Raw genomic sequence first — 72089 nt, forward strand, 5'->3', positions numbered from 1 at the left:
GGTACCAAATGTGGCCACTTCAAATTTCTCCCTCCTGGGAGCCTGTAATCATTTGGGGACCATCCGGACAATAGGCATTAATTGCCGGCCTCGTGTTTGATAAGCTGGACCTCTCTGAAATGGAGCAAATTATTTTTTTAAATGCTTTGGTTTATGGAGCATGATTTTTAATAGCACTTCCCTTAACTCGTGATTTGCACAGATTTTTTTTTTTTAATGATGCCACAAGCCAAGGTGGAGATGATGCACATGATGGGCGGTTGATGCAAAATGCAGCGTGCTCTGTAATCACACCTGAACGTCCTGCGTAGATCAAAATAGAGTGATTTTTCAAAGGTGATAAAATCACTCAAAACATGAGGAATTGCCATGTGGCACTAACATGGAGCATCTGAGCACTGGAAGATGACTCTGCACTAAAAGTATAGAGAACCATTTTAATTCAGAATTCTGGAAGGAAAGACCAAGGTCACTTATCTCAAGTTGTATGTGAGATAAATAACACACCTCTCAGATCAGACTGCTGGAGGTCAGACTCAGGTTCTGGGTGCCCATGCTCAGGGTTCTCGTCAGAGACAGAGTCCTAACAGCACCGCTTTCGAATGAATTAATAAGTGTGAGGACCCTGATGCCACATTTGGGCCATAGGAACATCCAACCCGTATTTTATCATTAGGATTACGGATGGAAATCTGGCTCAGGTAACAGCGTGCCTTTAACTGAGTGAAGCACATTATTTGTCTCTAATGAAGCACTGGGACTTTGAAAGGATTGATTTCAAAGTCATATGTTTATCAATCAAAGACCTCCTCTGTACCATACCCTGGACTAAGCACCTGTTTCTGTTCTCAACACGTTTAGAGTCTAAATCCTTTTTAAGATGAGAAGTTCCGTGCCATGGACTGAAAACTATGTCATTCTCCCCAAAGTTCACACAATATTTGAAGGTGGGGCTGCTGGGAGACGATTAGGTGAGCTCATGAGGGCAGGTCCTCATGAGGGGATTAGCATCCTTATAAACAGAGAAAGAGACAGGGAACACCTTCTAATCAGTATGGTATTGGTGTAAAAAGAGACACACAGAACAATGGAATGGAACAGACAGTGCAAATACACACTACATATTATATTATTAGTTGACATATACAGTCAGCTAATCTTTGGCAAATCTGTCAAGAATACACAATGAGAAAAGGTGACTCTAATAAATGATGTCAGGAAAATTGGATATTCACATGCAAAACAATTAAAGTAAACCCTACAGCATATTAAAGCACAGACATCACTTTGCCAACAAAGGTGGTGTAGTCAAAGCAATGATTTTTCCACATGTGTGAATGTGAGACTTGGACCATAAAGAAGGCTGAGCACTGAAGAATTGATGCTTTCAAATTGTGGTGCTGGAGAAGACTCTTGAGAATCCCTTGGACAGCAAGGAGATCAAACCAGTCAATTCTAAAGAAAATAAATCCTGAATATTCATCAGAAGAACTGATACTGAAGCTCAAGCTCCAATACTTTGGCCACCTGATGGGAAGACTTAACTCATTGGAAGAGACCCTGATGCTGGGAAAGATTGAAGGCAAGAGGAGAATGGGGCAACAGAGGTTGGACAGTATCACCAATTCAATGGGCATGAGTTTGAGCGAACTCTGGGAGATATCAAAGGACAGGGAAGCCTGGCATACTGCAGTCCATGGGGTTGCAAAGAGTCAGACACGACTTAGTAACTGATTAACAACAGACCCTTGTCTTATACAAAAATCAACTCAAAATAAAAGATTTAAATGTAAGATCTGAAATTGTATAAACCTTATTAAAAAACAAAAGATAAATCTTGCAATTTGTCTTCTCAGTCGGTGATTTTTTGGACTCAACACCAAAAGTACAGACAAAAGCAAAAATAAACAAGTGGGACAACATCAAATTAAAAGGCTATCTCACTTATCGTAATATCCTCCAAGTTTATCCATATTGTCACAAATGGCAGAATTTCCTTTGCCCCGCAAAGGAAACAATCAACAAAGTGAATAGACCACACACAGAGTGGATGAAAATATTTACAAGTTATGTATGAGATAAGGTGTTAACATCCAAAACATGTACAGAACTCACTAACTCAATAGCAAAAATAAATAATAACCTGATTTTAAAATGGGTAAATGATCTGAAGGGACAATTTTGCAAAGAAAACATGTAAATGGCCAACAGGTACGTGAAAAGATGCTCAGCATCACTAGTCATCAGGGAAATGCAAATCAAAACCACGATGAGATGTCACCTCCCATCTGTTGGAATTACTGTTATCAAAAACCAAGAGGTGAAAGTCTTGGTGATGATGTGAAGAAAAGGTGCCCTTGTGCACTGCTGGTGGGAATGTAAATTGTCCGCAGCTACTATGGAAAACAGTGTGGAGGTTCCTTAGAAAATTAAAAAATAGAACTATCACATGATCCAGAAATTCCACCTCTTGTTCTGTATTCAATGGAAATGAAACCCGTATCTTAAAGAGATAAGGGCACTCCTATGTTCACTGCAGTGTTATCCACAGAACTCAAGACAAGGAAACAACAAGGAATGAATGGATTACAAATGTGATATATATACATACACAATGGAATCTTATTCAGCCTTAAAAGAAAGGAAATCGGCCGTTTGTGATAACATGGATGAACCTGGAGGACATTACGATAAGTAAAATAAGCCATGCACAGATAGACAAATTCTGCATGGTCTTAAGTATTTGTGGAGTCTAAAAACTTGAACCCATAGTAACAGAGAGTAACAGAGCTACCAGAGGCTGGGCTTGGGGAAATGGAGAGATGTTGGTCAAAGGGCCCATTTAGTTATATGATGAGGAACTCTGGAGGCCTAGTGTACAGCCTGGGGACTAGAGCTAATATATAGTTAATATATAGCTGAACAGTGCTAGCACAGAAGATCCCAAGAGTTCTCACCCCAGGAGAGAAAACAAGGTAACTACTTGAGGTGATGAATATGTTAATTAACTTGATGGTGAAATCATTCTACAATGTATACATATATCAAAATGTCATGTTGTACACCTTATATATACACAGTCATATCAATAAATATGGGGGGCAGAATTATCAGACATAAAAGGAACAGGGATAAAGAGATGAAAGAGAAGAACAGATTCAGAAATGTCAGAGATGAAGCCATTAGCAGATAAAAACACTGAAGTAGCTATTTAAAATGTTTCTTATATTCAACAATCTAGAGGGAAACAGGAACATAATTTAGTGAGAAAAGGAAGAGATACAGAAGTCCCATGTAGAATTTCTGGTGGTCAAAAAACACCAAATCTGAAACAAAAAATACACCAGGTGGATATAAAGGATACCGCTGTGATCATTTCTCAGTGTATCATTCTAACCATTAAATACAAGTCATTGGACCCTCTTTGTTCATAAACACAAAAACTCTCCAGTGACTCCACAAACAAACAAACAAAAAAGCACGCTATTAATGATACTTTCCTGGTGGCTCAGAGGTTAAAGCGTCTGCCTGGAATGCGGGAGACCCAGGTTCAATCCCTGGGTCAGGAAGATCCCCTGGAGAAGGAAATGGCAACCTACTCCAGTACTCTTGCCTGGAGAATCCCATGGATGGAGGAGCCTGGTAGGCCATTGTCCATGGGATCACAAAGAGTCAGACACGACTGAGCCACTTCACTTCACTTCAATGATATTTTCAGGCTGGACCGTTGGACCCACTCCTATGCCAGCAACCCTAGTCACCCTCCAAGGTCACGGATAGGGATGCTACAAAGATCGAGAAACACTTGCCGATGCATGTCAGAGTCCACGAGTTTAATTAAAGTTATGATGTGAGCAAAGAGTGTCCGTTAGACAAGAAAAATTTGGTTTTGGCAAGTGATATTTGCATCATTTTACTTAATTAGATCAGTACTTTTGAAACAATTTGTAAAGCATAGGATTAAAAGCCCGAGTTTCAAAGGATTTAACAGAAGCCACAATTAGGGCCTCCAACAAATTATCTGCAAGAAATTGTAGGTGGAAAATAGCAATTAGCAGAAAAAAGTTTAATGGAGACCATGTCTATCCATTGAATAGCATATCTAATACGGCTTGGCTTGAATCTCGGATAACTTAACCTTCGCCAAATTTCTCAAAGTGGAAGCAAACTGCCCCTCTTGTTTATTTCAGAACTAGACTTCAAATAAAAATTAATCCCAGGTGCAAAAATATTGTGTCATTTTGGCTTTGAGAGGAAAACAACAGAGAAGCTGGCAAAGCTGAATCCCGCCCTGCTTCTCATCCTCACACTTTAGAGAAGTCAACACAGGACTTCCCTGTGGTCCACTGGTTAAAAGTCCACCTTGCAATGCAGGGGATGCCAGCTCTATTCCTGGTCGGGAAACTAAGATCCCACTTACCCTAGAGCAACTAAGCCCGTGTGCCACAACTCCTGAGCCCACACCACAACTAGAAAGCCCATGTGCCGCAACGAAAGATCCAGCATGACACAGCTAATACCTGACAGCCAAATAAATAAATAAATATTTTTTAAATTCAGTTCAGTTCAGTCGTTCAATCATGTCCAACTCTTTGCATCCACACAGACTGCAGCACGCCAGGCTTCCCTGTCCATCACCAACTCCTGGAGCTCAAACTCATGTCCATTGAGTCGGTAATAAAGTGTTTTTTTAAATATTTTATTTTAAAAAGTCAACACAACCCCTTGATATATGGAATCAGTCAAAAGCTACACTGATCAGGGAACTACTTGTGGTTAAAGTTATAATTCCAAAGTCCACCAAAAATGAATTATTTGATTAACTAGCTTAATCAGTAACCTTGACCATTCCTCTTCCTAAAAAAGACAAGAAATATTTGCAGGGAAAATAATTCTGTGGAGGAGGTGATTTTTTTAAATTTTACTTGGAAATAAAGAATATTCTCTGGTTTGTACCAGAACTTGTTTCAGAGGCTTTCAGAAGACGGGGGAGCAGCCTTACCATTTCAAGCAGCTTCTTACCTCACCTTCCTCTCATGCATCGCACAGGCTTTTACTGATTAACTGATGAATGTTGTTCATAAGACCCTGCTATGCTAAGTCACTTTAGTCGTGTCCGACTCTGTGGGACCCCATAGACAGCAGCCCACCAGGCTCCCCCGTCCCTGGGATTCTCCAGGCAAGAACACTGGAGTGGGTTGCCATTTCCTTCTCCAATGCATGAAAGTGAAAAGTGAAAGTGAAGCTGCTCAGTCTTGTCTGACTCTTAACGACCCCATGGACTGTGGCCCACCAGGCTCCTCCGTCCATGGGATTTTCCAGGCAAGAGTACTGGAGTGGGGTGCCATTGCCTTCTCCGAATAAGACCCTCAGATGCTCCCAAATCCTGGTGTCTCTCCTGATTCAGAGCAAGAGTGAAAGGGCTCAGTCAGCACAATGCATCGCTATTAAAAAAAATAATAATGTGCACGTCTCTGTTTTTTCCTACTGCTGTTCCCTTGCTCATTGCCTCCCAGATGATAGATCCAAAGAGTAGTCACTGTAGACCCTAACACAGAAGTTCTCTTCCTCCAAGTGTCAAGTGTAAAACCGATGAACTATTAATATAATGAGGAACCTTAAATCAAAACTGAAACCAACTCATGTCTCCTGAGATGAGGACTGGAGCAAACCCTACAATGCCCACCACTTTCCAGGACTATAAAGCTGTTTGGGGGGCACATTCTTTATGCCCACCTAGTCTCTTTAGAATAAAAGCCCCTTGTGGGCTCCTCCAGGTGCGTGGGGCAGCAGGGGATGCAGAGTCACCATCGTTCCTTGTGAACAGCCTGGCCCAAGGCTGCTGTGTGGTTGTTAGTCTCATAAGAGCCCACAGGACGTGCACTTCCTATGAGTCATATTGAAGACAATTTTCCAGGCAAATGAATGTGAGGTCCAAATGTATTTATTAACCACATGGAAATGTCAGGCAGGAAAAAGCATTTAAGATCATATTTTTGAATATGTCTACACTTTACATCTTGGCTGAATATCTCTACTGGAATAATTGATTGACATTTTTCCCTGAATAAGCCCAATTCTCACTCTTGATCCAGACACCCATCCTCCCTGAGTTTTCCTCATTCCAGGAAAAGTAATTCCACTATCCTAAACCTTTCCTGTCATCTTTGTTTTATCTCCCTTAAACCTCAACCCAAGGCATCAGCAAACCCCACCAGCTCTGCCTCCCTCCTCCACCCTGCCTGCGCCCCCACCCCCCTCCCCAAGAGGAGCCATGGTCTCTACCTGCAGCAACGTGGATGCTGTTCACAGGAAGCCATCCTATAAGTTCCCAAGTCTTATGCTGCAGGCCCACTAGCCTCCTGGAGGGAACTCATCTCCCCAGCGCCCCCTGATCCCACCCTCCCCTCCTTGGCGGGAGAGAGCTGGGGCCACTGGGGTAAAGAACTTACTCCAGCCACAGGGACCTCTGGGAGTGGGAGCTTGCTGACATGTTTGAGAAATTAAAAATAAAACTACCACCTGATCAGCAAGTCCACTTCTGGGTATTTATCTAAAGGAAACAAAATCACTACATTGAAGAGATGCCCATGTTTATCACAGCATTATTTATAATAGCCAAGGCATGGAAACAGCATCAAGGTCCACAGATGAATGAATGGATAAAGGAAATGTGATCCATGTAAGCAGTGGAATATTACTCAGCCATCAAAAGAAGGAAATCCTGCCAACATGAATGGATCTTGAGGACATCAGGCTAAGTGAAATAAATCAGAAGACAAATACCATTTTATTTTGCTCTTATGTGGAATCTAAGAGATCAGATTTGTGATAACAATAGGTGGGATGTGAGTTTTGAATGAAGGTGTTCAAAAGGCATCAACTTGCAAGGTAATTATAAGATAAAAAGATAGTGAAGGACCAAGAAGCCTGGCATGCTGCAGTTACTGGGGTTGCAAAGAGTGAAAATGACTCAGAGACTGAACAAGGTAAATAAGTCCTCGAGAGGTAATATACAACATGAGGACCATGGTTAACACTGCTATGTGGGTACATCTGAATGCCGCTAAGAGAATAAATCCTAAAAGTTCTCAACACAAGAGAAAAACATCTCTGGGTAACTATATAAGGTAATGGATGTTCTCTAGAGCTGTTGTGGTCATCACTGCACTCAATGGCACCCCACTCCAGTACTCTTGCGTGGAAAATCCCATGGATGGAGGAGCCTGGTAGGCTGCAGTCCATGGGGTCGCTAAGAGTCGGACACGACTGAGCAACTTCACTTTCACTTTTCACTTTCATGCATTGGAGGAGGAAATGGCAACCCACTCCAGTGTTCTTGCCTGGAGAATCCCAGGGACGGCGGGGCCTGGTGGGCTGCCGTCTATGGGGTCGCACAGAGTTGGACACGACTGAAGCGACTTAGCAGCAGCAGCAGCATGTCAAGCCATTATGCTATGCACCTTAAACTTATACAGTGTTGCATGTCAGTTATAGCTCAATAAAATTAAAGTTAAAAAGACATGGCTAGAAACTTGGTAAATCAGGGGAGAGAGAGAAGTCAGAGAATAGAGGAGGGCAAGTCATACTGGACCATGTTCCTTCTAAGGAACTGGAGCATGACTGAAGTTTGAGCAGAGAGACATTGGATCTGATTGTCATTTGGTTGCAGGAGTCACTCTGGCTTCGGTCGGTACAGCCCACCCAGGAGGCAGAGGTGGGTGGGAGGCCAGAGAGCAGTGACAGTTCCTGGACCGAGTGATGGGACGTGGTGCCTCTGAAGGCAACACTGACCAGCTTCGAGGATGGTTCGGATATTGAGACGTGAGAGAAGAGGGCAGTGAAGAATGACCCCAGACTCTGGCCCTGAGAAACTAGGAGAATGACATGATCACTTACTGGTGTAGCAATCAAACGAGGACAAAATTTTGGAGAGAACAATTAGACATCAGAAGCTCAGTGTTGGACCTGCTAACTGTAAGATATCTCTCATCACTGTCATCCAAATAGAAATATCACAGTGGATGTTGGATGCATGAACCTAGAGTTTAGGAGAAGGTTCAGGCTGTAAACATAAACTTAGGAGCTAAGGATCTATAGATGATATTTCAAGCCATGAGATGAGACGAGATCCTCAAAAGATTTAAGGTCGATGAAAAAGAGAGTGATCACCAGTGCTGTTTTTCTGATAGAAATATGAAGGACCGGGAATAGACCATTGCAGTTGTTCAGACGGAGGTCATCTGTGTGGTTCTGTGTAGCTGTCAAAAAATAGGAAACCAGCATGAGGGTCCCCATGGGTGAGGACGGAGCCTCAGGGATGAGGCAGAAGAGGGCAGGGTCAATATCTGGCAGGCACTCCAGCTTCCAGCTTTAGGGCATGTTGTGGAAGGGAAGAACGGACCCAGAGGGATGACATGACTGGAATTCCACTTTGGAACAACAGCCTGGTGACAATACAGAATTGGAAAGCTGCAGTATGGATAACAAGTGTTTACAGACCAATAGTTGGAAGTTATTGACATTTTTGAGTATATTCAAATAAATCAGAGAAAGTCACTTTCTAAGTCCTGGTCTTATTCCACTTCCTTCCCATACTGACTCCTTCTTAGTTAGCATTTCATTCCAGACAAAGATAAATTGCCCCAGAACTACAAAGATGCCCAAGATCAAGCAGGATGACTTTGTGTTCGCAGAGTCCAAATTTTATTCGTCTCCAGAATATATTCCCAAAAATATATTCCCAAAGCATCTGATCATTTTGATCAACTTGGGAAAATATTGACTCTATTTCTCAAAGAGCAAGCCAAGGATAAATTTTGTCCTTTAAGTAAAAAATAAAATCTAAATTTTTAATCTCAGATCAGTTTGTCCTTGTGCATACACAAACATTTCTTTCCTTTCTAAATAGAATACCATTTCACTGAGACTCACAGTGGTCTTAAGAACTGCTGTTAATTCTAAACTACTAAAGCAATTAATAATTACTTATATTAGGGCTATAAAAATGTGGCAAAACTGTACGCATTGAAGAGTTACATGTCAATTGAAATAAGCCATCTTTACTGAAATCTTAACAAAACTTAGTAATGTCCTTACTCAACTCACAGAACAACCGTCAACTTTGCTCTCAAAGCAATTTACTAGATATTATTTCGTCCTCAAAATCACTTTGTGAAGAAGATAGTTGATCTGTTCCTTTATTTTCAGGGACAGTGAGACGAAGCAGAAGCAATTCTCCACGTAACTGATTTGCTCAAAGATTATCTGCCCAAAATTGTGCTTCTTGAATTTCAAGATGTAGAGCGTCAAGAACTGCAACTCAGCCAGGCACCAGCGCAAAGCCACACAAGGAAGAAGGAGAGATGCTGAAATGTATCAGGGCCACCCCCAAAGGGGCAAAACCCTCCCTCCACAAAACCCTGTATTTTCACTGAAGGGTTTTATCCTGCACTTGGATCACCATCTCTGTGGTCCATCCAGTCGCCCCCTCCCGTTCCTGACACATGCCGGGTTGACTAAGAACACATGGAGACTGTCCCTCCTCAGTGAGAAAAGAGAATCTGGCTAGACCCACTGGTTCCATCGATTAAAGAAGATAGTCAATGGGCCAAAGAGCAGAAATCTGAAGGTGCAGATGCGTGTGTTTTGCAGAGAAAATAAAGCAGCTTGTGAAATTGTGAAAAACACCCACTCCATCACCATGTATAAATATGGTTACGTGAGGCACCCGAGATCAGGTAGGATGATGTCATGGTTACATGAGGTATCTGAGATCAGGTGGAATGACGTCATGGTTACATGAAGCATCTGAGACCAAGTGGGAAGCTATCATGGTTTTGTTTTGTTTTTTTTCGATTAATAACTTCTTTATTCTGGAAAAGCAAATGAAAGTCATATTCATATAAACACTGACATTACAAAGTACAGGGAGAAGGGGGTGGGGGAGAAGGGAACAGAAACCTCTACAAATCTTGCTAATATTAATACTCTCTGACCAAACAAGACCATAATGCTTTGTCCCCTATTCAATCAGTTACATAATAAACCACAAATAAAATCTCTGGAAGATACACTGCTCTTCTTTGAGACGGCAGGGAACAAGGACTGGAAGTTGGGGTAGGAGGCTTTATTCTTTTGGCAGATCCTCTCAGTCATTATAGATATTGCTGCACTGTTAATAAAAAATATATGCTTCTCTGTAAAGCATTAAAAAAAAAAAATCCAAGGATGAGATGGCTGAGGTCTCAGCTCAAGTATCTCCGAATACATTGCTGTCCATCCCCTGAGCTTTCCATGCGTTATTTCTTGGTTGTTTTCCGGATCAACGCCATTCTCTGTGAGCTTCTGTGGTGCAAGCTTTTTTGTAGGGTCGGATTTCTTCAGAGCTAAACCCTGGGATCCACATGTTCCACTGGCGTTCTAGATGCAACTGGACATTTTTCACCTCCAGGGTGCTGGACTTGCGATGCCGAGCAAGCTGGCAGGCAGCTGTCACCACACTCTCAATAAAATCATCAGCAATCTGCAGCAGCATCTCCTCCACATCTTCATCCAATTGCTCATTAGGATCCACTTCTCTTACTAAGTCCTGTAACTTCTTCTTGGTCAATACCTGATTGCTTTCAGGGCTGAGACGCCCTCCTGTCCCAGGAGTGCCTGGGATCTTTACCACTGCAGTGCTACTGGCCATGGAGCCTTGTGGAGGGGTGCTCGCTGGTTCCGGTTTTATTGATGAGAAATTGGACAGGTTGATTAGGGCTGAGGGACCAAACTGGTTCATAATCTGTCTTGCTTTGGACTTCAGCTCATAGAGCTTATCGAGATCTTGTTTCTTTTTGGAGCTATGAGGACAAAGGCCAATCAACACTGTGGATCTGGGTCCTGACTCCTTCCTCCCGCTCTTCTTCCTCAACTGCCAGGGCCCAAGACTCACAGGCAGCAGTGTCTATCTCCCCATGATATGCAGAGACTGCCCCAGTGAAGCGTTCGTCTCAGCAGCCTGTCCGACTGCTCGGCCCTCCCCCGGAAGCTATCATGGTTATGTAGCCCAAATCTCATTTGTTTCCAAGAAAGAATCTTCCCAAAGCATCTCACAGTTTTGATCAGCTTCAGAAAGTACTGCTCACTTTTCTTAAAGAGAAGTCCTTTCTTTTTTGTCCCCTCTGGCAGCTTCTCATTTACCTCAGATGAAGTTGCCCATATTTAGCAAATAATGATACAGGACACCAGTTCAATATGAATTTCAGATAATCAATAAATTTTTTAAAGATGTCTCAGATACTTTATGGAACATACTGAATTTAACAAAATGATTATTTGTTTATCCGAAATTCATATTTGATCGGACCTCTTGCCCTTGAGGGCTTCCCTGGGTAAAGAATTTGCCTGCAGTCTTCTACCCCTGGGTCAGGAAGATCCCCTGGAGAAGGGAATGGCAACCCACTCTAGTATTCTTGCCTGGAGAATCCCATGAACAGAAGAACCTGGTGGGCTATAGTCCGTGGGATCGCAGAGTCAGGCATGACTGAGCACAAACACGAGTCGTCACTTGTCCTTGATCTGGTAACGCATAGTCCCAAAGGACCTAAATGACAGCTCACACGGGGGTTGAATAACCCGAGCCCTGAATGCACCCAGACGAAGCTCCCCAGGCTGCAACCCAGCTGAAAGGCCTACCTGAGAAGTACTTGAGTGAATTAGTACATGCATCAAACCTACAGGCATCAGACAGCATTTTTATATGTCTTGTCATTTCTCACAGCCCCTTTCTTATTTCTATCCTGCTGTCCCAGAAGAAAACACCGTTACTCTTCAGGCACCTGCCTCCTGGTTCTATTGTGTTTCGAGCCTTTGGGGGCAGAAACTGCTTGGCAACCAGAGGCTCTTCTGTTTGCTGCACACCAGAAGCCCCAAGTCAAGAGGGTGTTACATTTTACAAGAAGATGCAGAGGCACTCACCTTAGGAAACAGGCCCCAAATCCTGAAGGGCTGTGAGCAGGTTAAATTCCCTATTATCTCCATGTATAGACCTGGAAAGTGGGCAGCAGCCTTGAAATCAGCGTTTCTGAAATTCTGCTGAATGACCACCACTTCCTTCCCGTCCCTTCCCCGGCTCGTTCACATTGCCTAATTCTAGTTCTTCATTGTTTAAAGGTAAATAATCCACGATTGAGATCTATTTCCTGACTTTCCAGCATTAGATTCACCATGAAAAATCAGTAATTTTGCATATTATAATTCCTCCACCTTTCCTCCCATCCCTCCCTAATTTTGGTTAAATAAACCATTATTTTATGTCCATTCAGTTCAGCCTCTCAGTTGTGTCCGACTCTTTGCGACCCCATGGGCTGTGTTTCTTTTAAATAGTTTTATGCTTAAGTCTGTTGTTTGATTAATGAGCCTTAAAGACTAATTTTTGTCTCACCTTTTTGGGGGCCCTTATTGGTTCATATACATTTTAGAATCAATGGTCCTGATGTCCTCAGGTATCTGCCGGGATTTTATTTGAAACTGAATAGAATGCATAAACTAATTTGGAAAAACTAACATTTCTATCATTATTAATTATCCTATACACGAGTATACTATAAATCTTTTTTGAGTTTTTCTAAAGTGTTTTAAAATAGTTTTCAATTCTCCCCCTGAAGACATGATTTGTTCTTTGCTAGGTAATTTTCCATAAACTCTATAGTTTTCTTGCTATTTTAATTGAAAGGACCTCAGTTCCTCTTCTAGATGATCAATAGTGGTATGGAGGATCATGATAGAATCTTGTATGTTCATTTGTGTCTGGAAATCTGGCTCAATTTTTACTTGATTTTCCTAAGTAGATCAAGTCAGCAGCAAATAATGGCCATTTTCTCACTTCCTTCCAATCTTTTTATAGCTTGTTTCTTTTCTTGGCCCAATCTTCTGGGAACTCGGTAAACAGTAACAGTAATAAAAAGGTTAAGAAAGAAACAAAAAAAAAAAAAAAAAAAGGAAGAGAAAGCTGAGAAGAAAGAAGAGTACAGGACATGCTCTGCTCCAGACACTAATCTCAGCACTTTACTTAAATTAACGAGCTTGGTTTTCCAAACCTGGAGATGAAGGCACCACTCTGATTTCCAGTTTAAACAGGAAGAAAATGAGATGCAGAGAATCAGGGAGCTTGCCCCAGGTCTGGTGCTGGCAAGTCCCTTTTCTGGGGACAGAAGACATTGTTATTTTGCTTCCAACATTGAGGAGCCCTTGGACTTTTTAAATTAAGGGTGATTTCTTGTGTATTTGAATGCTCTTTGTGTTGATTTTTTAAAAAACCTTGTCTTCTTTGGAGAAATGTCTATTTAGTTCTTTGGCCCATTTTTTGATTGGGTCATTTATTTTTCTGGAGTACCATTTCACACCAGTCAGAATGGCTGTGATCCAAAAGTCTACAAATAATAAATGCTGGAGAGGGTGTGGAGAAAAGGGAACCCTCTTACACTGTTGGTGGGAATGCAAACTAGTACAGCCACTATGGAGAACAGTGTGGAGATTCCTTAAAAAACTGGAGATAGAACTGCCTTATGAACCAGCAATCCCACTGCTGGGCATACACACTGAGGAAACCAGAAGGGAAAGAGACCCGTGTACCCCAATGTTCATCGCAGCACTGTTTATAATAGCCAGGACATGGAAGCAACCTAGATGTCCATCAGCAGATGAATGGATAAGAAAGCTGTGGTACATATACACAATGGAGTATTACTCAGCCATTAAAAAGAATACATTTGAATCAGTTCTAATGAGGTGGATGAAACTGGAGCCTATTATACAGAGTGAAGTAAGCCAGAAGGAAAAACACCAATACAGTATACTAACGCATATATATGGAATTTAGAAAGATGGTAACAATAACCCTGTGTACGAGATAGCAAAAGAGACACTGATGTATAGAACAGTCTTATGGACTCTGTGGGAGAGGGAGAGGGTGGGAAGATTTGGGAGAATGGCATTGAAACATGTAAAATATCATGTATGAAACGAGATGCCAGTCCAGGTTCGATGCACGATACTGGATGCTTGGGGCTAGTGCACTGGGACAACCCAGAGGGATGGTATGGGGAGGGAGGAGGGAGGAGGGTTCAGAATGGGGAACACATGTATACCTGTGGTGGATTCATTTTGATATTTGACAAAACTAATACAATTATGTAAAGTTTAAAAATAAAATAAAATTAAAAAAAAAAAACCTTGTCTTCAGAGTTCTCTTTTGCTCCGCGTCATTCAATTTATGTCCAAACTTTTTAAATTGTTATTGCTCATGTTGATATGTTTATTAATACCTGTCCTCCATGACCATAACTGCAAGGTCAAAAGTGCCAAATTCTTCTGATTTATACATGGAATTCCCATTTCTAGCATTTCTTTTTAAGTTCCCATTCTTTCCCAAACTCTGCCAGCTCATTCCATATTTCCTTCCACTGTTTTAGCATCTCTTCTTACTAAATAAGTACAAACGTAATTTTTTTATGTTACGGAGACCTATCAAGTATCTACACTTTAGCAGCTTTCTTTCATACGTGTTCTTGAAATGGTTTTTGTTTTGTAAATTTCTACTTTTTTGTTGTTTGGTGTCTAGGTCTCAGGCTAGGTTTTTGTCCAGTTTTTATTCAGTTTATGGGATCCATTACTCCTAGCCAAGCTGTTTGCTTTGAGAGGAAAAAATAAGAGAGTGGCCTCAAGCAACAGGAAGCCTAGTTAGAGGGCCTGCCCTTTCCCCTCCCCCCCGACCATGGTGGCAGTAGGCTGCTTACCCCAGGGAAGTTCCACAGGCCTTGATGCATAGGCCTTGAACTTGACATGTATAAATGCCTAATGTATGCACTGTGAAAGCTGATTGACACCTCAGAGCCTATCCCTTATAAAGACATCTTTGGGGTCTCTGCCTTCCCAGGCCCCCTCCACTCTGGGTGGTGCAGAGGGGTCATGGAACCGGCAGATTCCAGGGACCTCAACCCTGCCAGCCCATGGAGGGGGTCATGGATTACACCCGTCAGATTTGTGCCACCACCTGCCAGAAAATGTGTCCTAACACGAACTTTCAGAAATATGTTTCCACTCCCTGTGTCTCTCTTCATTCCGCCCAAGCTTTTGGCAGATATTTTCATCACTTAGGACTTAAGGTTATGAAAAATGAGATTTTCTGCTTTGTTTACAACCTTTTTCTTGCTTTTATTAATTTGGGGGCCATAACTAGCTTTGCTCTGCTATTTCCAACCAGAATGTCTCGAAATATCCCCCTCCCTGTCCATTCTTCATGCCTCCTGCTGTCACGGAGTTTCAGCCACAGTCCCAACAAATGAGCACCCACGTACCCCCAACTAACTGTCCCCCCACAACAGAGTGGGCTTTTCTTACAATGCTAGATAGATTCTATCACTTCCCAGATTAAACCCTTTCACCTGCTCTTGCTTCTGCATAAAACACCACCTTCTCCCTCAGCTCAGGGCCCTTCCCTCCTCCCGTCACCACTTCCTCTTCTCATTGCACAGGACACCACCCTCCCTAAGCCTGTTGACCCTCATCATGCCCTCCCTTTGTTCTGAGACAGCTTCCCTGCCCCCTTTCACTGGACAGACCTGTTCACACAAGCTTCAGATTTCACAAGTGGCGCTTCCTCCAGGAAGTCTTCCTTGTCTGTTCCCTGGTAGACAGGGGCCTGAGTGTGACTGTCCTATGACTGTCTTGACAACCTTCTCCCCAGGGCCTACAGGAGAGACTGGCAAGTTGTGAGTAATTAGTAAACGCTGAGTAAGATGGAATGAGCAGGCAATACACCAAGCCCTGAAGACACAGATGCACATAGATTGAACTTTCCTCAAGGGGTTCGCATTCTAGTGATTCTAAATATAGATTACATTGCATCTGATACAGAAAACTGTGGCAAAGACCAAAATGCATTTTCTTTTTATGGCAGTTGCCTCTGACCTATAAGGCTTCCCTGGTGGCTCAGATGGTAAAGAATCTGCCTGCAATACAGGGGATCCCTGGGTTGGGAAGTTCCCCTGGAGGAAGGCATGGCAACTCACTCTGGTATTCTTGCCTGGAGAATCCCATGGACAGAGGAGTCTGGCAGGCTGCAGTCCATGGGGTTACAAAGAATCAGACACGATTGAGTGACTAACACTTTCACTTTTTCAATGTAATAAAGGAAAATATTTTTAAAGATACTTTTATTGGAAAAGCAAAAATAAATAAAGCCCAGTAAATTTAAATAGGAATGTACTATTTCAGACTAATTGAGAATTGAGAGCCAACAGCTGACGTCCTCCCCAAAGTCAGCCTCCAGAGCTCCAGAGCTCTGTCCCTCCCGAGTGTTTCCACTCCGTCTCCGGCGGAGTGCTATAATGCACTGAATCTGACTCTGTTCCTTGTCTCCAAACATCCTTTTAATGAATGTATTGTTTTCAACTATGTTTAATGGCAGACTTGCATTCCATCATGGAGGCTTATTTAGGAGAATTTTAAAAGCTAAGGTTGGGACATGCCTGGCAGTCTAGTGCATAAGACTCTGCACTCTCAATTCAGGACCCTGATCTCCAATCAGGGAACTAGACCCACACACCACAGCTAAAATATCTTGTATGCCTCAACTAAGAGCCACCACAGCCAAATAAATATATATTTTTTTAATTCTTAAAAAAGACTCTCAGGTCAACTATGATTAAAAGGGTCCCAGTATGATGCCCCCTTACAGCGTCAGACAAATATCTGTGAAAATTGCCTTCTACAACGTTGTCCGAGGTCTAGGCTCTGAATATGAGGCTCTGAAGGGTCAATTTGTTGAGACCCTTCTTAACCATGCAAGTATAGGTTCACTATTTGACTCAGAACATGGACTAACCTCAGAAAAAAAAAAGAGGAACCCAAACACTTAGCTCCAATGGCATCTGCCCTGTCACAGTTTCTTTCAACTTCCCATAAAATAACTACAGAAAAAAAAAAAATATATATATATACACACACACATATATGTATGGCTTCCCAGGTGACGCTGACAGTAAAGAATCTGCCTGCCAATGCAGGAGACGCAGGTTGGGAAGATTCGCAGAGGAAGGAATGGGAACCCACTCCAATATTCTTACCAGGGAAGTCCCATGGACAGAGGAGCCTGGTGGTCTACAGTCCATTGGGTTGCAAAGAGTCAGACATGGCTGAGTGACGGAGCAGGCGCGCACGCACGCACACACACACAAACACACACACACTAACTTATGCTATTTCCAAAATCAAGTGCCAGAATCTTAGAAGACTTCTCATGAAAAAGACTTATTTTTCCACTTTAAAAGTAAGGTTGATGAAAGCAAATTGAAAGCACACACACATGAGCACACAACTCAACACAAAGCTTCTGGATAGAGGGCTATTTGCAGGCACATCGAAACCTCTTTTCTCCCCAAGACCACACCACTGGAGGTTCCCTGAATTTGAGATAACGAAAAAACTCTCTGTACATCCTGTAGGGAGATACTGATTACAGAAAAATATGCACTTTGTTTTTAAAAAATAGCGTTATAACCCCAAGTAGTATTATTATCTGTCTTATCTCTCATGTGTGATGCTAATAGATGAAATTCTAAGGACAGGCTTACAACCCAGCAACTCCACTCTTAGATATACACCGAAGAGAAATGAAAACACATATACACACACAAAAAAAACTTGTACATAAATGTTCATGACAGCATTGTCTATAATAGCCAAAAAGCATAAAGCTAAATGTCTATCAACAGATGAATGGAAAACAAGATGCATTCTTTCCTACAATGAAATATTACTCAGCCATAAAAAGGAATGAAGCATTCACACATGCTACAACATGGGTAAGTCTTGCAAACATTATGCTGAGTGAGAGAAACCAGATATAAAAGGTCATATATTACATGAGTCTGTTCTCACCCAGTGTTCAGAACAGGGAAATCTGTAGGGACAGAAACGAAGTTGTAGGTCACCAGAAACTGAGGGCATGGAGAATACAGAGCAACTACAGTTAGGCACAGGGTGTTTTTAAGGGTTGCTAGAAATGTTCTGCAGTTAAACAGTCTTAGGTTATTTAAAAAGAAATTTAATATTCAGAAAAAAATATTGTTATTGATCCAAAGTCACACATCTTTGTGTGATGTGTGGTAGCAGAGCCAAAACTATAAAATAAATGTTTATTCTTACTATGGCTAAAAATGGCTATAAACACTGCTTATTCTATATCATTCTATTGTTTTATTCTTTATCATTCTATAGTAAATCTAAATGGCACTTTAAATAAATAGTCTTAGATAATGCTGATGACTATGCAACTTTGTGAATATACTAAAAATCACTGATTTGCACAGAATGAATATTTTGATAAAAGAAAAGGCTTAGAAAGTATATTCTTGATGTGTTCTTGAGAGGAAAAAAAAATGGAAACATATTTCAACCAGTTAAGATACACTTAATTAGGAAAAACGCTGATCTAAGAAAAACAGTATTGAAGACACATTAAAATGGAATTATGACAAATATGCAAAAGCCCAAAGGAAAGCAAGAAAGGAATAACAAAGGAATAGAAAACATAGAAGATTAAATAATACATTATTAATAGTGATGTGGGTATAATTGCATTTAAAGTTACTGGATTAAGCATTGCAACAAAAAGGCAGAAATTGTCAGACAACAAAAATAGCAAGACAAATTATATATCTCAAGAAGCATCTATTAAAATAAAGACCCAGTCAGGTTAAATGTCAAGGGATAAAAAAGATATCCCATACAAACAATAAGAAAGTTGAAATGACTACATATTAACACCAGATTAAACAGACTTCAAAAGACAGAAAGTATTAACAGAGATGCTCATGTTCAGTCGTGTACAACTCCCTGTGACCCCCATGGACCATGGCCCACCAGGTTTCTCTGTCCTTAGGATTCTCCAGGCAAGAATACTGGAGTAGGTTGCCATGCCTTCCTCCAGGGGCTCTTCCCAGCCCAGGGATTGAACCTGAGTCTCTTACAGCTCCTGCATTGGCAGGCAGGTTCTTTACTAGCTTCACCTGGGAAGCCATCCTATATATAACTATACTTAAAATGTTTAGTACTCTTCTCTTGCAAATTGATAAAAACAATTAGACAAAATGTAGGTACACAGGTGACTGAAGATTATACCAACCATATGTTCTGACTGATATTTATAGCGCAATTATGGAATACACATTCCTTTCCAGTGCACACAGTACGTGAAAAAATAGGCCATATGTAGGGCCATAAAACAAGTCTAAACAGATTTAAAAGGTTTAAAGTCCCAAAGAGAATGTTGTCTGACCACAGTGGAATATAATTGGAAATCAATAAAATAATTAGGAAATCTTCACATTTTTAGCAGTTAAACAGCACATTGATCAAAGAAGAAATCACAAGGGAAACTAGAAAATCAGAATTTAAAATATAACATAAAAATTGGTGAGATGTAACTAAAGTGTTTTGAGAGAAATTTATAGCTTTACATGCCTATATTAAAAAGAAGAAAGTTCTAAATCAGTGACTAAGTTTCCACTTTATGAATTTAAAAAATAAAAATAAGCCCAGTGTAAATAGGAAAAAAGGAATAAATGAACAGAAATCAATAAATTTTTTTAAAGAGAGAAAATACAGAGAAAATTAGCAAAGTTAAAAGATGGTTCTTTGGAAAGACCAGCAAAATTGATACACTAGATTGAAAAAGAAAAAAAAAAGAGAAAGAATACAAATTATAATCATCACAATGGAAAAAGAGGTTGTTGATATACTTACTATAAACATTAAACGGTAATAACATTGTGAACAACTTTATGCCACTAAATATGAAAATATAGATTAAATAGAAAATTTCATTGAAAAATACATTCTCTAAAAACTGACAAAAAATGAAACAGAAAATCTGAATAACTCAATGGCAGAAGAGAGATAACACGTCTGTGACCATGTTCTATGTGACAAAAGTCTCAGAGCCTTGCCATGCACCCAGATTTTTCTAAAGAGACTTTGGGCCCTCCTCAGATGACCTTGCTTCCGCCTCCTGTTCAAAAAAGACACATAATCAGATCTGCACCAGCTCTAGGCACCTCACTGTTCAGACAGAATTCTCACCTCTCAACAAAAAGTGAGGCTTTTCTCCCGGCTGCTACTAGGGGAAAAAAAAATGTTCATTGACTGAGAGATACATGGATCCTGGGATGAAATCAATCTTTCAAACACCTAAAAGCATCCTTATCAAAATATTAATAGTAGACACAGGGAATTCTGTGGCGGTCCAATGGTTAAAGGGAAGCCCAGTGGTAAAGAATCTGCCTGCAGTGCAGGAGACCTGGGTGCAATCCCTATGTTGGGAAGATCCCCTAGAGGAGGGCATGGCAACCCACTCCAGTATTCTTGCCTGGGGAATTCCATGGACAGAGGAGCCTGGCAGTCACAAAGAGTCAGACACGACTGAGCATGCGCGCTTTTGTATCTGGCAACCATTAATCTACTATTCTCCATAACAAATGGAAAAAAAAATGAATTAAGGTTTAATAGTAATGAAAGTGAGTGATCATACCCCACAGAGGTCTTTACCAACTAGTTTTGTGAGTTACTATTTTAGAGAAAAAGCAGTCATGCCACACCTTTCCTTCCGTAGGAGACAGAAGATATTTTTACACAAGCTGTACTTGGATTATGGGATAGCTATTTACCATGAGAGTCAAAAATTAATACACAGAACTCATAAGAGCCTTGATGATATCAGAAAACTACATGAATTGTCTACAAATAAAGAGACATTTAACCTCACTCCTTCAGCAGTAATGCTTTGAATGTCTGTTTTTCATGCAACAGACACCACTTCAGGGCAGCTAGCGATAGAAAAACACTTTGAAAGAGGTCAAGACAGTATTTGTCCCATGAGGTTCTTAAATTTAGGTGAGTGACCAAAATACAAATCCATGAGACGCCCAAGGACACACGTTAAGAGACCCATGACCGGGAGGTCATGAGGGTCTCTCGTTTCCAGCACGAGTCCTGGGGGAGGTGGGGAGGGTACCAGCCGGGGAGGCTCCTGGGGGCAGTGACTTGGGCAGTGTCTCAGGACTTGAGGAAGCCTTGTGGCTGATGTGCTGGTGAGTAAGACGGTGCAGTTCCCGAGAGGGGAGTGACTCACTGGCGTTTGGAAAAATATATTTCCTAATTTAATAAGAGTAGCCACATTTTGGACATGCTGTCCCATCCCCAGTGCCCAGTGTGGACTGGGTAATGAGCTTGAGTACACGCGTTTATGGACACATAGAGCAATGTTCTTCCAGGGTCAGTTACCAAGGGTAAACAAGACAAGGTGAGGCAGAACAAGGCAGTGACTATTACGTTCCCTTTAAAACTCAGCACAAACTAGTCAAACACACACAGCATAGCACCCCAAGCATCAATCATCTTACACTACAAAGAAAGACTTTTTTTTTTACCCATGCAATAAAAATTTTAAATGTCCCAATAAATTTCAGAAAGAAATTTAAAGGCAGAAAAAGAAGAATTCTTAACAAGGAAACCACAGCTGCACTTCCATCTAAATTTTGAAGAAAAAAGTCAGAGGATCAGTCTTTTTAAAACTGTTTAAAAATCTTACTTGTGAAAGCAGGTGGAAAAGCAGCTCCAAACCAGCTGAAGAGAAACGAAGTTGACAACTTTGAAGAACTCACCTCTGGATCCTTGACGCACACATAGAACACAAGAAAAGGGGAAAAACTTTCCACAAACTTTGAAGTCACGTGATTCCAACTTCAGTCCTGCAGCAACTTCTCCTTTTTCCCTGTTTGTTCGTATTCAAAACCTCCATGCTAATGTACACAGATTTATTTATCATGGGCGGGTGGTTTGCACTCAGTTCTTCATGAGACACAGTCAGAAAGTAAGTAACATGCTTTGGTGGAAAGCTGGACATCTTTCATTAATTACTGTAAAAGTTCTAAATGACTATTATATTATTTTATAGAGCAGTGAAGACTTTTAATTGCTTTTTATATCTGTGCCATTAGAATCACCTAGTTCATCAGAAGGTGTTATTGGTCAATAGTATAAACAGCAAATAAAAATCCAGAGAATGGGATGTCAGTAAGAACCCGTGGTACCCCTTCCCCAGCTTCAAAGTTTACTTCTGGGGGGAGGGGAGGGCAGCAAAGACCATTAGGGGGAAAAAAGCGGGGGGGAATCTAGGAGGGTTTATTATAAAGCACTATTTGGTGAAGTATTTGACACAGCATTAGTTTTTATATTACCTTTAGTTATTTAACCTATTATTAAAAAAGCAAAATTCACACATATATTACTGACTTTAAATATCTAGCACACAAATGAACTAGAATGAGTTTTATTTTAGAAATCAATGTTCATGGAAAAGCTAAACACAAAATAACAGCAACAAACAAACAAAATCCATGCTCAGTTATCATAATGCTGTCTCTGGGTTCAATAGTTTTCAAACTAGTTTTAACCATGTCCTATTTGGATTAGTACAGAAATCCTTCTCATCTTCAAAAGAGAATGAAATGATGCCGTTTGCAGCAACGTGGATGGACCTAGAGGTGATCATACTAAGTGAAGTAAGTCAGAGAAAGACAAACATCACATAAAATCACACACATGCAGAATTTAAAACAAAGATACAAATGAACTTATATACAAAACATAAACAGACTCACAGACAGAAAACAAACTTATGGCTACTAAAATGGAAAGCAGGGAGGAATAAACTAGGAGCTTGGGATTAACATACACACACCCTAATATATATTAAATAGATAAAGAACAAGGACATACTGTATAGCACAGAGAACTATACTCAGTATTTTGTAATAAACCTATAAGGGAAAAACCTGAAAATACATATATATTTAAACTGAATCACTTTGCTGTACACACAAAGCTAATACAACATTGTAAATCAACTATTCTCCAATAAAATAAAAATAAAATTTTTAAAAGAGATTAGGGAAAGAAAAAAGGATCGATATAGTTGTACTATAGTTAAGAGAATAATCAAGAGAGAAAATTAAAGTCTTAAAAAATTCCTTTGCTGTGTAAAAGATTCAGGCTTGTGTCTGTGGATTAATTTGACTTTGTAAATAAAGACTATTAACCACAATCCAAGTCGAGCAAAATATGCAAGGAGTTCGTTAGAAGAAAAAAAATTTAAAGATGAGTCTTCCCTTATTTTTTGGTTTTTAAAGCACATTGTTTTTTTAAACCCAGCCCCAGCTGTACATGTGCACAATGGAGTAAGTGGCAAATACTGACATCTCTAAGGAAATTGGCTATTTTTTATAAAGATTCTAAGATGCACAAATGAAAACTATGTTAAATTTACTCTTCAAAAATAGTGTAGACTCTGATTATAAATACAACAGTAATAATAAAAAATGAACTGCAAAGTCCTTAAAAGCCAAACCAAAGAATTCAGTCTGGGGTCTCCTGATTAGATTACCATCAGTATTGAACAAACGTAAAATATGTAATCCCTAGGAAAATGGCAATGGGAAAACATGTACCACCAGCCTCAGCCTTATGCTGGTGCGGCTTTCATTCAGAAGCAAGATTTGTTTACCAAAAATACAGCAACTCATTTTTTTCTCTATTCAAACAGCAATTTCTTATTGTCCTGCTTATGAATTCTAAAAAATAACAATGTAGTTATTACCGTTAAAGTTCAGGACAGGTGTTCATGGTTAGTTCTAGGATTAAACAGTTTGTACCAGCTCTGGGGCGTATTAATACCTGTAACCAAATATATTTGAAAAGCAAATACCCTGGCACACTGGTTGCTATAGAAATAACGTAAATAAGAATAAAAGATAAGGATCTCTTTCAAAACACTTTGGTTAGACTCTTTCTTGAAAATGCCTTACTTCTGCTTCAAGCAATGTTCAGAAAGAGCAGAAAAATAACCAAACATTTGTAAAACTTTAAAGGTCAACTTTTATAGCACTTGGCAGAGATTCAAATCAGTTCACAGACTTCATAAATTCTGAAATGTGGCTTGAAATTCTGAATGCTATCTGAAATATCTTTGAAGATTCGCTCAGAATAGAATTTTTAGTGGATAATATGTTATTTTGGAATCAAGGAAAAATACTTTGTGGTGTGTTAAACTTGAAATGTATTTGACTTCTGGAAATTTACTTGGAACGCAAGTGCATCAATAAAACAGAACAGGAAAAAAAAATCCAAAATAGCAGTCAAATCAGCCAGAGACATACTCCAGCAATTACAAAAACATTTGCATGAGTAACTTTGCATTGGTTTATGTGCACAAAGTTATCCTTTCAGCTACATGGCTAGGAACGTCATAAGCAGGAAAATAAATATTAAATCCGATAGGCAAAATGAGCCTTCATCATTTTTTTTATTTGGCTCAAGAGAATTCTAAACAATGACTACTTTGACAGTGACATTTTGAAAGGTCCTCCCTTTAAGGAAGTATGGAAACTAACATAATGACACCTAAATAAATGTAAACAACTTAAACATGAAACAATGTACCTGATCTTTTGAGACGCTGTGAAAATTTTTTTAACATTTGGTAAAATTGCTGATTTGCACAGATAACAAAATATAACCTAGGTTATGCTCTCCCTGATTTGTTAAAATGCTACAGATACTCAATACATTTGCAAACTTGCTCCCACTACACAGAAGTCCTACAGAAGCTGCTTAAGATGACCTTGTGAAATGAGCGATGCTGTCCGAAGCCAACACAGACCCTTTGGCTTCTGAAACCTCTATTAAACTCAGACAATCTCAGCATGACTCAAATAGTGTAAATACTTAAAGGTAGAATTCTAGCTCAATCCACCCCTCCTGTGCATTTTGTCAATGAAAGATGCTGTTTGGGTTCGTGACTCCTGTAGGACCTAAGTCTCTATCCAGGAGGTAGATATATTTTCAAGATTTTCAAATTACTCATCAAGATAAAGAAGTGAAATGCGATGGAGGAAGTGGTTCAGTGTTGACGACGTTTTTGGACTGAGGTAGTCAACCCCACACCTCGTGGCTCTTAGCATTTAAAGCTCCTCAGTGACGAAGGACAGCACATGGAAATTTTGGGGTAGTTTTCACAGTAATACACCATCTTCATCCCAGTTCTCCTATACATCCCACATCTTTTTGGTTGAATATTCTGTCTCTTAGGAAGCTGACAAAATTTAAATAGTTTAGGTAAGTTACCAACTCGTCTATTTGTCACTTTCATTTGATCAAGAAATTGGATATCTAAAAATCTTAGTCTAACAATCTGTATGTATCCAAAAGCACTTTTGTTAATTTTTTTTTTTTTGCCATTTTATTTTAAGAGCCTTATGTTATCTGGATAAGCTAATCTCCCAAAGAAATTAAGTTTTCATTACAACTTTGAAGCTTGAATTTTCCTGAGCTAAAAAAAAAACTAAAAAACAAAATAGTTCTTTATGATTTTGAATCAAATTTTCACATAGCTAATTTCAATCTGAAAATGAAAACTGTTTTGGTTTTCATTTGAGCAGCTTACCACAGCTTCCCATATTTGATTTATGGTCTCAGTCTATGATGACACATACCCTCAATGGGGATGACTAGGTAACTATAAAACTGAAAAGTGTGAGAAAACCTCTCAGTCAGTTCACAGAATGACTTAAGGAAATTTAAAATGCATTAGCCCAGGGAGAGAAATTTTTAATTTGCAGTGCAGAGTGTTTAATTGTGGTTATATCAGTTTATAAAGTTTATAGATAGAGAAATTATATATAACATGACTTTCTAAAATATGTGATTTTAAATCATTTTTCTTAGTCCCATTAGGTTGTACCACACTTCAAAATCTCAATGAAATTTCTTAAAAATCCTCAAACCACCATATAATTTTTCTTTAAAATAAAGGTCCACTCTGCTGACTTGAATTCTGTAGATACTTCTTTACTCTTTTATTTTAAAGGGGTTGCTGCTGCTGCTGCTAAGTCACTTCAGTGGTGTCCAACTCTGCAAGACCCCATAGACAGCAGCTCACCAGGCTCCCCCGTCTCTGGGATTCTCCAGGCAATAATACTGGAGTGGGTTGCCATTTCCTTCTCCAATGCATGAAGGGCTTATTTTCCTTAAAGATAACAAAGGGAAAAGCAAGCCAGTGTTTCTTGTTTCTCCTAAAATAGCTGAAAACTTAGCCATTTTCCTAAGAAGCTACTTCAGTACAAAACAAAAGAAAACTTTGGACCAGACAGATGGCTTTGTTGACTTAGGTAAAGTCCACAACTGAAGAGCGTGCCAGGCTCGTAAACTCTCATTGTGCTCTAAGATCACAGCCGTGCAGCGCCTGCCAGGTCTGCAGCGTCAATGATCACCACGGGTGTGTGTCCCCCCACAAGATGCCTGATCCACCACTCCCAGGCCCCTCACAGGAAGAACCCCTCAGGGCATCTCAGACTGAGACAGAGGTCACCAAACCTCAGCGCATCCCACTTTTGTTCAAGGAAACCTACCTCATCGGGGTCCTTTATCTTCTCTCCTCCTCTCTTAGTGTTTCTTTTCCAAGAGCCTGGCATTGTTTTCAAGGAGGGGGTTCTGCTGCCGAAGGGAGGGGTGTTTAATTACTTCTGAAGGCACCTGGCCACCAGCTGTGGGAGAGGATTTCTAAAGCCTTGACTCTTGCACTGCATTCAGGCAACTGAACAGAAGCTGAATTCTGCCCACCTGGGGCTGCCTGTTCGCTCAGGATTCCTAGGAGGTAGGTCCAGGCAGTGTCCTTTCGTTCCCCAGGCATCTGGATTCCCATGTTCACGTTTCAAAATAAATATCTATTGAAAGGTTAAAATTTCCCCCCAACTCAATCTTCATTTCTTTAATTTATTTAATTGATATGCGTGCATGCTCAGTCATTCAGTCATGTCCACCTTTTTGTAGCATCATGGACTGTAGCTTGCCAGGGTCCTCTATCCATGGGATTCTCCAGGCGAGAAAACTGTAGAGGGTAGCCATTCCCTTCTCCAGGGGATCTTCTCAACCCAGGGATTGAACCAAGGTCTCCCGCATTGGCAAGTAGGTCCTCTACCATTTAAGCCACCTAGGAAGCCATATTTAATTCTTATGCATTTTTAATTGTGGTTAGTAATGTAAGGAGCAGCCTTTCTAAATAGGCCTCTATGGGTGATGACAATGCTGGGCGTGGATCCCGGGTCACAGGCCCTGGAGCCGTCCCGTCCTGTCTCTCCCTGGGCAGCGGGATTTCCAGGAGAACCTGCAAACATGCAGCTCGTTAATGCTGGAACTCAAGTGACCCAGAGCGCTCCTGGGAAACCACCTAATCTGTGCCATCTGTTTGCACATTGAACCTCCTGCAGACAGTAACACTGAGGTCTTAGCTAGACCCCACATGTAATGCATCAGTCAAGCCCCAATCTGAAATGCGACCTCCGATTTCAGCTCCTCTTCACTGTGGCCGCTGCCGCCAGCCCAGGCCCAGCACTCAGGCTCTTGCCTGAAGACTTGAACCTGCCCTGCTTCCAACCCTGCCTCTGCTGGCTCCCTGCACCCCATCCCTGCACACCTGCCTGGGATCCATGTGAAGATGTTACCTGCTATCCTTCTCAGGACCCTCCCATGGACCCACAGCCCCTGTGGTCCAGCCCCAGGCCTTTGCAGAGGCTAGGGGCCTGTCTATCTCACCCGAGGCCCCTCTCTGACCACTGCCCTCCTTCCTGCAGTTGGGTCATCGCCTTCCCCCATTCCTGGTGGTGCTGCTGGCAGGCCCTCTCTACCTGGAAGGCTCTCCCCACCTGAAAGGCTCTCCCCAGGCCCCCTGGTGGCCTCTCCTCCTCTGCTCACCCATCACCTGTCCACTGGCCTCCCGCCAGCCCTGGGAGAAATAGACTTGTCTTCCTCCATCAGCAGACAGACACCTACACCTTCACCTCCTGTTTCCTCAAAACAGTGGACTCTCCAAGGGTGTCTGAGGGCCTGAAATAGTCCTTGGGCGGGATAGGCCCTCAGTACAAACTGTAGACAAATGAACGCACAGTTCTGATAGCCAAGGAACCCCAGCGAGTCAGTACCCATTGAGGATGCAGGATGTTCAAATGATGAGGGGCCCTGACCTCCCGGTAGAGGCATGGTCCTCAGATCTGTGGGGCCTGATTGAGTGGCGTGTGGTCCACATGTCTGGGAAACACTGGATTAAGTAAAAGTTCAGCAAAGTGCTTTCAGTGGTCTGATCATATGGCAGGAGAGCAGCACCTGCAGCGGGCCCCGAGCTGGCGGTGCCGTCGGTGACAACCATCCCACACCCCTTACAAGCAAGCCTAAGGTTCTTAATGAATGAGCTGGCCTGGGAATGTGGTGGGAGTGGACATGCTGCCAGGCTGCCCCTGGGCATGGTTGGGGGGGACACTGGACAACATTCCACCTGGGCTGCTCCCCACTCTCAGATAAATGAGTAAAGCCATGATGTATACATATAATGGAGTATTACTCAGCCATGAAAAAAGAAGGTAATCCCACCATTTGCGACATGGATGGACCTAGAGGGAATTATGGTAAGTGAAAAATGTCAGAGAAAGATAATACCATATGATTTCACTTACGTGAGGAATCTTTTCAAAAAAACTGGATTCATAGATACAGAGAACAGATTGGTGGTTGTCAGGGGCAAGGATGGAACATGAGCAAAATGGGTGAAAATGGTCAAAGGCACAGAGGTCAAGTTACAAGATAAATAAGTCATGGGAATGGAATGTAGAGGATTGTGGAATTGAGGTGCATTCACCACAAAAGGCTTTATTTCAGAAAGCCATTTGCACCCTTTGGACAACCAATAAGAATGCCATGGCCTCCAGCTTCTGGCAACTGTACGTCTGGGGTCACCTTAGGGACAGTGACTAATCTGTGTTGAAAAGGAATGGCAAGGAAGCATGGTGCTCCAGTGAAAGGTCTTTTCCATTCTAGTGAGCTGGAGGGATGTAGCTTTTTTTTTAATGTCTCATTTTGCTATTTATTAAGTAAACTCTTTGATAAGATCTGTGGTTATTCAGCTCATAATCATGTTTAAAGTTGTGTCTCCCTGCTCAAGAATCATTTTGCAGATACGAAAAGAAAGAAATAGCAAGCCAAGGGGGAGGAGGATGGGAGAGGGATGGAGTGGGAGGTTGGGATTAGTAGATGTAAGCTGTTACAGAGAAGGATAAACAGCAAGGTCCTACTGTAGAGCGCAGGGAACTATATATTCACTATCCTGTGATAAACCATAATGGAAAAGAATATAAAAATCCTATGCATGTGTATACTTACACATGTGAATCCCTTTGCTATATAGCAGAAATTAGCACAGCGTTGTAAGGCAACTATATTTCAAGAAAAAAAGGGGAAAAAGAGAAAGAAAGAAGTTAATGCAGCCATGTTGTAGTAAATGCAGTAAAAGTAAATCTTACAGTCAAGTACCCACAATCCTTTTTCAGATGTTATGTCACATGTATATTTAGTAAATAGGATTTTAGAGAAAATATCCATCAGAGTTCCAGGAAGAAGCTAAACAGGACCTGACAAGTAGAGTTTAACAATGTCTTGTGTCTACAGTTGTGTAACTATAATTACATCATCTTCTGCTAAATTCTTTTCTTGCTTTCAGAGTAAACATACTGGAAGTTATCCCATATGTAAAGTGTTAATGGCTTAGTTGTGTCCAACTCTTTGTGACTCCATGACTGTAGGCCACCAGCCTCCTCTGTCCATGGGATTCTCCAGGCAAGAATACTGAAGTGAGTTGTCATTTCTGTCTCCAGGGGATCTTCCCAACCCAGGGATCGAACTCTGGTCTCCTGCATTGCAGTCAGATTCTTTGCCATCTGAGCCACCAGGGAAGCCCATCCCATATGATACCTGGTGACTGCTAATTTTTACTTAGTCAAAAGTGTACACCCTGCACACTTATTCACTGATAGGCACCAGAAAGCAACAAATTCATGAAAACAATAATCTTTTTATAAAAGATCTTTTTAAATCATAAGTTTTGGTTTATTACTCATGTATTAAATTGGATACAAATTATTTTTGAAAAGTTGCTGCTTCCTGTTGCCTAGCAGTAAGGAAGTGAGCAGTAAGGAAAAATTAGCAGTCACCAGTTATGTACTCTTTTTTTAAAATCCAGCATTTAATTTTAGCCTATTTGATAGCTGGAAAAAACACCTTTTCAAGCAATTTCACAAGTGGCCAGAGTACCCCTAGTAAAGAAAAACATCTATTTCTGCTTTATTGACTATGCCAAAGCCTTTGACTGTGTGGATCACAATAAACTGTGGAAAATTCTGAAAGAGATGGGAATACCAGACCACCTGACCTGCCTCTTGAGAAACCTCTATGCAGATCAGGAAGCAACAATTAGAACTGGACATGGAACAACAGACTGGTTCCAAATAGGAAAAGGAGTTAGTCAAGGCTGTATATTGTTATCCTACATATTTAACTTATATGCAGAGTACATCATGAGAAATGCTGGGCTGGAGGAAGCACAAGCTGGAATCAAGATTGCTGGGAGAAATATCAATAACATCAGATATGCAGATGACACCACCCTTATGACAGAAAGTAAAGAAGATCTAAAGAGCCTCTTGATGAAAGTGAAAGAGGAGAGTGAAAAAATTGGCTTAAAGCTCAAGATTCAGAAAACCAAGATCATGGCATCTGGTCCCATCACTTTATGGCAAATAGATACGGAAACAGTGGATACAGTGTCAGACTTTATTTTTCTGGGCTCCAAAATCACTGTGGATGGTGATTGCAGCCATGAAATTAAGACACTTGCTCCTTGGAAAGAAAGTTATGACCAACCTAGACAGCATATTAAAAAGCAGAGACATTACTTTGCCAACAAAGGTCCATCTAGTCAAGACTATGGTTTTTCCAGTAGTCATGTATGGATGTGAGAGTTGGACTATAAAAAAAGCTGAGCGCTGAAGAATTGATGCTTTTGAACTGTGTTGTTGGACAAGACTCTTGAGAGTCCCTTAGACTGCAAGGAGATCCAACCAGTCCTGGGTTGAATCAACTGATTTCCTAATGGAGATCAGTCCTGGGTGTTCTTTGGACGGACTGATGTTGAATCTGAAACTCCAATACTTTGGCCACCTAATGCGGAGAGCTGACTCATTTGAAAAGACGTTGATGCTGGGAGGGGTTCGGGGCAGGAGGAGAAGGGGATGACAGAGGATGAGATGGCTGGATGGCATCACCGACACAATGGACATGGGTTTGGGTGGACTCTGGGAGTTGGTGATGGACAGGGAGGCCTGGCATGCTGCAGTTCATGGGGTCGCAAAGAGTCGGATGCGACTGAGCAACTGAATTGAACTGAATACCTATTAAATGCGAACATATTCATCTATGCATCTGAATAGTTTTCTAATTAGAGTTATGTTTATTTCCCGAATAAATAGCGTGATAAGGTAGATAATGGTGGCTCAGATGGTAAAGAATCTGCCTGCAGTGCAGGTGAGCAGGGTTCAATCCCTGAGTTGGGAAGATCCCCTGGAGAAGGGAACGGCAACCCACTCCAGTATTCTTGCCAGAAGAATCCCATGGACAGAGGAGCCTGGCAGGCTACAGTCCATGGGGTCGCAAAGAATTGAACATGACTAAGTGACTAATACTTTCACACTTTAAGGTAGATAATAATCAGAAATTGAACCTAGTTTTTCTATTACAAATTCTTGTTTTATGTGCTTTGTAAGTTTGTTAAATGTATTCTATAAAGGCATAAAGAGATTTTTCTGCACCACTGGTGAGAGATACCAGTTGTTATGATTTATGTATTGATTTCATGGCAATTTTTGCATGTTAAGAATGTCCACTAGGAGGAGTTCTTGCTAAGACTATAAAATAAATGATAGCTTTTTCTAGCTGCTAACTGAGATCTTTGGTATTTGTGTTAAATTTTTCTACTTCAACTGGCAAACAGCACACACTCCTTAGACATCTGATGCAACATGAAAACATTCCAAAATTTTATTAAGTCAAAAAAGTGAGGTAACCTAGGATAATCTTTGTAAAACTGGTATTAATATTACTGTTGAAGGCAAAAAAAAAAAAAAAGAAAGAAAGAAAATGTATATCTGCAGGCAATTAAACATGACGAATATCTTCAAAAGAATTATATTTTTTGAGAGCAGGATATAAAGCTGCAATTTTTTTAAACTTTCAGTTAAATATTTCTGTTTCAAAAACACTCCATTTCTCTTTGCTGATAGTTCTCAAATTCAAAAGATCAAGTGTACACCTGTCAATGCTTCTACTGAATTCCAAAGCAATCCTGCACCCAGGGTAGTCTTCATTCACTTGACCTTGAGGCTTCATGTTGTGAATGAATTAACTCTCCATCTCTTCAGTGAGATTGATTTTTATCATGACTTTTAGCTTGGCGTTTATTTTAAAAAAAATATACGCCAATAAGCTCTCACGTACAAAGTTTCACGAAAATGTACCTACTGAAGATTTATTTTGAACTGCAGTGTGTGTGTGTGTGTGTGTGTTGTAACACGTCCCTCTGTGTGTCTAGTAGGGATGTCGTGCTGGCCCAGTGATACTGAGAAGATGGTCCAGATTATTCCAGGAGAGGCTCCTTCAGTCCGGCACGGAAGGATGGATGGAGACATGGTCCGGGGAAGCGAGAGAAGGAGAACGCGCGGCCTCATCCCTGGTCTCTCCTGGCGCGCCTGAGTGCCGGGCCGGCGAAGGGGCCAGGCCTCCGGGAGTGAGCAGCAGATGGAACGCGCAGTCGTAGGACATTATCCACATTTTGGAAAATGACTCTACGAAGCCAAGTGGCCTGTGCGGAGTGAGAGGGGGGAGGTTGCGCAGACAACAGCTCCTGACTTTCAGACTGTTCAGCAGGTGGCAAACGCGGCCGAACGACGCTGGGATTCGAACCGCGGGGCCGGGAGGTGCGGGGGGAGCCAGGCAAGAGGAGCAATGCTCGGGTCCCCGGCTCCGGGGCTGCCTGCGCGTCCTGGCCGCCGTCTCCACACACACCCGTTCGCTGTCCGCTCGGATCTGGGGCCTGAAGCTGCAGCGGGTCCAACCCAGCCGAGGGCAGGAGCCTCGGGAGCGAAAGATGCTGTGGAGGCCGCGCTGAGCCTTCATCACCCGCGGAGCGCGTCCAGGTGGTGCGCGCCTTGCGGGGGCCTAAGCAACCCTGAGCGGCTGCCGGGCCACCGGGCCCGCATCTTCTGAAACCGCCTCCCGCTTCCATCACCACTCCACTCCCGCTCTGCCGCCGCCCTGCCCCTCTTTGCCCCCTTCCTGTCCACCGGAGGGGCCTCCCCGAACTATGAAAGCTCCTCCGGCCCTGCACCGGCCCAGACGACTCTCCAAGGGTGGCCTAGCTGCGCTGGGTGATTTCTTCCTTCCATCATTAAGTGGCTGTTTCGCTGTAGAGGTCTGTCTTCCCTGTCAGGAGACCTGAGAGGACGGCTCTCAGTCTGTCTGCGGGGCCAGCCCCTGCCGCTCCTCCACAGGGCTCCCTTCCTGAGCTCACACTGTGGTCGCTCCTCTCGAGCCTCATTTTAACCTGCCTGGACTGGAAACTCCTGGTCACCACTCCCTCCTGTGCAACTCTAGATTGTCAGTGCCTCAGTGACTCCATCTGTAAAATGGTGTCATCATGGTCCTTGCTCATCGGGTAAGTGTGGCATATAACACAGATAATCTACAATATATACACAGTATACACACTGTATATACACCACACCGATAATCTACAATATACACAGTATACACACTGTATATACACCACACCGATAATCTACAATATACACAGTATACACACTGTATATACACCACACCGATAATCTACAATATATACACAGTATACACACTGTATATACACCACACCGATAATCTGCAATATATACACAGTACACACACTGTATATACACCACACCGATAATCTGCAATATATACACAGTATACACACTGTATATACACCACACCGATAATCCACTATATATATACACACACTGTATATACACTGCCCTATCACTCACAATATATATGGGTTTCCCAGGTGGCGCTAGTGGTAAAGAACCTGCCTGCTAATGCAGGAGCCTTAAGAGATCCCTGGTTCAATCCCTGAATCAGAAAGATCCCCTGGAGAATTAAACGGCAATGCACTCCAGTATTCTTGCCTTGAGAATCCCATGGAGAGAACAGCCTGGCAGGCTACAGTTCATGGGGTCACAGCAGTCGGACATAACTTAGCAACTAAACCACCATCATACAATCTAGATACACTATGCACACTGTATACACACTATACTACACAATATACACTACAGCCATTCTTCAGTATCTGGGGGGAACTGGTTCCAGGAGCTCCCCACCCCCATCAACTACCAGAATCCATGGATGCCCAAGTCCCTGTGTCCATCCTCCTGAACTCTTTACATCATCTCTCAATCACTTATAGTACCTAATATACAGACTTGCCTGCTAGTCCAGTGATTAAGACTTTGCCTTCCAATGCAGGGAGTGTGGGTTCAATCCCTGGTCTGGAACTAAGATCCCACATGCCTCAAGGCCAAAAAAACAAACAGAAAACAAAAATAATGTTGTAACAAATTCAATAAAGACTTAAAAAAATAAAACCCAATACAATGTAAGGGCTATGGAAGTGGTTGCCAGTGTGGCATATTTGTGTTTTGCTTTTTGGAACTTTCTGGAATTTATTTTTTCCTGAATATTTTTGATCCTGCAGTTGGTTGACTCTCAAATGCAGGACCTGTGACCACGGAGGGCGCACCGTGTGCATCTGTAGCTGACGGCACATGGCTGTGCCCTGCCTACAGCAAGGGCTGAAAACTCACTGACCGTGGTTTTTACTATTATTACTGCTGTTGTTTACCCCACACAACAATACTGTAACATCAACATGATCCCAGCCTTTGGCTAAAGCCTTGCGGCAGTAAAGGTGGAGTCAGGGATCAAGGCCGGGCCCAACTCTGGAGCCAGTGCGCTGCCTTCTCTGTATGTTTACTATTGTTTCTGAAATAAAAGAAAAAAATTTTAATAGGTTTATTGAATATGTAAGAAACGAGTTAGAATAACTGGCTTAAAATTCTTTGTGTTAGGATATCAGGACAGGAAAGACTTCCAAGATCACTAAATCTAAATTCTAGGAAGATCCCCTGGAGAAGGAAATGGCAACCCACTCCACTATTCTTGCCTGGAGAATCCCATGGACAGAGGAGCCTGGCAGGCTACAGTCCATAGGGTGGCAAAGAATCGGACACAACTGAACAACTAACACTTGCTTATTCTTTACAGATGAGGACATTCACACATATTCATGTATTTAGAAAATGTACTGAGCAGCTATTAATTGTTTACTATTAGTATATTATTGTACAACATATATAATAATATTTTATATATGATTACTATATAAAAAACTAAAATCATGGCATCTAGTCCCATCACTTCATGGCAAATAGAAGGGGGAAAAGTGGAAACAGTGACAGATTTTATTTTCTTGGGCTCCAAAATCACTGAGGACGGTAACTGCAGTCATGAAATTAAAAGATGCTTGCTCCTTGGAAGGGGAGCTGACAAACCTAGAGACATTTTAAAAAGCAGAGACATTACTTTACCAACAAAGGTTCATCTCGTCAAAGTCGTGGTTTTTCCAGTAGCCATGTATGGATGTGAGAGTTGGACCATAAAGAAGGCTGAGCAAAGACTTGATGTTTTTGAATTGTGGTGCTGGAGAAGACTCTTGAGAGTCCCTTGGACAGCAAGAAGATCACACCAGTCAACCCTAAAGGAAATCAACCCTGAATATTCATTGGAAGGACTGATGCTAAAGCTGAAGTTCCTATACTTTGGCCGCCTGATGCAAAAAGCCAACTCATTAGAAAAGACCCTGACTCTGGGAAAGATTGAAGGCAGGAGGAGAAGGGGACAACAGAGGACAAGATGGTTGGAGGGCATCACCGACTCAATGGACATGAATCTGAGCGACCTCTGGGAGATGGTGAAGAACAGGGAGGCCTGGAGTGCTGCAATCCATGAGGTCACAAGGGTCAGACAGGACTGAGCGACTGAACAACAACAGGTCTCCTGCCCCAGGTTACTCGGTCACCTGAGAGGCAGAGCTTGGATCTGAATTGAGGTCTCACTCCACAGCTAGGACACTTTGTCATAGGACACAGGTTCCAGGAGTGTGGGCCCCAGAAATGTGTCATATGTGCCCACTCAGAGCCTCCGTGGAGCCCACAGGCCCTCCAGGTGATTCTGAGGCAGGCAGGTTAGAGAAGCAGGACCACACGTGTGCCCAGACTTCTGTCTGGGGGCCAGCAGCCTACGCCTGGTGTGACAGCAGTGACCTGGGAACACCCTGAAATTTCACTCACGCCTCATGGGAACTGTCCCTCTGTGTGCCTGCTGAGAATAAAGAACTCCATCCAGGAGCGGTCTGCTGTGCTATTAGGCCTGGGCTTCTGTTTTAACCTTTGCCTGGGACCCCAAGAGGAAAGCCTGCTTGGCCACCAGGCCCTGGACGCCCCCAGCTGTTGGGGGCAATTTTAGCGCTAAGGCGACACCTTGTGGAGAAATGTGGACACTGCATGAAAGTGTCACTTGGAGACAAGGTTTAGTTTTTTGGGGGGGTTTGCTTTGTCCTCCAATCTGTCACAGACTAAAAATATTTTTGTAAAAGACAATTAATTAATGAGGAGTTAAAACACAATACAAAGACTACAATGAAGATAGGTGTTTGGGTCCTTTTCTTTTTTTTATCCGACTGATTACCTGGCTAGTTAAGTGGCCCACAAGAGAAGACTGAGGCTACTTTATGAAAGCAGAGATAAACCTTTTTAGCCTCTAGAGACCACTGCAGTCCTTGGCTCGGGGCCCCTTCTTGGCATCACTCCAGTCTCTTACTTCCACTGTTGCGTCTCCTACTAGTTACTCGGACCCTCCTGCTCCCTGTTAAAAGGACTTTGCAATTACATACAACCCAGGTAATCTCCCACCTCAGGGTCCTCAACACGGTTATAAAACACCTTCACGGCAAAACTTAGATTAATATTGGAATGAGTACTTGGGGCTTACTGCCCAGCCAAGTTCCCAGGCCAGGATTAAACAGTTGCTGTCGGTAGAGTAATGAGGTGTAGAGGAGGGGGGCAAGTTTCTAGGACAGCAAATGTCTGTCATGATGTGGACGCAGCCATGATGGCAAAGCTGGTGGGTCCCTGATGCTCCCAGAGTGCCGCAGGGAAAAAGAAAGTGAAAACATAAAACATGAATTCAGACGTGAACAAGACACAGATACAAGGACACACTTGAGAATACTGATGCAGAAACAGAATTCCCTCCCTCCCCAAGCAGTTCTGAATGGGTCCCTCAATCCCTGGTCACAGGGCAGATAGAACTAAACCAGGGTCTGACCGCAGTGTGAGCGGAGTTACAGGACCAAGCTGGACCCCTTCAGGTATATTATCCTAAGATAAGTGAAGCTGGACTCTGGTAGAATGGGGACATCAAGGCAGAAAGTTCAGTTCAGTTCAGTCGCTCAGTCATGTCCGACTCTTTGCAACCCCATGAACCACAGCAGCCCAGGCCCAAACTCATGTCCATTGAGTCGGTGATGCCATCCAACCATCTCATCCTCTGTCATCCCCTTCTCCTCCTGCCTTCAATCTTTCCCAGCATCAGAGTCTTTTCAAATGAGTCAGCTCTTTGCATTAGGTGGCCAAAGTATTGGAGTTTCAGCTTCAACATCAGTCCTTCCAATGAACAGCCAGGACTGATCTCCTTTAGAATGGACTGGTTGGACCTCCTTGCAGTCCAAGGGACTCTCAAGAGTCTTCTCCAACACCACAGTTCAAAAGCATCAATTCTTCAGTGCTCAGCTTTCTTTATAGTCCAACTCTCACATCCATACATGACTACTGGAAAGGCAGAAAGGGATCAAGTTAAAAACTGACCTTCCAAATCTACTGCAATTCCCTTCTCTCTTCACCCCATTCTCAGAAAACCAGTCCTCCTAAACATACAAACTTAAAAGCCCTAATACTTTGGCCACCTGATGGGAAGAGCTGACTCATTAGAAAAGACTCTGATGCTGGGAAAGATTGAAGGCAGGAGGAGAAGGGATGACAGAGGATGAGATGGTTGGATGGCATCATCGCCTCGATGGACATGAGTTTGAGCAAACTCTAGGAGACAGTGAAGGACAGGGAAACTGGAGTGCTGCAGTCCATGGGGTCGCCAAGAGTCAGGCACGACTGTGTGACTGAACAACAACAAAGCATACAAGTGTTTCGGTGACACACCCGTAAAAGTTGTTTTCCAAACGAATGCCAGTTCTCAGCACACACGCCTACCTCCCATTGCCTCCAGGTGCTAATGAGTTAGAGCCCCAAATATCCCAGATGGTAAAGAATAAGATCTGCTCTGGAAGGTAATCATGTGTGCACCAAAGGTTCAAAGACTTTGCCCACTGGCTGACAGAATCTGTGGGCATCAGTGGATGTGGACTCTAAAGATGTGGACCGAGAAGGGTAGAATGAGAGACTCAACCTGTCTGAATTCATTGACAGCAGTCGACCTCGTCTGGGATGTGGATTCCCTGGGTTGGTTCAAGCTCCAGGGAATGGTCTGTTCCATTGGCTAAATGAAGCTTAAATGTAGCCACAGCCTGCTGTACATGAGGTCAGAATGCCAGGACATCACTAGAACTCTGAGGAGAACCCTGAAGATTCTCATAAATGGGTATTTTTATGATTCCACTGAGGACAATCTGCCAACGTTCCTTATGAAGACTTTGAAGAAACGCCATTCACCAAGAAAACAGGAAGAGCTTTGCAGCTCTGGAGGCAGAGATGGTGCTGGGGGACGCTAGAGTGGAATTAAGGTACCTGATCTAGTGGGAATGATGGGGTTCTGGAACCACAGGGGCCAGGTGTAGAACTTACCATCAGAGAAAAGCTGGGAGGGGTCACCTGGTCTGCGGGTGTGAGTTTGCATGTCGCATAGGCTTGAGCCAGAGGGTCTGGTTCAGTCTAGGGAAGAAGTTTTGAAGCATCTGGAGCACGCATCTCGGGGGACACCCTGTGTATGTGGCGCTGCACACCTATCAGCCAGCAGCTTGTAACTTCCCACTCCATCCACGTCACATCCATTTCACCACCTCTCACTTTAGCCAACATGCTTAGAACCACGTGGGTCTTTGGTCTTAGGACTCACCCCATTATTGGGAAATACAACCAAAATCCTTGGAATAAGAGACCTAGTCCCCAAGCACCACAGGTAACAGTGTCCACACCTGGTTCAACTTCAGAGAGGCTTCAGACACAATATGGATTCCCACCAAAATCCCCAGAGAAGCCTGGTTCTGTGTAGTTGGGCAAGTGACGGGTCACAGGAGGAAAGGAGGCAGGCGATTCCATGGAGCTCCTCTGGGCGATAGATTCCACACAGTGCCTCTCCTGTGCACCCTGGGATAGCTACCCTAGTTCTGTTCACAGTTTGCCCCTTAAATGACTACTGTAAAGCCCCCATAAGTCTCTGCTCTCTGCACTATCCAAACACCAAACTTCTCTCTCTGCTGTGTGCTAGACTCGCATCTCAGGTTTGCTGCGTGCTTTTGCCTTTTCTGGTGATGACTTTGGCTTTTGAAGTAACTCATGCTGTCTGTCCAAGCTGATTTGTGAGTTCCCCTTCCTGACGCGTCTGCCCTGCAGACACCAGGACCCAAGCTCCTTCCTCTGGATGGCGACACACCCAGTGGGCTCATGTGCTAACCCAGCGGGAAGCTCTCAGACGATTTGAGCCACTCGGTAGCGTCCGAAGTCTATCGGACATAGAGTCAGAGAATCTGGGACCCAGGCTTCACTCCGCTAGGGTGAAGACTCTACACATACTTGAGGAAGTTCAGTCCCCTGACTGTAAAATAAGGCTGAACCTCATAATTTAACTTCATAAGAATTAAATAAGGGTGAGAAACAGCTCAGTCTAAGCTTTTGCACACAGCATGCATTCAAAAATAGTTACTGTCTGTGTTTCACCCTGGTACACATGAAATAGTTTCCATTAGAACTTGGTTTAGAACATCTTTAATTTATGGATATTTTCATATTTAAAGTCATTCCACAAGTGCTTTGAAGCTGATGAACTAAAATTCTAATTTTGGAGGCTGCTATTTTAATAATAATGACATAACTGCAAACAGTGATGGGGGTAGATCCTAATTCTTTACAGCAAAGGCGAGTCCTTTCCATGAATCACTGAGGGCCCTTGTGCACACTGGTGATGAATCAGCGGAGCAGTGGGATTAGCAGAATAAACAGAACTCAACTTCTTCCTCTGTGTCCCTATTATAGCTTCTCTTCTTGGCTTTTAAGTCAAGCAAATGGATTAAAGAGACGTTCAATATTTCACAGAAGTGAGAAGCTTTGACAGGCAGTTGGAAATATGGAACCCCCAGGAAGCAACATAGCCAGTGAAGAGCAGCTTTCTTTCCCAAACAAGGGACTGCCCTGGCAGTCCAGTGGCTGGGACTCTGCTTTCCCAGTGCAACACAGGGGGCCCAGGTTCAATCCCTGGCCAGGGAACTAAGACCCCAAGTAGCCAAATAAATAATTTTTTTTAAGTTGCCAAACAAAGTTCACTCTTTGATGTCAACACAAGATTCTATCTAGGCTACTCAGTTCCTCCCAAAGTTCACTCTTTGATGTCAACACAAGATTCTATCTAGGCTACTCAGTTCCTCCCTATTAAAAACTTAAACTTTTGATCAGATCAGATCAGTCGCTCAGTCATGTCCGACTCTTCGAGACCCCATGAATCACAGCACGCCAGGCCTCCCTGTCCATCACCAACTCCCAGAGTTCACCCAGACTCACGTCCATCGAGTCAGTGATGCCATCCAGCTATCTCATCCTCTGTCGTCCCCTTCTCCTCCTGCCCTCAATCCCTCCCAGCATCAGAGTCTTTTCCAATGAGTCAACTCTTCACATGAGGTGGCCAAAGTACTGGAGTTTCAGCTTTAGCATCATTCCTTCCAAAGAAATCCCAGGGCTGATCTCCTTCAGAATGGACTGGTTGGATCTCCTTGCAGTCCAAGGGACTCTCAAGAGTCTTCTCCAACACCACAGTTCAAAAGCATCAATTCTTTGGCACTCAGCCTTCTTCCCAGTCCAACTCTCGAATCCATACATGACCACAGGAAAAACCATAGCCTTGACTAGACGAACCTTTGTTGGCAAAGTAATGTCTCTGCTTTTGAATATGCTATCTAGGTTGGTCATAACTTTCTTTCCAAGGAGTAAGCGTCTTTTAATTTCATGGCTGCAGTCACCATCTGCAGTGATTTTGGAGCCCAGAAAAATAAAGCCTGACACTGTTTCCACTGTTTCCCCATCTATTTCCCATGAAGTGGTGGGACCGGATGCCATGATCTTCGTTTTCTGAATGTTGAGCTTTAAGCCAACTTTTTCACTCTCCACTTTCACTTTCATCAAGAGGCTTTTGAGTTCCTCTTCACTTTCTGCCATAAGGGTGGTGTCATCTGCATATCTAAGGTTATTGATATTTCTCCCGGCAATCTTGATTCCAGCTTGTGTTTCTTCCAGTCCAGCGTTTCTCATGATGTACTCTGCATATAAACAGAGTGACAATAAACAGGGTGACAATATACAGCCTTGACGTACTCCTTTTCCTATTTGGAACCAGTCTGTTGTTCCATGTCCAGTTCTAACTGTTGCTTCCTGTCCCTTTTGAAGGGGCATGGAAATCGAGCATTTTAAAAGCTGAACCTCACCAATGCTGGTCTTCTTGAGGTCAATTCCACGAATTCTTACTGTTAAGGAAAGAGTGGATCCCGGATGCCTGTCCTTCTCGAGGTCAAAGTATGAACCCATGAGTTAGAATCCTGCCATAAATGGTCTTTGTGTGTGTGTGTGCTTAATCTAAAATTGACTGTTTCTACAAGCATCTACTGTATAGCAAGCACAGAGAACTCTACTCAGTACTCTGTGATAACTTGTGTGGGAAAAGAATCTGGAAAGAAAGAAATACACGTATGACTGAATCACTTAACTGTACATCTAAAACCAACACAACATTGTAAGTCAACTATACACCAACACAAAATTTTTTAATTTTTAAATAAAAAATAAAATTGGTTGTTTCTGTTATTAGGGAACTGGGTAATTTTGAACACACACACTAACATTTGATAAAATAAAACAAACTAAACACTTATTTGTTTGAAAATTAATAGTTTGCTGCAAAAAATAGAAAATTTTTTTCCTGAGGCCTTCTCCACATCTCATACCACCCACAGACTCAGGGCTCAAGTCAGTTAAATTGGCTTGATCAAGTCAGTTAAAGGTTCTTAAACTTCTGCGGGTCATGGCTGCATTCCCCAGTTTAAGGAAAGCCCTGGCTCCTTTCTGGCTAATATGAGATACTATGTATACTAATTTCCAGAGGAGGGCATGGCAACCCACTCCAGTATTCTTGCCTAGAGAATCCTATGGACAGAGGAACCTGGTGGGCTACAGTCCATAGGGTTGTAGAGAGTTGGATACGACTGAAACAACTCAGCATGCAGGCATGGTTTGATTGGCAATGTTCTGTACAACCAAGAAGTTGGTTTTGTCATTTTTTTTTAAGTGTTGTTCCTGGGAATTCCCTGGAGGTCCACTGGTTAGGATTTGGCATGCTCACTGCTGGGGTCCTGGGTTCAATCCTTGGTTGGGGAACTAAGATCCCATAAGCTGTACAGCACAGCCAAAATACATGAATAATAAAAAAAAACATTTTTAGTTCTTCATTTCCCTTTTTGTTTTGCAGCAGAACTGAAGAAAACTGTATGGATAGCACCCTGTTCCAAGAGGGGATTGGATCCAGGGGAAGGTCAACCTCTCAATACCCCCGCCACCACGGGGCTGTCTCCAAACTACAGTGAGTCCCTGGAGCTGTCATTGATCGTCACAGCTGCTGCTCCTCAACACACAGCCAGCCAAGCTGAGAGAGAAGGTTCGCAGTGGCATCACTCGTGCCCATCAGCTGAGCAGTCACTCAGATGCACTCTTATACCAGGTTCTAGAGATGCAACGACCTGGTGCGGATAGGCCACAGAGGAGTTCCTCCTATGCAAACTATCCTCTCTCCTCCTCTCTCCTTCCCTCCTCACCTCCCCCCACCCCTGCCCATCATAAGCACAGGATGAAGAGGCCACACTGAGCGGTCTGCAAGTCCCTCAGGTGACCAGCTTAGAACAGCCACCTGAACTGATGCGGTCCCCATGTTCTGGAGTAACCATGGTCACCCTCTTGTCTTGCTGTTTAGACAGTGAGATGACTTCTGAGATGTCATCTGAGATGTGACTTTACTAAATAAACATATTTTACCTCATTCAATCACTCATCTCCCCATGTGAGAAATTTCCCTCTGTGGAAACAAATTTAAAAGACCCTTTATCTCTAATTCCCCTCTGTCAAAGTCAGCACAGTGAGAAAATCATATCAAGTACAGTTGATCCTCAAACAACGTGGGGTTAGGAGTGTTGACCACCCCCCTTGCCCAGTCAAAACTCTGACTATAACCTTCAAGGCCACGGTTCCCCACATCCTTGGGTTCAACCACCTGGGATGGGCCGTGAAGACCGGCAGCGTTCTCTGCTGGAAAGAATCCACTGTAAGTGGATCCACACAGTTCAGAAACATGTTGTTCAAAGATCAATTGTAGTAATATAAATGTCAACTAGAGATACCTTCAGTCAATCTTTGTAGGTTTTGAGTAGACATGTAGCATAGCATGGGCCTCCCAGGGGCTCAGATGGTAAAAAATCCACCTGCAATGCACGAGACCCAGGTTTGATCCCTGGGTTGAGAAGATCCCCTAGAGTAGGAAATGACAATCCACTCCAGTATTCTTGCCTGGAGACTCCCATGGACAGAACAGCCTGGAGGACTATAGTCCACGGGGTTGCAAAGAGTCGGACATAACTGTGCAATGAACACACACAGACACACACACATATGGCACAGACTATGTTTCTGAGTGAGGCATGTTAGTCATCCATGAGGATGTTTAAAATCTAATTTCTTAGTATTCCATCTGAAATTACCTACCTGATTGAAACCATACCAATCATACAGCTTGTTTAGGCTGTTTTCTGTTTCAGCCAACTATGTCTCACTAATAACTTCTCATTTGCCACCATCCAATCGCCTCTTCGCTTGTAAAATATAGAGGACACCAGCTCTACAGAGATTCATGAGTAAAGCTTTCCAGGACTTCCCTGGTGGTCCAGTGGTTAAGAATCTGCCTCCCAATGGAGAGGACACGGGTATGATCCCTCCTAGTTTTTCCTTCAGGAAACTAAGATCCCACATGCTCCAGGGCACCAAAGCCTGTGCGCCACAGTGAAGACCAAAAATAAATCAATAAACTCATCCTTTTTAAAAAAAAGATTTCCAAATGTTTCCAATATTATAATCACTATGTAAATGCAAGGGACTAAAACTCTGGTATTCTTCTCATTCTTCCCTACATGGCATTACAGCAGAATTTCACACACACCAAAGTTTGTTTTGTGTCTTTATTTGTCCATCTTTGCCCAGAGGCCAAAACCAATAAAACTGAAAATGTAGCTTCACAATATCCTTGCAACCAAAGGGGCCCTCTGCACTTGTGTTTCTGATGGACAAAGACGTGTGTGTGTTTCAGACACAAACAAACGTACGGACAGTTACGGGAGGGACAAAGGAGCTAAAAATGGAAGCAACGGCCAGTCCGGAGCCCCGTCTCCATGACACCAGCACAAACAGGGTAGAAGCCTTAAAAAAGCTGTGACCATACTGCGATGCATTGTTAAGCAAATCATGTTTTGCCTTCTCTGAAAGGATGGGGTTTCCTATCGTCTTATTTAGGTTTCTCATTTTTCCATTATTGTTTTTAAGTGAAATGGATGAATTGTGTCAGGGTATGTTGTTTTCCAAACAAAGCCCCAAGCACAGACACGTTCTTCTCCCCCACGAGGTTCATGCGGACTTTTTATTTAAGGTGGCAATACCATGGGCTTCCCTGGTGGCTCAGCTGGTAAAGAATCTGCCTGCAATGCGGGAGACCTGGGTTCGATCTCTGGGTTGGGAAGATCCCCTGGAGAAGGGGAAGGCTACCCACTCAGTATTCTGGCCTGGAGAATTCCATGGACTGTATAGTCCATGGGGTCACAAAGAGTCAGATACAACTGAGCGACTTTCACTTCACTATATGCTCCAAATTCAAAAAAGGTCTCAGGATCCTAGTTATCAGTTCAGAAAATGAATATGAACAATATATATAGAGAGAGTATCATATTTCAATAATATGACCTCTCCTACAAATGCCTTTAATTCAAAGAAAAACAACACAGATTTTTTTCATATTTCAGTTTTAATAAAATTTACAGCTCAAATTAATGCAAATAAAAACAAATTCTGAATAGATGTATTAAATATTATTAAATTATAATTATAAAAGGGGACTTCATACATGATTATTCAACAAGCATGTTATGAAAACTCATACCCAAAATATCATTTCTCTTTGGCATGATCAGACATAATTTACATAATTAAATATATAATTCATACATATATAGAATGTTAGCCATATAATAAAATAACACATATATAGTAAAAATAAAGTATAATAGCGTAAATTTTAATATTCTATTTGCAATATATGAATTGAACTTTGCATTCAACATTTTCAAATTTCTGTATACACGAAGATAAACCAGGGAAGATCTTGTCTCATGCTTGGACACAGATCACCAGCTATTTCTGAGAAGTTTCTTATTTCACTCATCTTAATACACCATAAAATTAGAAGTTTCATCTCTTTTTATGTTTAGTATGATCCCAGATACTTTTTTTTCTTTCAAATTAGATTTACATTCTTAAGAAATGCCTGTGAGAGGGAAGAAGAAAAAATGTTATTTATGACCAGGTTTTTATCCTACTTACACATATGCACAGTTTTAATATAGCTATATTTTTTTTTGCTTAAAGAATCTGTGGACTCTTAATTTATAGTGTAACCCTGAGGGTGTACATTAAAGTGTGTGTGGAGCAGGCGAAGGGTTTATCCGTACTTTTAGAAAGTTCGTTTTTTTATTTATTTTTCAAATTTGTTTCTTGTCCATATTGCACGGCTTGTAGGATCTTGGTTTCCCAACCAGGGATTGAACCAGAGCCCTCGGCACTGAAAGCACTGAGTCCTAACCACTGAACCACCAGGGAATTCCCTAGAAAGTTTAAATGATGACTTCCAACACTGAAGTTTTAATGAGACACCTGCATCAGCCAAAAAATGAACTTGGCATCACCTAAATGACGCAAAAATATTCCTAAAATGTATTCATCTGTAATACTCTAACACTTTGTTAACTCCTTGGAGACAAACCATCAGAGATGACTCCTGCAGAAGACCTCACTAAATCTCCAAACTCTGCAATTTCAAAAGGGCCTGTTTATCAGCTCTGTCCTCTATGAACCTTGTCCAAGGAGAATGTAAGTTTGCATTTAATATTTTAAATTATAATACTTGTTTCTTTGAGAACTTTTCCAGTTATTATGTTGCCTTTTGGACTTTATATAAACTTACTCATAAGAATTATTCATAAGCTCGATTTCTTAACCTAAAAAAGGGCAGCTTTTTAGTTCAGCAATTTTCAATATGCAGAATTGAGTGCCAATTATTATTATTAATTTATCACTGCTTTTAAAATAAGAAAAGCAACAACAGTAGGTCAGAATTGTCTCAGTAAAGGTCACCACAAAACTATCAGATGGAGAAGTAAATTCCCATATAGTTATTTGAGATAGAATAAGTTATGATCAACCTAGACAGCATATTAAAAAGAAGAGACATTACTTTGCCAACAAAGGTCTGTCTAGTCAAGACTATGGTTTTTCCAATAGTCATGTATGGCTGTGAGAGTTGGACTATGAAAAAAGCTGAGTGGCAAAGAATTGATGCTTTTGAACTGTGGTGTTGGAGAAGACCCTTGAGAGTTCCTTGGACTGCAAGGAGATCAAACCAGTCCATCCTAAAGGAGATTAGTCCTGATTGTTCATTTGAAGGACTGATGTTGAAGCTGAAACTCTAATACTTTGGCCACCTGATGTGAAGAGCTGACTCATTTGAAAAGCCCTTGGTGCTGGGAAAGATTGAAGGTAGGAAAAGGGGACAACAGAGGATGAGATGGTTGGATGGCATCACCAACTCAATGGACATGAGTTTCAGGAGTTGGTGATGGAAAGGGAGGCCTGGCGTGCTGCAGTCCATGGGGTCACAGAGTCAGACATGACTGAGTGACTGAACAAGTTATACTGGCCAGATTAAGATATTCACTGCTGCTGCTGCTAAGTCGCTTCAGTTGTGTCCAACTCTGTGCGAGCCCACCAGGCTCCCCCGTCCCTGGGATTCTCCAGGCAAGAACACTGGAGTGGGTTGCCATTTCCTTCTCCAATGCAGGAAAGTGAAAAGTGAAAGTGAAGTCGCTCAGTCGTGTCTGACTCTTAGCGACCCCATGGACTGCAGCCTACCAGGCTCCTCCGTCCATGGTATTTTCCAGGCAAGAGTACTGGAGTGGGGTGCCATTGCCTTCTCCGAAGATATTCACAGATACTTCTAGATTACAGGTTCTCCAAGACGCAAAAGCTGAGGAGTCAGTGGCTTTAAAAGGACTTGTCCATGGTCCTGATACACTGACACCACCCCCCGACACACCCCCAAAATGTTGACTTTGTATTACACTGGAAAGAACAACAAAGATTAGAAAGATCTTTGCCCGGAAATGAATACCTTTCAGTCTTTCCCATAGATTCTATGAAAGTGAAAGTCGCTTAGTTGTGTCTGACTCTTTGCGACCCCATGGACTACATAGTCCATGGAATGCTCCAGGCCAGAATACTGCAGTGCGTAGCCATTTCCTTCTCTAAGGAATCTTCCCAACCCAGGGCTCAAACCCAGGTCTCCCTCATTGCAGGCAGATTCTTTACCAGCTAAGCCACAAGGGAAGCCCTGGTGGGGCTTCTATAATTGTAAACAAATGTTAGAATTTACATTTGATTTATTTAGGTCATACCAATACTTTATTGCTCTAGAGCTCCAAGGGTAATTTAGCCAGAATGAAAATTCTGACTTACCATTTCACTCTGGCAAAATATATACCAGAGCAAACAATGCCTACATGTTCATCATGTGTTTGATTATTTGCTTTTCCTTCTATTCTTCTAATACTGTGTCTCTTATCTTAACCTGTATTGTATAAATCAAAATTCTAGGGTCCTACTTTTATTATACTGTGTCTACTTTTAAATTATGACTGTATCTATTTTGACCAGTTTTTTTTAAAAGGTAGACCATTAAATAGTTTTGTTCATCTCATGTATATTTGCATGTGATATGAAATAACATCAAATTTGAAATATTTTTAAAAATCACTCAGGAACAGTAAGGTTGCCAAAAAATCTGTTTCTATTAATTCAATCATTGTTGAGGACATACTTTTTTATTAATTTAATACACCATTTAGACCAGACTTTAACACTAAGTGGAAAATCCACAGATTAAGTTCACTAGGTGGTGCTAAAATCAGCTTCCTGGGGTTTTTTAATTGTTCAAAATTTCTTAAGAAATCAAGCTGTTAAACAGAAAAGGAAAATTGATAAATACATACTCACACATAGGTCTTCTCCGTCTGTGAGCACAGAGGACTCACTGCTAGTCTTTTTAACAATCTAGCACATCTTTTGTAATCTAGGAAAAACATTTAAAAGACAATTATGTGTACAGTTACTACAAACGTGGGAAAAGCTGTGTTAAATTATTGTCACTAGTGCTTAGTAATGATAGCTATAATTTAATAAGCATCTAATAGAGCAAGGACTTAACTGGATTTTCTCACTAATTCTCCTACTGATGTAAGCAGCTGGATGCTATTGCTGTCTTCACTGTAGAGATGAGAAAACAGCCTGAAAATGTTAAGAATCTCATAGCTAGGATTCAGCTTCATTCCAAAGCCCAAAGTTTCTCCACCAGGCTGAGCTACCACTTAATCATTTTGCCTAGATGTCAACAGGACTCGTCCTCCCTAGTCATCAAACACAAGCATTTTTGAAAAACGTACAACAACTCTGACTCAACATCCTGGGTAAAATTAAATATCCCTCAAGATGACCAATTTAGTTTAAGAAAAAACTACAAAATGTTTAAAGTTCATTGTCTTTGAAAAGTAAGTTTAGACTGAGAAAGGAATTTAAAAACAGGCAACGAGTTACCATACTTAATCACGATTTAGATAAAGGAGAGCATTTAAATATTATGTTTAGAATTGCTACTCAGTTCAGTAACTTAAGTATCAAAAAAAATTCATTAGACAACCTTTAAAATACATGCTACCATTATTCAGGAAAAATCTATTACTTGTTATATAAATGATGTGATATGAAACTATTTACTTTTTTAAAAACTTATGAGGAAATTTTTACTTATACTTTATGGTCATTTTTTTTTCATTTATATGAGACTGCCTTATTTGTGCCAAGGAATTTTTTAAATGATAAAATGTTTAAATCCTGACAAATACCGTGGTCCTTAAGGAAATCTGGCTTTTTCAGATTTGTCTGAAATAGTCCCAATTAGAATGTGGTTTCATTCCTTTACAGTGTCAACAGCACATACACACGCACACATTAAGTGTGAGTACCATCAATATTATAAACAGCACGTCTTACAATATTTAGTCTATTATTTCCCACTCACAGACAGTTGAAGTTTAAGATTACATGCATCTACAGTTGGATAAAGTTTTTTGGGGGGCTGTGCCAGGTCTTAGTTGGGGCAGGATCTAGTTTCCCGACAAGGGATTGAGCCCCAGACCCCCTGCACTGGGAGCACGGGGTCTTAGCCACTAGGACTAAGGAAGTCCCAAAGAATTTTTTAAAAGAACGAAAACGACCCGAGCTACTTACAAGCTGGCGTCGAGCAGTCCCTGGTGTTGTGATACAGCCTGTGGAAGTGTTTGCTGCACTCAGCTGAAAACGTGACTGGCCCTATCGGACAGGAAAAGAACGGTTATGGTACACGTTGGTGTGTTTTCCAAACAACTCCCTAGCACTTTCTGCATAGTGATGATATCCCTGGTTTACATCTTCCCATGCCCTTAAAAGACCTTGCCTAAGAGCACGTCTTCCCCCGACCCAGACTCTGGAGGAGGCAATGAGGTGTGTCTGTAAAAAACAATCAAAATTCACTTCCACAGTCTCAACAACTCACATAAGAGAACCTTCAATTTCAGAAAAACTCTTCAGAATAATTAAGAGACAAAAGCTCTAGATAGGAGAGGGAAAAAATCTGCAGAGAGCAAATTAAGAGGACGTGAAGAATGAAAAAACAAATATCTCTGGTTTCTACTTTATGCTCTTCAGTTTTGTATTTAACAGGAATGAAGTTTCTATGCAGGGACATTTATTCCACTTTCTACTTAGACTGATTTGTGTCTTATAAGCGACAAGGACTACTGTAAAGTGGACAGGGTATTGAGACTTCCCTTATCTTTCCCCACAAACCAAAATAGTCCACACCAAAATTCATCCCTATGTCTGAAGTCTGCTTTTATGGAAGTGGTAGAAGGAGAGCCCAGAGTGCCGATAGAGAAAGTTGCTCAGTTGTGTCCAACTCTTTGTGACCCCATGGATTGTAGCCCACCAGGCTCCTCTGTCCATAGGATTCTCCAGGCAAGAACACTGGAGTGGGTTGCCATTTCCTTCTCTAGTGGATCTTCCTGACCCAGGGGTGGAACTCGTATCTCCTGCACTGGCAGGCAGGTTCTTCACCACTAGGAGAAGACTAGGAATGGAGTGAAGGTGGGGTGCACAGTTCACAATGATTAGATGACTTGCTAGAATGTGGGGCACAGGATAACTGTAATGATTCACCAAGTTGCATGAAGAGCCCAGGAGTGCCGTGGGAGGGAAGCCACATGTACTGACCAGGTGACAATGGGCCATCAGGAAGTCTGCTCTGCCCTGAGCGAAACACCTCCACTGTGCTGCTGGCCGGGCAACATGGCTAGACCCCCAGTGTATCCCGGAGAGCTCGTCACATGACTCCACCCACCGATCCAGCCATACTCTGCCCCTGGCCACACACACTCTTGCCTAAATGGCCCGGGTCCTGTCCCAGATCACACCACGTATTCAAAGGATTCCTTCTGACCAGAATGCCTCTCTGGTAAGGGAAAATTCTACTCATCCTTAAAGCCCACCTTACACGTTGTGTCCCCGACAGCTGTTCCTCGTAGTCTTTGGCAAAACCATCCACTTCCTGTGTCTCCCTAAACTCTGCTTACACTTCTATCACTCACCCAGATCTGGTTTATATCGCATTAATACTAGGTAATGGGATTTGTCCACCTTCCTGAACCAACTGTGAGCCTCTCACAGACATTTATCTTCAAATCCTCACTGCTTCATGAAGTAATCGGCATACAGTCTTTTTATTTAATTGAACCACTGATAAAGTTCATGCTTACCTGTGAAATGCTTGATGAATTTGTCTTTTAAGTTCAAATCTCTTGGGAATATTTCTGAAAATAAAAAAAGAAAAACTTTAAAATTTCTCGAATGTGTCTTCTTCATTAAAAATAACATTAGAACCACTAATTCAAAAGAATAATTTAGTAATTTTAAATATTTGAAAATAGTGATTTAAAATTGTAAATATTTTGTAATATTTAACAATGCAAAATATTGATTATATTTTTTAAAGTAAAAAAAAATTAGGTGAAATTTTAATACATTGTTCAACCTGCTGCTGCTGCTGTTGCTGCTAAATCACTTCAGTCGTGTCTGACTCTGTGCGACCTCCTAGACGGAAGCCCACCAGGCTCCCCCGTCCCTGGGATTCTCCAGGCAAGAACACTGGAGTGGGTTGCCATTTCCTTCTCCAATGCATGAAAGTGAAAAGTGAAAGGAAGTCTCGCTCTGTCGTGTCTGACTCTTAGCGACCCCATGGACTGCAGCCTACCAGGCTCCATCATCCATGGGATTTTCCAGTCAAGAGTACTGGAGTGGGGTGCCATTGCCTTCTCCATCGTTTAACCTAGTAAGTCCATAATATAATCCTTTCAATGTGTAATCAATGTTTCCCAGGGGGCACTAGTGGTAAAGAACCCATGCCAATGCAGGAGATGTAAGAGATGCCGGTTCAATCCCTGGGTCAGGAGGATCCTCTGGAGAAGGGAATGGCATCCCACCCCAGTATTCTTGACTGGAGAATCGCATGGACAGAGGAACCTGGAGGGCTACAGTCCATGGGGTCAAAAAGAGTCATACATGACTGAAGTGACTCAGCATGCATGCACGAAAGAAGGTGGTCTGTGTTTTTTATACTAAATTTTCAAAATCTGAGGTGTATTTACCACTCACAGCACATGTCAGTTTGGACCAACCACCCTGCAAGTGTTCAGCGGTCATAAGTACCCAGTGGCTACCATGCTGGACAGTGCAAAGATAGAATGTATCCTTCATTCCTCTGGTAGCTAATGACAGTGGTATAAGAGATTCCATGTACAGATGGATTAACAATAAAAAGATCCCTAGGTAATGCATGAAAATTATCCTGGAGCAACTTGAATAACCTCTCATCTCATTCATCCAATTTATGAAAATTTCTAGTTTTTATTTAACCAAAACAGTTACCATCTGCCACCCTCATCAATTTTAAGTTTACAATAATATATTTTCAAAGGAACAGATTTGCATATTATGTATATAATGTTGGCAAGCTTATCTCTTGTTCCTGCTTCTTATTTAAAAATGAGCAGAGATCATGTGAAATAATAAAAAATCATAACACAGAACAACTAGAAAATAACAAAAAATGTGTTTTAGTGATTGCTTTTACCTGCATATAACTTAATATCTTACCAAAAAGATAATTTGCTCTGCCATGATCAATTCCATACAAAGCCATGTTGGTGGATCCTTGGTACCTTCTGAGGTGCTGAAGGGTGTTACTGTGTGCTTCAATCCACCATTTTTATGAACTTGAACTGAAATATTTGTTATATAGTTCCTTGAGTTACCATTTCCTTTAAAGAGATGACATGCTTATTCTGCTAAGTCACTTCAGTCCTGTCCTATTCTTTGAGACGCTATGGACTGTACCCACCAGGCTCCTCTGTCCATGGGATTCTCCAGGCAAGAATACTGGAGTGGGTTGCCATGCCCTCCTCCAGGGGATCTTCCTGGACCAGGGATAGAACCCCCATCTCTTATGTCTCCAGCGTCGGTGAACAGTTTCTTTACCACTAGTGCCACCTGGGAAACCCCAAGTTTCTTCTCTTTCCCAATATATTGGGTTGGCCAAAAAGTTCATTTGGGGTTTCCCATACTAGCCAATGGAAAACCCCGAATGAACTTTTTGGCCAATTCAATATTAAAACAATTATACTTTCAAAAATAAGAACTAGATTTATTACATCAGGGCTGAAAGAATCACTGAGGGAAAATATAAGTATTTAAAACAATTCATATGTAGTAGTAGCTCAGTTCCATGGATCTCTGGGAGTTGGTAAGAAATACAGGATTTCAGGCCCAGATCTAAGAGTCACTTTAACAAGAACTCTTAGGAGAGTCATTTGCATGTTTGAGAGCTGTACTCTAGATCTTCCAAAAAAGACATAAAACGTCTTGAATCCTCAGCACTGAGTTCCTTCATAATCAATACGATATAATATTACTAACTAATGCATTTGTCGTTTGTGCTTAGTAGAAGACAAGAGACAGAATTCTTTCCAGTAAAAATCTGCCATCATTGGAGGGAGGGGTTGTTGATGGTGTTTTGAATTTTTATCACTTCCTTACATTCAGGTACAAACAGATGCTCCAAGCTCATCCCGAGTCATCTCCTGTCCTGTGTTAGCATCAGTCATTTCTCCGAGGAGCCCCAGTTCCTCTTACAGAGCATGGTATCAGAACCAAAGTCTGGACACCGGGTGATGTACTTGCTGCTACTGGGACGTGGCTGCTCCCAGGCCCTCACAGCTGACAGTCCAAGGACACATGTGTGTCATATGTGTGGGTGCCCTGATTTTTAATACTTTGTTTCTTCAGTTGCTCAGTAGTGTCCTAATCTTTGTGATCCCATGGACTGCAGCCCACCAGGCTTCCCTGTCCTTCACTATCTCCAGAAGTTTGCTCACACTCATATCCATTGAGTGGTTGATGCCATCCAACCATCTCATCCTAGTGTCTTTTTATACAGCGGTTTTTAATATACCTAGTGTTCAAATTATTTAAAATTGTACCACAATACTTAATGGATGGAATCCCAGCTGAGCTATTTCAAATCCTAAAAGATGATGCTGTGAAAAGGCTCAATATGCCAGCAAATTTGAAAAATTCAGCAGTGGACACAGGACTGGAAAAGGTCAGTTTTCATTCCAATCCCAAAGAAAGGCAATGCCAAAGATATTCAAACCCATGCACAATTGCACTCATCTCACACCCTAGCAAAGTAATGCTCAAGATTCTCTAAGCTATGCTTCAACAGTACGTGAACCGAGAACTTCCAGATGTTCAAGCTGGATTTAGAAAAGGCAGAGGAACCAGATATCAAATTGCTAACATCCGTTGGATCATAGAAAAAGCAAGAGAATTTCAGAAAAACATCTAATTCTGCTTCATTGACTACAGCCTTTGACTGTGTGGATCACAACAAACTGTAGAAAATTCTTCAAGAGATGGGAATACCAGACCACCTTACCTGCTTCCTGAGAAACCTGCATGCAGGTCAAGAAGCAGCAGTTAGAACTGGACATGGAACAACACACTGGTTCCAAATTGGAAAAGGAGTACGTCAAGGCTGTATATTGTCACCTTGCTTGTTTACCTTATATGCTGAGTACATCATGCAAAAAGCCGGAATGGGCGAAGCCCAAGTCAGAATCAAGATTGCCAGGAGAAATATCAATAACCTCAGATATGCAGATGACACCACCCTTATGGCAGAAAGTGAAGAGGAACTAAAGAGCTTCTTGATGAAAGTGAAAGGGGAGAATGAATAAGCTAGCTTAAAACTCAGCATTCAAAAAACGAAGATCATGGTATCGGGTCCCATCACTTCATGGCAAACAGATGGGGAAACAATGGAAACAGTGACAGACTTTATTTCTGTGGGCTCCAAAATCACTGCAGATGGTGGCTGCAGCCATGAAATTAAAAGATGCTTGCTCTTTGGAAGAAAAGCTGTGATAAACCTAGACAGCATATTAAAAAGCAGAGACATTACTTTGCTGATAAAGGTCCATATAGTCAAAGCTATGGTTTTTCCAGTAGTCATGTATGGATATGCGAGTTAGAGCATAAAGAAAGCTGAGTGCCAAAAAATTGATGCTTTTTAACTGTGGTGTTGGAGAAGACTCTTAAGAGTCCCTTGGACTGCAAGGAGATCAAACCAGTCCATCCTAAAAGAAATCAGTCCTGGGTGTTCATTGGAAGGACTGATGCTGAAGCTGAAGCTCCAGGATTCTGGCCACCTGATGCAAAGAACTGACTCATTGGAAAAGACCCTGATCCTGGGAAAGATTGAAGGCAGGAGGAGAAGGGGATGACAGAGGATGAGATGGTTGGATGGCATCACCGACTCGATGGACATGAGTTTGAGTAAGCTCTGGGAGTTGGTGATGGACAGGGAAGCCTGGCATGCTGCAATCCATGGGATCGAAAAGAGTCAGACATGACTGAGCGACTGAACTGAACTGAACTTGATAGAACACCTTTTTGGAATGTACAGCATCTGTAATATTTCACTGATGATACTGCAAAGAATTTAGGATTCAGATTTGTTTTGTCTTAACAAAGAAATAGATGCAAAGACATCACAGAGGAAAAGGGCCTGTGAGAGGAGGTGAATTCTGACAGTCAGAGGCAAGAGAAGTGTGTTCCTGGGGCTGGTGGCAAGGCAGAGGCAGCAGCTGCCAGTCTGTGAGGAGCAGGACCAACCCATGCAACCTGAATCCTGTGAGAACCCCAGAAAGGAAGAGAGGGCAGGTCACAGGGGACTTAATGTCCTGCCATCAAGAGAAGTTAGGACTTCCCTGGAAAACCCAGAGAAACCGCTGCTTATCTGTGACAGGAGGAAAAAGTCTGGTGCTACAAAGAATATTCATTTGTAATTGTTCATAAATGGCCTTTACATCCCTGCTGTAAGCCTCATGCCAGCAAGGTTTTATACTAAAAAAAAAAGTAGTAACACAAATCTGGTTCCATCAGTCTGCAGAAGAATGTACTGTCACCTCTTGAAAAGGCAAAGCCTTTCTATCAAAACTCTCAAAAAGCCCCTCATACTTCTGTTTCCCGTGTGTGTACATGTATGCATGCATACTAAGTCGCTTCAGTCGTGTCCGACTCTTATACGACCCTATGGCCTGTAGCCCACCAGGCTCCTCTCTCCATGGGATTCTCCAGGCAAGAACACTGGAGTGGGTTGCCATGCCCTCCTCCAGGGGATCTTCCTGACCCAGGGATCGAACCTTTGTCTCTTATGTCTCCTGACTTGGCAGGTGGGCTCTTTACCACTAGCGCCACCGGTTACACATTGCACACCAATTCCTTCTCCCAAGTTCCTCCAAACTCCCTCTAGTCCCACAACTGCCCACTTTCTCAGTCAGCCAACCCTGTCTTTATTTCAGTAGAGGATACCCCAGTGCTCCCCTTCTTCTGCAGAATTCTGGGCATGATGTTTTGCTCCATTCTGCTGGTGTGACGGTGGAACAGTGGAGAAGCCAGGATGCCAGTAATGAAAGCCCACCGTCTATTCTGAGGCCCCAGCAGGGGGCACTCCTGGCGCTAGGCAGACAGCCTGTCTTGAACCAGGGTGACTGATGGGCAGGACAAGACAAAGGCAGGACCAGACTGCTGAGACATTCGGGGTGGACAAGTCTAACACGAGTTGCTTCAGCACGAGAACCAATCATGTTGGTTCGTTGTGTTCCCACACCCATCAAAGTACGTCAGGTGTGTGCTGAGCGGCTAAATGACAGCAAGACTGCCGCCCTGTGCTCCGACCTCTCAGGGGGTACAACCCCCAGGGGCGCCTCTGCTCCCAGCCTAGGCGGGCATCTCCACGTGCGCACAGGCTCCAGAGACACCTCTGAGGGGCTTCCTCTTCCTCCCCAACCCCCCACCTACCCCCTCACTCCCACACACCCCCGCCTTCCTGCCCTGCGCGCGCCCTGCACCCCAGCACCCGGTCAGTCCTCCTAGTCTCAGGCTTCTCACGTCTCCTGCTCTTTCACCCGCCATCCTCTCCACCTCGGTGTCCCCCGACGTTGGCTGCTACTTCTCCTTCCCCATCCACCCCTTCTACTCCATCACTCGTTGGGCAACTAAGTGGTCAGGATCCTGAGCGCCCAGAGCTGATTCGGGAGCCGTGGGCAGCGTGGGAGCGGGGAGGGGGACTCAGCTAAGCATCCCCAACCAGCCCCCTCGCCAGCTCCAAGGGGCTCAGAAGAGCGTCGGGGCTCCAGACGCCGGTGATCTGACTTTATTCCCAAACTCGGAGAGACCGGCACGAGGCACTGCGAGGTGCTGACCTGTCCTCCGGCCTCTGCCTCTGGGACGCAAAGGCAGGTCCTCGGGCTGCGAGCCCGCACCCCCAAGGCCTCCCACACCGGGAAGGGCAGCTTCGGGCTGGTTCTTCTGCCAGATGGGTTTCTGGTCACTAAAGTCTCGGCTGCGGTACATCTAATAATCTCATGACCTCCTTCCCTGAGCGCCAGGTACCGGCAGCGACGCCTATTCTCCGAGGTGCACTATCAGGCTGCCCCAACCCAGCGCCGCTCGGGGCCGTCGGAGCCCCCCCGCCCCAGGCTCGGCGCGCGGGGCTACTCACCTGCGCTTCGAGAGGCCGCGGGGAGGGACGGCTTCGGCTCCTCGCCCGCGACGTGCGCGCCCCTGCTGCCCCCGGGCCTCCCCTGCGTCCCTCGCAGGGCCAGGACGAGCGCCAGCAGGAGCAGCGCCGGCACCGGGGCGCCTGGCCTCGCCGGTCGCATGGGCGCGCGGGAGCGGCCGGAGAGCAGGCGGGTGCCGGGCGGAGGGTCCGCTCCCAGAGGACAGACGGCGGGCGACACCTGCGCGCCTCGGGGAGGGACGCAGGGCGCGGACGCAGGACGAGGACTCGGGGCTGCCGAGGGGAACAGGGCAAGTCCCAGAGCGCGGATGCTCACGGGTACGCGCAGCCTCTCCGACGACCCAGCCTTGGCTCTGCGGGTGTCCGGGCTCCCTGCGCAAGGCCCACTCTGTCTACCGCCGCGTCCAGCCCACCCGGCTCGGGACAACCGGCAACTTCCCGGTCTGGACCGCGGAGAGTAGCGCGGGAGCGGCGCGCGGCGGCAGAGACGCGGCTCCCAGTCTGAAAGGTGTGGGTCCCCGGAGCTTGAGCCCCGCCCCCAGCCCCGCCCCCAGCCCGGAGCCCCGCCCGCTCCCCCGACCTGGGCCTGGGTTGTGAGAGGGTGGAGGACAGCGGCTCCTTCCCGCCCACCGCAGACCCGGGCCCTCGGCCCAGCATGGTACCCCTTGCCGCCACCTAACCGTGCGCTCGGGAGCGCAGTCCGCCGGGGTGGTCTCCTTAAGACAAAGACCTCCTTTCCAGCCTCTGGTGGATGCCCACGAGAGAGAATGAGATTAAGTCCAGCTGTTTTTATTAAAATAAAATGGGCATCTCTCATCAAGGCGTGTCCCGTGAATTATAGAGGTTCTAGACATTTCATTAGCCCTCTTTATTGCTTTATATTATGTATGTTAAAAAGTTTTGAAATCGCTGGCTAATTAGTTGGTTGCTTATTGTCTCCTCAGACGCAAAGTGCACACAACTGGTGGAAGAGGGGAAGAATAATATTAAACATTCCTACAAAGACATCTTGTCACTCACAAATCCCCAAAAGTAATCCCAACTTTTTCAAGTGGTTTTTCTAGACTTAGTGTTGCCAAAATGTCCGGAAAATCACGAAAACAAAGCAAGCCTTACAGTTCAGTTCAGTTTAGTCCAGTTCAGTTGCTCAGTCGTGTCCGACTCTTTGCGACCCCATGAATCGCAGCACACCAGGCCCCCCTGTCCATCACCAACTCCCGGAGTTCACCCAGACTCTCTATAAAATCGTGGCTTTGAGTGAAACTCTTGAGAGCACAGTGTGTTTTCCACTGGGCTCCATCTCTGGATGGGGAAGATCCCCTGGAGGAGGAAAGGGCAACCCACTCCAGTATTCTTGCCTGGAAAATCCCTTGGACAGAGGAGTCTGGTGGGCTACAGTCCACGGGGTGGCAAAGATTTGAACACGACTGAGTGACTGAGCAGGCATGCACACACGTGTTCCAGGTGACGACTGATGCTTCCTGTCACTTTACTAGTAAAGAGGCACAAGAATCTGGTATTTTCACAGCAAACACAGCAGCGAGAGAATCCACCGTGGGACACATGGCCAAAGGATCTCAGTGAAAAAAAGAAAAAACAGGGTGTGGTCAGGCCCTGGTGAAGAGGAATAAACTCACAGCTCTACTCAAGGGAAATAAGACAACATTAGCAGTGCAGAGATATTGACAGGTGTTAATATTGCAAAAATTAATTTTAATCAGAAATACAAGTTAAGAATGACTGTGAAAATAGTGGGAAAACTACAGTGTGAAATGTCGCTGGTGGAAGAAGAGACACAGAACCAACAGTGAGACAGGGAACCCCCCATCACCTATTTGTCAGTGAAAAATCACTCGCCAACCTTGTTCATCTTGTAGCTGAAAGTTTGTACCCTTTTCCCCAACCTGTCTCTATTTCCCCCAGCCCCCAACCCCTGGCAACAACTTTTCTACTCCCTGTTTTATGTGTTTGACTTTTTAAAAAATTCCACATGTAAGTGATATCATGCAATTTTATCTTTCTCTGCCTGGCTTATCTGACCTAGTGTAATGCCCTGCAGATCCATCTATGTTGTCATAAATGACAGGGTTTCCTGCTTTTTCATCTTCCCTATCCGTTCATCTGTTGTTGATGGACACTTAGGAGGCTCCAGATCTTGGCTATTGTGATTAATGCTGCAGTGAATATGGCAGTGCAGACCTGTCTTTGAGATACAGCTTCATTTCCTTTGAGCGTATACCCAGAAGCAAGACTGCTGCGTCACATGGTAGTTCCATTTTCCATGCTGGCTGCACTTATTTTGAACCAACTGTGAACCAACGGTGCACAAGGATTCCCTTTTCTTCATATCCTCACCGACACTGTTTATTGCCCTTCTTCCCTGATAGCTCAGTTGGTAAAGAATCCGCCTGCAATGCAAGAGACTCCGGTTCGATTCCTGGGTTGGGAAGATCCCCTGGAGAAGGGAAAGGCTACCCACTCCAGTATTCTGGCCTGGATAATTCCATGAACTGTATAGTACATGGGGTCACAAAGAGTCGGACACAACTGAGCAACTTTCACTCACCCTATCACAGCCATACTCACAGCTGTGAGATGATCTTTCACTGTGGTTGTGATGTTAAAATTTTCCCTGATGATCAACAATGAGCATCTTTTCATGTATGTGCTGACCATTTGTATGTCTTCTTTGAAAAATGTCTATTCAGTTCCTCTGCCCATTTTTAAATCAGGTTGTTTGGGGAGCAGGGGGCGTTGGTATTGAATCATGTGAATTTTTAATGTATTATGGATATTAACCCCTTACCAGATATATAGTTTGCAAGTGTTTTCTCCCATTCCATAGATTGCCTTTTCATTTGGGGGGTGGTTTCCTTTGCTGTGCAGAGCTTTTATATTTATATAGTCCCATTTGCTTAATTTCCTATTTTGTTGCACTTCCTTTTGGTGTCAAATCTAAAAAATCATTGCAAAGACCAATGTCAAGAGATTTTTTTGCTATGCTTTCTTTCAGGAGTTTTATGCTTCCAGATCTTACATTCAGGTCTTCAATCCATTCTGAATTGATTTTTGTATATGGTTTAAGACGGTAATCTAATTTCATTCTTTTTGAACATGGCTGTCCAGTTTTCCCAACACTATTTATTGGAGAGAACATCCTTTCCCTAGTGTATATTTTTTGCCTCTTTACCATAAATTAACTGACCACATATTACTAACGACCCTTTATTTATAGGTTCTCTATTCTGTTTCATTGACTTGTGTGTCTGTTTTTATGTCACCACACACTGTTCTGATGACTATAGCTCATAATAAAGTTTTACATCACATCAGGAAATGCGATGCTTCCATTTTGTTTTCCTTTCTTTATCTTGTTTTGGCTATTCATGCTCTCAAACATTTTTAAAAGATAGATTTCTAAAGGCAGTAGTTGTCCAGTGGTTAGGACTCAGAGCTTTCACTGCCAAGGGTCCAGGTTCAATCTCTAGTTAGGGAAGTAAGATCCCACCTGCAAGCCATACACTATGACCAAAATAAAAGAAAAAAGATTAAGTAAAAGGCACAGTTGAAAAACTCATTGCTACACTTTCCCAAAATGATCAATAATGTAAACTTAAAATCATCATCTCTATATGTATTTTGTACCTTCTTTTATAACGAGGTTGTTTTTTTGACCAAAGTGAATAGAAGTCCTACTTCTGGTCAGCTGACATTACCAATTCAGGGTTGTCTGTTAGAAATTCAGGACCTCAATTCAGTTTTGAATTCAGGGAACACAAAAATCTGGGAGAACTTCCAAGACAAAGCATGTCATGGAGTTTGTGGACCCAGTGAAGTGAAAGTCGCTAAGTCATATCCAACTCTTTGCAATCCCATGGACTATACAATCCATGGAATTCTCTAGGCCAGAATACTGGAGTGGGTAGCCTATCCTTCCCCAGGAAATCTTCCCAACCCAGGAATCGAACCAGGGTCTCTTGTATTGCAGGCAGATTCTTTACCAGCTGAAAAGAAAAGGCTACTAGGGAAGCCTTATGGACCCAAGCCCCTTCCTATAGAAATAAAAGCTTTCAAGCTCATTTCTCTCTAGAACGAGGTGTATTACATTTCATACTCACCTTTCTCTTTTTAACTATAATCCCTTATACAACTCAATTTCTTTCATAGCTTTTTTCCCTGCCTATATTAATGGAATTCTGTACACACACATACTCTAGACTTTAAGACTGTTACATAATATTTTACTGTCTGACTTGACCTAAACTTCATTCAATATAAATATAGTTTGAATTGAGTAATAGCATATTCTGTAAATATGATGGAAGTATGCTCCTGCAATGCAGGAGACCCAGGTTTGATCCCTGGCTTGGGAAAATCCCCTGGAGAAGGGAATGGCAATCCACTCTAGTATTCTTGCCTGGAAGATTCCTTGGACAGTGGAGCCTGGTGGGCTACAGTCCATGGAGTTGCAAAGAATCAGACATGACTGAGCGAATAACACATACACACACGCACGCGTGCACTTTTGCCTACCTGTGTGAGCAACATTAAGAATTCACGATAATCTTCACAAAATGATTGATTTATCTATCTGATGCTCGAACAACACAACTTGGTCAGCTGCAAGTACGTCAGCAGTCTCCTTTCCCCTCCACTCTCCACGAACACCTGTGACAGCACTGAGCATCCTTGTTTACCAGCACCAGCGAAGGTGCCCTGACACATCTTAAGTTCTCTGATCCTTCTGTGTCAGGGAGAGACCTGGAACCAGCTGTTTCCCAGGAGGCTTTGATGGAGATGAGCCATCTTGCTCCACATGAGCAAGCATGGCGGGTGGGATGACACAAGCTGAGTATCAAAAACCTAAGTTTCAGAGGTCAGAAGTTCAGGTTGTTGTTTCCACTCTAGCTATAGTAACTTTAATAAGTTCCTTAAACTTATTCTTCAAATGTGTGCTTAATTTTGACTTTTCATCTACCAACCCTTCAGAGTTTTTGCTGTGGTTCATGCAATTATATAACAGGACAAGGAAGACAAAAAGGAGAATATCAGTAAGGTGATTTATACCAAATGAGTAAGTAAGAGGCATATTTATGACTAAATTTCCTGTAACAAACTAGTCTTGTGACAACATGCAGTTTCTATCAACCATTTAAGCAATGTTTATAATTAACAAGCTTTGGCATTAGTGAGTTAAATTACGGACAAAGACTCTCCCTTCAGTTCAGTTCAGTTGCTCAGTCGTGTCCGACTCTGCGATCCCATGGACTGCAGCATGCCAGGCTTCCCTGTCCATCACCAACTCCCGGAGTTCACCCAAACTCATGTGCATTGAGTCGGTGATGCCATCCAGCCATCTCATCCTCTGTCGTCCCCTTCTCCTCCCTCCTTATCTCTACACAAAATATCAGGAAAGTAAGACAAAGAATCCATAGCCTGTGATAACTGTGACAGCCAATCTCATTTACCATCACAGAGTCAGATGAGCAGACAGGTAACAGCAGGCTTTTTGTCCATCTGCTGAGTGGCAAGTATTCCATATTTCTTATCATCTTTGGAACAAAAACAACTTACAGCCTAGCACATAGCACAGCAACAAAATAAAGAAAAGACATATAGGTCTAGGGATATTGGAAAATTGCTTTCTCTCTGTGATTTCTCTCAGGTCTCTCTACATACCTTGCCCATACATACCTTTATTTTTATTATTACTAATTTTTTTGTTGCGCTCACTCTCTGTTGCTCCACACAGCATTCTCTAAGGGCTACTCTTCCTTGCAGTGTGCGGGCTTCTCAATGCTGTGGCTTCCTAGTTGCAGAACACAGGTTCTATGTGTGTGGGCTTCAGTAGTTGTGGCTCTCAGGCTCTAGAGCACAGGCTCAGTAGCTGTGGTACATGGGCTTTGTTGCTGCACGGCATGTGGGATCTTCCCGGACCAGAAATCGAACCATGTCCCCTGCATTGCAAGGTGGATTCTTAACCACTGGACCCCCATGGAAGTCCCATGCTGCTGCTGCTGCTGCTAAGTCACTTCAGTCGTGTCCGACTCTGTGCGACCCCATAGACGGCAGCCCATCAGGCTCCCTCGTCCCTGGGATTCTCCAGGCAAGAATACTGGAGTGGGTTGCCATTTCCTTCTCCAATGCATGAAAGTGAAAAGTGAAAGCGAAGTTGCTCAGTCGTGTCCAACCCTTAGCGACCCCATGGACTGCAGCCCACCAAGCTCCTCTGTCCATGGGATTTTCCAGGCAAGAGTACTGGAGTGGGGTGCCATTGCCTTCTCCGGGAAGTCCCCATACATACCTTTAAAATCAAGGCAAGGCCAGAAGAGAATTATCCAGTATATTGGTACCACGTGATTCTCCTGGGTGATATAGGCTTCCTGACTGCCCGCAAATGGTCTCCACTGAAGAGTGGACCTCACAAGATGTTGCTTTGAGGACATACAAACACATGTGACTGTGCTGTCCTAAGTGGCCACCACTCTGGACACATGGGGCTCTTTAAAGATGTTACTAAATGATGTCAGAATTATGAAAAGCTTAATTTGTGTGACTCCTCTCACAAGTGTTTAGTCTGAGCCACCTTTATGTCACTTTTATGATTCTGAATCAGCTAAGTGGCATACTTAAATAAAGTGGGAGGACAAAGATAGTACTTGTAATTCTCTAGCAAGGGCATCATCATGAGCTCTGTTCATACTTTTGAGCTGAGATACACAAATACAAAGACACAGAAACAAACTGCGATGCTCTTAGGCGAACATTTGAAGCATTACAAACTCTGAAACTGTTTATGTCCTGTGCTGCGTGCACATAAACCATCCAAGTGATTGGGGATAATTCAAACCAAGTAAAAGATTGGAATTTGAAAGCATTTAATAAACTTTTATAATGTGCAATGTCACACAGAGCAAAATGAATTACAAGACAGTGCTCTGATCCTGAAGGAGAAGCAACATAGTATCTGTTAGACTGGACTTGAAGCAATAAACATTAGTCACGGGTCATGCATGGTACCAGCAGGGAGTAGCTGCAGTTAACTGAAGTAAAACTTAGTTGGTGGAACAGTGGATAAGACTCCACCAGCCAATGTGGGATGACAGGTCTGATCCCTGATCTGGGAAGATCCCACATACCTCAGAGCAGCTAAGCCCCGCAGGCCACAACTACTGAGCCTGTGTTCTAGGGCCCAGGAGTGACAACTACCGAGCCTACACACTGTAGGCTCAGCCCACACACAGTAAGCTCAGCCCACACGCCCTAGGGCCCGTAATCTGCAACTAGAGAAGCCTGCACACTGCAGCAAAGAGCAGCCCCCACGTGCCACAACTAGAGAAACCCCATGCAGCAACAAAGACCTAGTGTGACCAAAAATAAATAGAAAAAATTTTAAAAACTGTTAGAGCTTAAAAAAAAAAAAGAAGAAGTAGACTATAAGATAGAGTCTAACGTGGCATTTCTAGGAAATGGGCTCCCCAGGGAATCTACCTGGATGTATATCCCAGCTCTACACTTCATAGCCGGGTGACCTTTAGGGTACCTCACTCTCTCCAAGCCTCTGGTTCCTCCCTGCATAACAGGAACAACCCACTCACACACTCACCCACCCACAATTAACTCAATTTAATTTTAGTTTCCTTTAAAATAAATACAAATGTAGAAATCCCAGGATGGCCAGAGGCCAGCTGCCATGCGATCCTGTAGTTCAACAAGAACAATTTTCAGTCCTCTGCTGGCGATGTGAATGATGTTTTCATTTCTTTGGATGAGACTGATCTCCTTTTGAGGAAGTGGCCATAGCAGGCTCTTGATGGCAAATAATGTCTGCTGGGCTTCCCAGGTGGCTCAGACAGTAAAGAATCTGCCTGCAATGTGGGAGACCCAGGTTCAATCCCTGGGCCTGGAAGATCCCCTGGAGAAGGAAATGGCAACGCACTTCAGTATTCTTGCCTGGAAAATCCCATGGACAGGAACCATGGTGGGCTACAGTCAAGGGGGTCACAAAGGGTCGGAAATAACTGAGCGACTGACACTTTACGTAAGGGAGAGGTTGGTTCCTCTCCTTAAGATTCCTCAATTAACTCTCAAACCTGGGTGTTAGAAATGCCACTGACATGTGAGGCTGACGGCTGTCTTGGGCACACTGGACCTGGGAGCCCCTCTTCAGACCCCGTGTAAAGCTTCCTCTGTGTGTGTGTCATTTTTGTGTGGACCACCTACCACCACCATCTCAGCCAGTGACAAGCTAAATTCAGTTCAGTTCAGTTCAGTTCAGTCGCTCAGTCCTGTCCGACTCTTTGCGACCCCATGAATCGCAGCACGCCAGGCCTCCCTGTCCATCACCAACTCCCAGAGTTCACCCAAACTCATGTCCATTGACACAGTGGTGCCACCCAGCCATCTCATCCTCTGTCGTCCCCTTCTCCTCCTGCCCCCAATCCCTCCCAGCATCACAGTCTTTTCCAATGAGTCAACTCTTCACATAAGGTGGACAAAGTACTGGAGTTTCAGCTTTAGCATCATTCCTTCCAAAGAACACCCAGGACCGATGTCATTTAGAATGGACTGGTTGGATCTCCTTGCAGTCCAAGGGACTCTCAAGAGTCTTCTCCAACACCACAGTTCAAAAACATCAATTCTTCGGCACTCAACTTTCTTCACAGTCGAACTCTCACATCCATACATGACCACTGGAAAAACCATAGCCTTGACTAGACAGACCTTTGTTGGCAAAGTAATGTCTCTGCTTTTGAATATGCTATCTAGGTTGGTCATAACTTTCCTTCCAAGGAATAAGCATCTTTTAATTTCATGGCTGCAGTCACCACCTGCAGTGATTTTGGAGCCCAAAAAAATAAAGTCTGACACTGTTTCCACTGTTTCCCCCTCTATTTCCCATGAAGTGATGGGACCAGATGCCATGATCTTCGTTTTCTGAATATTGAGCTTTAAGCCAACTTTTTCACTTTCCTCTTTCACTTTCATTAACAGGCTTTTTCGGAGAAGGCAATGGCATCCCACTCCAGTACTCTTGCCTGGAAAATCCCATGGATGGAGGAGCCTGGTAGGCTGCAGTCATGGGGTCGCTAAGAGTCGGACACGACTGAGCGACTTCACTTTCACTTTTGGCTTTCATGCATTGGAGAAGGAAATGGCAACCCACTCCAGTGTTCTTGCCTGGAGAATCCCAGGGACGAGGGAGCCTGGTGGGCTGCCGTCTATGGGGTCGCACAGAGTCGGACATGACTGAAGCGACTTAGCAGCAGCAGCAGCAGCAACAGGCTTTATAGTTCCTCTTCACTTTCTGCCATAAGGGTGGTCTCATCTGCATATCTGAGGTTACTGATATTTCTCCCGGCAATATTGATTCCAGCTTGTGCTTCTTCCAGCCCAGCATTTCTCATGATGTACTCTGCATGTAAGTTAAATAAGCAGACAAGCTAAATTAGTCCCTTCCAATTCTCCTCCTAGGACCTCACGTTGCATTGAAACAGGTGAGCAGTCAGCTGTCTTGCGTATAGTATCTTTTAAACCATATCTTCAATTTTTCCAGCCTGAAGACAGGGCATTTACTTTTTACTCCCCTGGTTACTCTGAATGGAGCTCAATACATATTTGGGGGTGGGCTGATTGGAGCAAGTGAGAAAGATCAACAGGATTCCTCCCAGTCTGTTTCTGTGCAGGACGAGGTTAGAATGGGCAGCTTATTCACCATTAGGTGGCAGTGGTGACTTAATTTCTGGACAGATGATTAGACCAGAAAGGCAATAAATTGCCAAAAATGCCTGATTTCACTTTTCATCCCTTTATTGTGTTTTCCTTCAGCCTCCAAGGCCCTCCCCAGCTCTCTGAGCTCTCTATGCCGCTTTCACAACTGTTGTAGTTGAAGGAGCTCCCTCAGCTAGAATTCTCTGACTCTTCCAACTCTGGGGTTTCTCCGAAATCATGTCCATCAGGACTTCAGTGGTGGCTGAGACGTTAAAGAAACTGCCTGCAATGAGGGAGACTGGGTTTGATCCCTGGGTCAGGAAGAACCCCTGGAGAAGGGAATGGCAACCCACTCCAGTATTCTTGCCTGGGAAATCCCGTGGACAGAGGAGCCTGGTGGGCTACAGTCCATAGAGTCGCAAAGAGTCAAACACAGCTGAGCGACTAACACGTCACACTTTCACATTCATAGAGGCTATAAACTGGAAGAGGTCTCTGAAATCAAGATACAGGGGAGCAATTTTATTTCAACCAAAAGAATTCATGTAAATTCTCTTTGTTATTACAAGTCATAAACAAACTCATTGATTGTCATCCTTAGCAATGAAGGAGATTCATTCTTGTTACTTGAGTCTCCTGAAGAAAATACTACCTTCTATTTAAATTAAAATGCTTAAAAATGACAGGAACAATGGGGGAAATGACTTTTACTGCCTCAAAGGACTATCAATTTACTTGCTGTTTCTAGTTTTATTCTATTTCGCAGCAGAAAGAATACTCATTTACCTTAAAAAAACTGAAAAATATTATTTGTGGTATATAGATAGAAATATTATTTATGGCTTTAAATAAACCATTCACGGGATGGTTTATTTCTTATGAATGGACTCAGTGCCACCAGTTAAATTAATGAATGTTTTCTGAGTGAGGTCGATGGTTGGGCTGAGAACACGCTTAGGGGGAAAATCTCCAGCCCTCCGGGGATGCTGTGCTCGTTAAACCTACTGTAAAAGTTTGTTTAAAGTTCCATCTTCTATCTTCTTAAGCAGTCTTAACTATAAAACCAATCCAAACCCTTTAAGGAAAAAAGGGACCTTATGTATCTGCTAATCTCCATGTAAATCTCACAAGGGTGATTAATATGATTACTTAAACCCAACTGTCCCAAAAAGGGGTTTTTGACAGTTTTACGAGGGAATTAGTTACTCTCTATTTTACAGCCAGTCTTGTCCTCCCAGCTGCTCAGTGTCTTTCTGGGGTGTCTGCGGGCTGGTCCTTCCCTCTCAGCCCGGGGCCAGAACCTGAGCTGCAAGTCCCCCACAGAGGACACCTTCACCCCAGCCTCGTCCCCTTCACAGGTAAATCCCAAGGTCATGCCATGGACATCTCACCTGAGAAGAATTTCCTTCTCTGCTCTGCTTCTCATCTGCAATTCTCTGGGCAGATAAAACATGTATGGAGTGAGGATAGTGTTTCTGTCCCTTGAGCTGTGTTACTGCTGAATAGCCTTATTCCTTTCATCACCCTGGACAGGTGTTCCTGCATCTCTCACCCTGCCTGGAAGCCTCAGCACTGAGGGTTGAGACATTCATTCCTCTGATCTGTTCAGACATCACTTTCAGAGTAAAGATTTACACATTTTCAACTCTGTCCTGAGTGGTAGTAACTTTTTCCCTCTCTGGAGCAATCCAAACATCAGGTTGATAGCCCCAGGAAATTCGTATACACTACAGACAAGAAGCATTGTTTCAGGTTTTCATGATGATGGCTATGGCAGCCTCTGATAGCTTATGATTTTATACAACTCTATGGATGCTTTTGAACTGTGGTGTTTGAGAAGACTCTTGAGAGTGCCTTGGACTACAAGGAGATCAGACCAGTCAATCCTCAAGGAAATCAACCCTAAATATTCATTGGAGGGACTGTTGCTGAAGCTGAAGCTCCAATACTTTGGCCACCTGATGTGAAAAGTGGACTGATTGGAAAAGACCCTGATGCTGGGAAAGATTGAGGACAGGAGGAGAAGGGGGTGATGGAGGATGAGATGGTTGGATGGCATCACCGACTCAATGACATGAATTTAAGCAAATTGCGGGAGATAGTGAAGGACAGAGGAGACTGGTCTGCTGCAGTCCATGAGGTCACAAAGAGTTGGACATGACTGAGCCACTGAACAACAACATTGATGATTAATAATAGGCTTGAATTTTAGAACACTGGAGCCAAGCAAATGTTTGAATTCATGCTTTGTATCCAAATCACAATGGAAAAACTTATATGCTATTCAAAGAAATCATCTATTAAATTTTGACTTTCCGAGGAAGTGGCCTGCTAATGAAGAGAATAGATTTTAAGTCATTCATTGCAGGAAGAACTCTGTCAAATATCTATTGCGTGAATAAAATCTGCAGAGTTGAAAAAATTACGTGTTTGTATTAGATTTTTCATACATTATTCCTCAGGTCAAAGAGATTTGAATTTAGATGTAGGATAGAGACTTGCTGCACTCTGCATGTAAATAGTAGCCAAATTCAAAGAAACAAGGTTAATTTCATATGCTCTTTTGGTGACCTAATTATTAAAGCAATTGCTACCTTTGTAACCGGTACTCATCGATATCAAGCAGATGATAGGAAACAGCATCTTCAACTTGGTTACCCATCATGGAAACACCACACTCACTTTGGCAAGATGGTGATTGTTGTTTTCAGTGGGACCATCCCTGACAATTCTGAGACTGTGCCTAGTCTCACCTTCTGCCACTAGGAAACACGTCCAGGCATATTTTACAGGAGCAGATGGTCAGTAGTAATATTCGTTTCCTAAGTGTGTCACTCAAAATCGAAATGTCCTTTCACTTATCTGTGCCCTTACTGTACCATTAGAGGAGTTTAGACTGCTGGGTTAGGGCTAGGGTTAGGGTTTGGGTGTGAAATCCATCATTGAAAGCACCTCTCAGCCATGGGATATTGTTTCCCCTGCTAATACCTGAGCTTTTTATTTTTTCTGACATCGTCAGCAATTTGTGTTGAGGCCTTTTTGTACCTCCAGATTAACACACCTCAGAATGTTAATAATGTTAATAAGGCCTTTTTAATAAATTGATCTTCAGGCATTTAGGAGAAATTAGAATTTTTAAAAAAAAACACCAGTCTTGGAACTAAATATAATCTTCTTGTCTGAAAATATCATTCAACTGTGATGTTATCCTTGTACACTAGATGTTTAGCCATTATTACTACTACCATTACAACTAAGCCCATGCGCTACAGCTACAGAAGCCCGCGCACCCTAGAGCTTGCGCTCCAAAACAAGAAAGCGCCCCACTCACTGAAACTACGGAAAAGCCCTCGCAGCAACAGAGACCCAGCACAGCCAGAAATAAGAAAAATAATAAATAAAATTACTTTATAAGGAACTTTAGTCTTAAACATAAGGTAATTTAAAAATTGCTCATGAACAACACAGGACATGTAGAAAACAGACGTTCCTTGGATGCGTTCAATGTTAGCCTTGCACACACACGGCCTGCTTTGGCCACAGAAGATAAGCGCAGGCGTCTGTGATGTTTAAACTCAGGGACCCCTTTCTGGAGGTGCGGCCCATGGCCACAGTGAGCTGGACCATAGGAAAAGTGAAAGAAAGTGAAGTCGCTCAGTTGTGTCTGACTCTTTTGAGACCCATGGACTGTAACCCACCAGGCTCCTCCATCCATGGGATTCTCCAGGCAAGAATACTGGAGTGGGTTGCCATTTCTTCTCCAGGGCATCTTCCCAATCCAGGGATTGAATCTGGGTCTCCTGCATTGCAGGCAGATGCTTTATCATCTGAGCCACCAGGGAAGTCCTAGACCATAGGGGCAGGCTGCAAACCATCTCTGCCTTCCAGGCTTCCTTCCTCAGGGAGGTGGCAGCCAGTGAGCTCACGGAGACAAGATGAATTTGGAAGAAGACACCGAGGACTAAATTTCCAAGGACAGAGCAAACAGGGCAGCCTGGGCGGAGTCACCCAGGACATCTACTACAGTGCCTGACACCCGGGAGAGTCAGTCACAGGAGCTCAGCACACAGGCCTGCAATGGCTGTTCCTGTAAGTTCAGAACATTGGATGCTTGAAAAAGGCTAGTTTCCCGAAACTCCTCAAGGGCTCTGCCCAAACAACTGGTCCTGGACAGATTAATCCAAATTTGAGGAGGAAATTCCCTGACGATCCTGTGGTTAGGATGCCATGCTTCCACTCATGGGAAGTGGGTTCGATTCCTGGTTGGGAAACTAAGATTCCTCGTGCCATATCATGTGGCCAAAAAAAAAAGAAAAGAAAGAAACCCAAGTTTGACAATATTGACCCAAAACTATTGAATTTATTAAGATACTTAATTATACTTTTTT

General features: G+C 43.0%; 2 protein-coding genes and 1 non-coding gene across 3 annotated transcripts; 1 reads left to right on the top strand and 2 right to left on the bottom strand.

Moving 5' to 3' along the window:
* Positions 1-3497: 3497 nt before the first annotated feature.
* On the top strand, positions 3498-3570 carry TRNAS-GGA (transfer RNA serine (anticodon GGA)). Its single transcript has one exon. It is a non-coding gene; the product is annotated as a tRNA-Ser (tRNA).
* Positions 3571-10114: 6544 nt separating this feature from the next.
* LOC101906592 (transcription initiation factor TFIID subunit 12-like) lies at positions 10115-10996 on the bottom strand. The gene has a single exon (XM_059874420.1). The coding sequence runs from the start codon at positions 10781-10783 to the stop codon at positions 10325-10327; it is 459 nt and encodes a 152-aa protein (XP_059730403.1). The 5' UTR covers positions 10784-10996; the 3' UTR covers positions 10115-10324.
* A 34482-nt stretch (positions 10997-45478) lies between these two features.
* Positions 45479-58541, bottom strand: ALKAL1 (ALK and LTK ligand 1). The gene is made up of 5 exons (XM_010812016.4): positions 57973-58541; positions 51608-51661; positions 50046-50126; positions 48756-48831; positions 45479-45975 (listed from the first exon to the last, which is right to left on the bottom strand). Exons 1-5 carry the CDS (start codon positions 58130-58132, stop codon positions 45957-45959), a joined length of 390 nt encoding a protein of 129 aa, XP_010810318.1. The 5' UTR covers positions 58133-58541; the 3' UTR covers positions 45479-45956.
* Positions 58542-72089: the final 13548 nt, after the last annotated feature.

Source organism: Bos taurus, chromosome 14 (genome assembly GCF_002263795.3).
Source record: "Bos taurus isolate L1 Dominette 01449 registration number 42190680 breed Hereford chromosome 14, ARS-UCD2.0, whole genome shotgun sequence".
Lineage (NCBI taxonomy): Eukaryota > Metazoa > Chordata > Mammalia > Artiodactyla > Bovidae > Bos > Bos taurus.

Coding starts and splice junctions, on each gene's coding strand:
- LOC101906592 (XM_059874420.1), bottom strand. CDS start 10,783: ATGAACCAGTTTGGTCCCTCAGCCCTAATCAACCTGTCCAATTTCTCA.
- ALKAL1 (XM_010812016.4), bottom strand. CDS start 58,132: ATGCGACCGGCGAGGCCAGGCGCCCCGGTGCCGGCGCTGCTCCTGCTG. Junction 51,662..57,972: donor CGCGGCCTCTCGAAGCGCAG/GTGAGTAGCCCC, acceptor TTTTATTTTCAG/AAATATTCCCAAGAGATTTG. Junction 50,127..51,607: donor ATTCATCAAGCATTTCACAG/GTAAGCATGAAC, acceptor CCTGTCCGATAG/GGCCAGTCACGTTTTCAGCT.